The sequence below is a fragment of the Nicotiana tabacum genome, chromosome 19 (genome assembly GCF_000715075.1).
Source record: "Nicotiana tabacum cultivar K326 chromosome 19, ASM71507v2, whole genome shotgun sequence".
Lineage (NCBI taxonomy): Eukaryota > Viridiplantae > Streptophyta > Magnoliopsida > Solanales > Solanaceae > Nicotiana > Nicotiana tabacum.
Window position 1 is genome coordinate 112352390 of NC_134098.1, and position 72089 is coordinate 112424478.

The following is a 72089-nucleotide window of genomic DNA, read 5'->3' on the forward strand; positions in this document are numbered from 1 at the left end:
CGTAGCTTGCAGCATTTGTTCAAGCAGAAGGATCTCAATTTGAGGCAACGCAGGTGGCTCGAGTTACTAAAAGATTATGATATTACCATCCTTTATCATCCGACCAAGGCGAATGTAGTTGTGGATGCCTTGAGCAGAAAGGCGGAGAGTATGGGTTGGCATTCATTTCAGCGGAGGAGAGGCCACTAGCTTTGGATATTCAGTCCTTGGCTAACAGATTTGTGATGTTGGATATTTCATAGCCTAGCCGAGTTCTTGCATGCGTCATCGCTCAGTCTTCATTATTGTAGCATATTAAGGCTTGCTAGTTTGATGATCCACACTTGTTGGTTCTTAGAGAGACGATACTACAGGGTGGTGCCAAGGAGGTTACTCTCAGTGAGGATGGTGTTCTGCGACTCCATGATCGCCTATGTGTTCCTAATGTCGATGGCTTGAGGGAGAAGATCATAGAAGACGCACACAGTCCTCGGTATTCTATTCATCCAGGTGCTACGAAGATGTATCGTGACCTGAGGCAACATTATTGGTGGTGGCATATGAAGAAGGACATAGTTGAGTATGTTTTGGGTTGTCTAAATTGTCAGCAAGTTAAGTATGAGCATCAGAGGCCAGGTGGCCTACTCCAGCAAATGACTATACTTGAGTGAAAATGGGAGCGCATTACTATGGACTTCGTAGTTGGGTTTCCGCGGACTTTGCGAAAGTTTGATGTCTTTTGGGTCATTATTGACATGTTGACCAAGTCGGTACACTTCATTCCGGTTGTGACCACGTATTCTTCAGAGAAGTTGGCCCAGATTTATATTCAGGAGATTGTTCGGTTGCATGGTATGCCTGTCTCCATCATATCAGATAGAGACCCTCAGTTTACTTCACATTTCTAGAGGGCAGTACAAAGTGAGTTGGGGACTCGAGTAGAGCTCAGCACAGCCTTTCATCCGCAGACCGACCGACAGTCGGAGCGGACAATTCAGATCTTGGAGAATATGCTGAGAGCATGTGTGATTGACTTCAAAGGGCAGTGGGATCGATTCTTACTTTGGCCGAGTTTGCTTACAACAACAGTTATCAGTCCAGCATTGAGATTGCTCCATTTGAGGCTTTATATGGTCGGCGATGTCGTTCTCCCATCGGATGGTTTGAGCCCAGCGAGGCTAAGTTATAAGGTACTGATTTGGTGAGGGATGCTTTGGAAAAGGTAAAGTTGATTTAGGAGCGTCTTCGCACAACACAGTCTAGACAGAAGAGTTACGCGGATCAGAAGGCGCGTGATTTATCGTTTATAGTGGTCGAGAAGGTTCTCTTAAAAGTCTCGACGATGAAAGGATTCATGAGGTTCGGGAAGAAGGGCAAGTTGAGCCCAAGATTTATAGGCCCATTTGAGGTGTTGAGGTATTGAGGTGAATTAGGGAGGTTGCTTATGAGTTTGCTTTGCCTCCCAGTCTATCGGGAGTTCATCTGGTTTTCCACGTATCTATGCTTCGGAGGTACCATGCTGACATGTCACATATGTTAGACTACAACACAGTTCAGTTAGATGAGAGTCTGGGTTATGAGGATGAGCCAACTGCCATTGTTGATAGGCAGGTTCGCCAATTGAGATCCAAGAAGATTTATGCAATAAGGGTTCAGTTGAGAGGTCAACCAGTCGAGGAAGCGACTTGGGAGATCGAGGAGGACATGCGGGGCAGATATCCACACTTCTTCAGCACTCTAGTTATGATTCTAGACCCGTTCAAGGACGAACATTTATATAAGAGGTAGAGAATATAATGACTCGGCCATTTGTTTTACTTTTTAGATCCTTGTTCCCTTAAATAAGACTTCCCGTATGTGAATTTACTGTTTTATAACTAGCAGGGATGGTTAGTTCGGGATTTGGAAGGGTTCGGGTTGAAATCAAAATACTTGGTTCCTTAAGGATGGCTAAAAAGGGTTAAGTTTGACTTTGGTCAATGTTTTGAGTAAACAACCTCGGAACTGGGATTTGATGGTCTCAATAGGTTCGTATGATGACTTTGGACTTGGGCATATGTTCATATTGGGTTTTGGATGATCCGAGAGCATTTCGACGGCTTAATATTGATAGTTAGCCCCTTGAAGGTCTTAAAGTTCTTTAAACTTGGTTTGGAGTAGGTTTTGATATTATCGAGGTCCGTTTGGGATTCCGAGACTGATAATAGTTCCTCATAGTGATTTAAGACTTGCACACAAAATTTGGTATTATTCCGAGTAGTTTAGATATGATTCGGCGCGTTCAGAGCGAGTTGGAAGAACTTGAAGTTCATAAGTTGATCCAATTGGTTTTGGGTTGCGATTCTTAGTTCTAATATTATTTTCTCCGTTTTGAGGGTGAGAGCGAGTCCTTTTTATGTTTAAAAATTTGGTGGTATGTTTGGACGAGGCCTCGGGTGCCATCTGGACGATGCCCGGTTCGATTTAGAGCACAAAAAGGGTTGTTGGTGCACCAGTTCTGGTGTGCCCGCACCTGTGAGCTTTTGGCCGCAGGTGCGAGCATGTGGTCGCAGAAGCGGCTTTGGGGCGTTTGGCCAGTGGCTGCAGAAGCGGAGAACCACGCGTCGCTTGGCCATCCGCAGAAGCGGGACCGCAGAAACGGTATTCCGCCCGCATAAGAGGCCAGTGCTGGGCCTGGGGAATTCTGCAGAAGCGGACCTACATCCACAGAAGCGATGCCGCAGATGCGGCCCAGTGACCGCATGTGCGGAAGCCCTGGAGGCAGTGAGGTTCATTTAAGTGAGGAGTTAAACCATTTTGACTCATTTTCTTTCATTCATTTGACGATTTTGGAGCTTTTGGAGAGAGACTTTCACCTAACACTTTGAGGTAAGTGATTTCTATACAATGTGAGCTAAATATATAGATTATGGGTATATTTTAACATGTAAAAATTGTAAAAATCATGAGTTTAGGTGAAAAATTTAGGTTTTGATAAAAATGGGATTTAACTACGAAAATAGTTATGGGATATTTATTTTAAGGATTAGGTAACCAAAAACAATACTTTTTATCATATATTCCTACATAAGTCATCAAAAATCAAAATAAAGTATATAAGAATTTTTACATGGCAATGTTCTTTATTTATTGAACTAGCTAAATTGGATCAATATTTATCAATTTTAGGAACTTATATTTTCTTTTAATTTTTGTTCAATAGCTCAAACACATTATTTAATAATAATTACTTTATTTTTTAAGATCGTATATTCACTTATATAGGGTACACGCGCAAAGTTTGTACTTTAAGACTAGTTATATAAAAAGACCATTTCATATATCTTTAAAACTACTAGTGACACAAGGAGAAACTTGACATATAGTGATTAAAGTTGATCTAAGGACACAGCATACTCTAGTGTAGATGATTACAAAATGACGAATAATTTGAAACCATAAGAAACGAGCAAGAAAACAAATTTTACTCATCACATAAAAACTGAGAGGCAATCAGAATGATTGATTAGAGAAGTGTGAGGTATCAAGTCAAGAGTTCAAGATGGGAGAAGTGCGTAGAACCAAGTAGTTGTTAATATGGAATAATTATTTATTTTATTTATAAAAAGAGTAATTCGGAGAAAGTACGTGCCAACCGAAATTCCTATCTGTATATTCATTTTGTAGAATATTGTTATTTTTACATTAATTTTGTTAACTATGATATTCATTGTGTTAATATATTATTTTAGTCTAAGATCATCATGCTTGAGGTTAAGGGTGTCAATAGATATTTAAAAACCGACTAAATCGACCGAATCGTACCGAGCCGATTTTTAGGTTTCTTTTAATAAAACTGTAGGTTTTTATATAAATATATAACAGTACCAATAATTAGGGTAAGTTTTTTATTTTATAAAAATAAATCGAAAAATACCGAACCGTACCGAATAAATTTTATTTTAAAAAGAAAATTTCGTTCGACTTTTTTTACCATTTTAAAACAGCTTTCATATTAAACAAAATTATAATTTAAGTTACTTTTCTAGTATTTAGTGTTATAAATCTGTATTGCTTTAATAAACAATTAAATCATTAAACTTTCTGAAATATATAAACAAAAACATAAAGTTAGTAACACTTGTTTAAAGAAATAAATTCTGGAAAAATAGTGTAGGAATAAATCGAGCCCACTCAATACACAGTGTGTCCTTAAGGAAATTATTCCCCTCAAATACCCGAGGTGCTGGAATATATTCTCCCAGGATAGAACGATTTAACTCACCGGAGTGTTGGTACCAAAACGCCGGTGAACAACGAGCCACTCGAAGGTTGTAAACACACTGGAATTTTTGTGCAGAAGAAGAAGAAGAAGATCAGAAAATTTCGTAAGGAAATATTTTGGGATTCAAACTCTATTTATATAGTTGCTGGCATTGTTTCTGAAAAGGTTTGCAACCTTTCAGAAACAGCCATGACTGTTGGAACAGTGTTGTTTGAAATATTGCAGGAAAATGAATTTAAAATAATTCGGGAAAGAAAATTGGCCTGACCAGACCGGGTCGCGGGTCATGGGTTATTTCGGATTGAATTTTTCGTTAATTATTTAATTAATTAATTAAATAATTAAAAGGAATTTTGTCCAAAAAGATTAATCAATCAAACGAACTTTGACCAAATCCGAAGCCGAAACCGAAGCCGAGCCGAGCGAGCGAGCGACGACGACGGCGCGAGGCTTGCCTTCTTCTTAACTCTTTAAGAGCAAGAAGAAGAGCAATTATATATATACCCATCAAAAGCCTCTTCTTTCTCCAATATGGGACAATGTCCCTTTGCCAAAGAGGGAAACTCAAATATTTCATTTTTCCTCCGTTTCTCATTCACCCTCTTTAAACTACACAAGCTTAAAATCTCAATAATCCCCCACATGAATGGGGAATGGCTATAAAATAAAGGAATACACGGGCGCGTGTGTGTTTTACATGCAAGAATTTATTGCATCTGGATAAGTATGTTTTCCTTTGAACTTTCCGTAGTGAACTTATATCGGATATATTAGGTCAATCGGTATATTTGATATCTTTGAACCGTCGAGCTTTGTTGTATACATAGACAACATAAGTCACACAATCAATCCTTAACCATCTATGATTCTTACGGTTATGTTCGTTTCAGCCATGAACATCGCCTGGTTTCATGAGTGCTTAGATAATGGGCCTTTACTTTTATTCCCCTTGAAGCGGCTTACACTTCACACTCACATAGGTGATTTCTAAACGTGTAATCCTATAGACACACTATCTGGTCATATCCTGCCAGACTTAGGAAATCATTAAAAAATCTTTAAGCTTTGTTGACTCATCAAAAAGCCTTAATGCTTTACCTCGATTTCTGCACATTATCTTCATCACGAGAATGGGTTATATTATTTGACAATGTTGAACCGTCATTCATAACTTTGTTTGATCTCTTTGAACCTAGCTCGTGGGATCTCCAGTCTGCTAGGTAGAGTTACCGCCATGATGACTTGTCCTAAACCTTAACCCCATTCCCTTTGATGATCTTTCAACTGCCTCTCTATATAGGCCTTTTGTAAGTGGATCCGACACGTTATCTCTTGACTTTACGTAGTCAATTGTGATAACACCACTAGAGAGTAGTTGTCTAATGGTATTGTGTCTCCATCGTATATGACAGGATTTTTCGTTATACATAACGCTCCCTGCCCTGCCTATTGCCGCTTGACTATCACAATGTATACAAATAGGTGCCAAAGGTTTGGGCTAAAATGGAATATCTTCCAAGAAATTTCGGAGCCATTCAGCTTCTTCACCGGCCTTATCTAAAGCTATGAATTCAGATTCCATTGTAGAACGGGCGATGCATGTTTGTTTGGATGATTTCCAAGACACTGCTCCACCCCCAATTGTGAAAACATATCCACTCGTGGATTTAACTTCAGATGATCTAGTGATCCAATTTGCATCACTATATCCCTCGATCACGGAGGGATATTTGTTATAGTACAAAGCGTAATTTTAGGTATGTTTGAGATACCTCAAAACTCGTTTCATTGCCATCCAATGTATGTGATTGGGATTACTTGTAAACCGACTCAATTTACTAATAGCACATGCTATATCTGGTCGCGTACAATTCATGATATACATCAAACTTTCCAATACTCTTGCATAGTCTAGTTGTGAGTCACTTTCACCTTCATTCTTTTGAAGTGCATAACTCACGTAAATTGGAGTCTTGGCAATTTTGAAATCCAAATACTTGAACTTGTCAAGTATCCTTTCAATATAGTGAGACTGTGATAATGCTAGACCTTGTGGAGTCTTGTGAATTCTGATTCCTAAGATCACATCAGCAACTCCTAATTCTTTCATATCGAATTTGCTAGCCAATATGCATTTAGTAGCATTTATATCTGCCATGTTTTTGCTCATTATCAACATGTCATCAACATATAAACAAACAATGACTTCATGACCTGGAGTGTTTTTAATGTAAACACATTTGTCGCACTCATTGATTTTAAACCCACTTGCCAATATTATTTGGTCAAATTTGGCATGCCATTGTTTGGGTGCTTGTTTAAGTTCATAAAGTGACTTAACAAGTTTACACACTTTCTTTTCTTTACTAGGAACCACAAAACTCTCAGGTTGTTCCATGTAAATCTCTTCCTCCAATTCTCCATTTAAGAAAGCTGTTTTAACATCCATTTGATGGATTTCAAGACCATACATGGCCGCTAGTGCCACTAACACCCTAATAGATATTATCCTCGTTACTGGCGAGTAAGTGTCAAAGTAATCAAAGCCTTCCTTTTGTCTATAATCTTTGACAACAAGTCTTGCCTTATATTTGTCAATAGTGCCATCAGCTTTCACTTTCCGTTTAAAGATCCATTTCGAACCTAAAGGCTTATTTCCTAGAGGAAGATCTACCAATTCCCATGTATGGTTATACAAAATTGATTGAATCTCACTATTGACTGCCTCTTTCCAAAATGCTGAATCAGAAGATGACATAGCTACTTTTAAAAGTTTGAGGCTCATTTTCAAGCAAAAATGTCACAAAATTTGGTCCAAAGGAAGTAGATGTTCTTTGACGTTTGCTACGCCTTGGTTCTTCTATACTTGGAGTATTTTCCTTTGGTTCTTCCCGAGGTCGTTTAGGTCTTTTACTTAACGACTCACATTCAGTTATATACGGAGAGATACTTTCAAAGAATTCAGCATTATCTGATTTCATTACCGTATTAACGTGAATTTCGGGATTATCGGATTTATGAACCAAAAACCGACATGCTTTACTGTTTGAAATGCTTCATTCACGACCATACCTTCAATAATAAGGTCATGAAAAATAAGTTGAAACTCCTGAACTTGGGTTCCAACAGTTTTGCTGTCTATCATTTTATAGTCTAGAAACTTGGCAACCACGAACTTCTTCAAGCATGCATCTTCAGTTTTGTACTTCTTCTCAACTGCGTCCCATAATTCTTTCGAAGTATTCATCGCACTGTACACATTGTACAAGTCATCCTCTAAAGTGCTTAAGATATAGCCTTTGCAAAGAAAATCTGCCTGCTTCCACGCCTCAACAATCATGAATTTTTCGTTGTCCGGCATATCCGCAACACGCACTGGAGTTTCTTCACTAGTGAATTTCTGCATACCAAGTGTGGTAAGCCAGAAGAACACCCTTTGCTGCCATCCTTTGAAGTTGGATCCGGAAAATTTCCCCGATTTCTCTGCCGGTGGAATATCAGTCTGGCTTGATGAGGCTATCGTCGTTGCCGCAATAGTCGCAGAGAAATTTTCGTTATCAATTACAATTTCTCACTGTAAACAATAGAAGAGTTCAATTAATGGCAAAATCAGAACAGTAAACAATACTGTTATTAACAAAAAAACAGTATGTATAATAAATAAAATCGAAGTTTTTATATACTGTTTCACAGAAAAATAATGAAAATTTTATATTCTTCAAATCGTTTTATGAATTTCAATACTCTGATGAAGTTTTTTATATCTTCAAATCAGAATAGTAAAATTCAGAAGGAGTAGAAAACCACACAGATTTTAATCTCCACAAACAAAATACAGAGTAAAATAATTTTCTTAAGATTGTTATAAATCTGTATTGCTGTAATAAACAATTAAATCATTAAACTTTCTGAAATATATAAACAAAAACAGAAAGTTAGTAACACTTGTTTAAAGAAATAAATTCTGGAAAAATAATGTAGGAATAAATCGAGCACAATGAATACACAGTGTGTCCTTAATAAAAGTATTCCCCTCAAGTACCCGAGGTGCTGGAATATATTCTCCCAGGATAGAACGGTTTAACTCACCGGAGTGTTGGTACCAAAACGCCGGTGAACAACGAGCCACTCGAAGGTTGTAAACACACTGGAATTTTTGTGCAGAAGAAGAAGAAGAAGATCAGAAAATTTTGTAAGGAAAGATTTTGGGATTCAAACTCTATTTATAGAGTTGCTGGCATTGTTTCTGAAAAGGTTTGCAACCTTTCAGAAACAACCATGGCTGTTGAACGGGGTTGTTTGAAATATTACGGGAAAATGAATTTAAAATAATCCGGGAAAGAAAACGGGCCTGACCGGACCGGGTCACGGATCATGAGTTATTCCGGATTGAATTTTTCGTTAATTATTTAATTAATTAATTAAACAATTGAAAGGAATTTTGTCCAAAAAGATTAATCAACCAATCGATCTTTGACCAAAAGCCTTTTCTTCCTCCAATATGGGACAATGTCCCTTTGCCAATGAGGGAAACTCAAATATTTCATTTTCTCTCCATTTCTCATTCACCATCTTTAAGCTACACAAGCTTAAAATCCCAACATTTAGAATATTTAAATTTTCTAAAATTTTGGTTATTAAATATTTCCTTATTTAACTACATAAGAATTCCTAAATATTAGACTTTAGCTATCACAAACATGTAATATATTAATTAAATCAACACTAAAGTGGGTAAGCAAAGTTTATTTCCATTGTCAAAATCACGACAAATTAAAAAGTAAGCAAGAGAAAGACTTTGAATAGGATATTACCATTATTTAGAGAACTAATATTTCGGATTCTAAATTCCAGCTATGAATTTACCACTTTTATTTTTTAGGAATTTTTTGTTATTTAAATTAATGAAAAAAAATTTAATCCTTCAAAAATAGATTTCACATAAGATAAGTTCTTATTTAAATTACTATATAAAACATTCTAATATTTAAAATTTTTAAGTCAATCAGAATTTTACCTCATAAAATTCTTGATTTATTTGAACTATGTAGCATAATATCTTCCTTGCTAATTTTTTGATATTTACGGGTTCTGAAATTAAATGAATTTTTGTTTATCACTATTAGCTAAATTTGTCACTTATCAACTAAAAATTTTGCGAGTTCTAAGATCCAATAGCACCGATAATACATAGGTCAAAGCTAAATGATATCACGAAAACTTTCATATGGTAAGTAAAACTGTCACTTATCAAGAAAAATTTTCCGAGGAAGTCCTAATATCAATATTTTAATATATTAATTGTTAAAATATTAACTCAGTATTAGTTATTTTTAAAATTTACGTTATTATTTTGTCAGTTTTCTTGTAGGTCTTAGAAGGCTAACCTCATTATCATATCTCGAAAAAAAGATTAAAAGATTTAATATTTTAATTTGTATGATTTAACAAATCTTTAAAGAATCGTAATAAAAAAAATTGTGTTGCTTATTTATTTTCAATGTTGCATCATTTTTCATGAGAATTTCTGTGAGATAGATTCATCATTTTTCATGAACTTACACTTTCTCTTTAGTATTTTTTTTTACTTTATAATTAAAATACACTTTATAATAATAGTTATGCAACTTTTCAAAGTTATATATTCATTGATATAGGACACTAGTTATATTAAAATACTAAGGCCATATTATTTGCCTTTTTTAATTTTTTAAAAATAGAGTTCACACTTGATAAAATAATCATTTAATTTTTTTAATATTTAGGACCTTTAAAATAATTATAATTTTAAATCTTTCCTTGTTTGAATTATATATGAACTTTGAATTTTTAATAGTTTAAAATTGATAAATTTTTAATTGTATGAATTATTTTCTTATTTGTGGTGGGTAAAGTAAAACTTACATAATAATTTCGTTATTATTCATAGTTCTGATTTTAGCTAATTAAAGACAGATACCAAACTCCACATTTGAAGATATATAATCAATGTCTCTTACGTAGATTTTGACTCATAATTGGAGTTCATTTTTAACGCCTCTTGAACGATTTCAGGTCACAATAGAAGTCTAGTAAGCAACACCTATATAATACGAAGTATTGAGCCAAGAGAACATAATTAAGAAGGAAAAAATTATCTATTAGACATGTTGGCCGGTTGAATTTGTCTAAAGGGCTTGGTGCTTCTAATACAATATATATAAATTAGTAGTAAAAGTTTTTAGCCAAAATTGAATATTTTGGGAAGAAATTCAATACTTGGGAGTGAGATTGTGAAAAATTTGGGGTGCTAAAACTAATTTCCTATATTTATGAAACTTGAAACTAAATTTGATTTTTAAAGTGTAAATCATTAGCAATAGGGGAGAAAATAGTCAAATAACAAAGAGTAGGGTTTTAAAGGGTTTAAGACAACTTTCTTTCATTCTCATTTCTCACCCTTTCCCCAGACTTCCCAATTAACCATTACCTTTTGCAATCCAATACTTCGAACTAGCTAATTTCTATGGCTATGGAGGAACCCAACACCACGTATATGGAAGTAGAAGAAGCTGAAAACTCAGATGACGACAGGGACCAGAATTGGGACGATTGGAAAGTAGACGAAAATGGAGACGAAGAAGATGAAGATGAAGCTATGAACTCAGAGTTACTCTGCTTGTTCTGTGATTCGCTATACAATTCCAGCAACGCCCTCTTTGAACACTGCTCATCCGCACACCGCTTCAACTTCAATACTCTCAAGACCACTTTCGCCTTGGATTTCTACGGCTGCTTTAAGCTCATTAATTACATTAGGTCTAAGGTATTCAACGTATCCTTGTTCAAAAGTGTCAGTTTCATATTCTAGTTTAGCGTCTTCGATTTTGTTATTATGTGCAATTCAATAGAAACTAATGGCCTTTTTCTCATGAGTTTTAAGTTGTAGATGATGTAAAGAATATTTATACAACCAGCTCATATTTTAGGTAATTATGGGTAAATCTCCGGATAAACATTATAATTTATAATCTAGTAAAATGGCAAAATTTACTGATAGTGTAAAAATAATAATTAAAGTTTTAGTATATATAACTTAAATCCTTTTTTATATATATTTTGCTATTAGGTTGCTGAGAACAAATGTTGGAGTTGTGGTATTGTCTGTCGGTCAAAGGAAGATTTACTGAATCATTTGCACGAGGTTATTAATTTTGACGAGGGCTTGTTTCCTTGGAATGATGATGAGTTTTTGAAGCCCTTGAACGAGGATGCACTTCTGTATAGCTTTGATGATGCTGATGAAGGTGACGATGTTGAGGATGTTATGTCTGTCGACAAAAAGGAGTTAATTAAAGATTTTGAGCATATTAGCATCGATGAGGATGATTTTGAGTCTGAAACAGAAGAAAACAAACCTATAGCCTCCATTCAAAATGGAGGGAAATCTGCTTCAATGACTGATACTACTTTCAGCAATGGCATTGTCGCTGCAGAAGCTGGTGCTTCTTCGTATAAGAACCTCGATGACCAGGATTCCAGCTTATATATAGCAAAAGTTGCAGCAAATAAGGTCAAGGACGTAAATAAAAGCTATTTTGGTGGTTATAGTTCCTATGGTATCCACAGGGACATGATAAGTGATAAGGTAACTTTTATCTTGATTAAGCCTTTTCGATGTTATTAGGTTTTGCGTTGGCCCAATTCTTGATGTATAGCAACTATCTTTTGTTGTGGAGGAAGATATAGTCGATCAAATTGTTTTTCCCATGTTAAGCTAAATGCTGATTGGACCTTTTCAATCTCTATTTGCGGTACCTTAGTTTACCAGAGCCAGTATTTACTTGAATAAATTTTGCTTGTAATTCTTGTCCAACAAGAATCATCTGCTGCTTACTTCGAAACAAAGTGAACATACTTCACCAACATAAGGAAAGCAGAAAAGACCAGACCTGATCTAATCTAGTTGTTCTGCTTCGCTAACTAGTCCTTGCTTTTTTTTTTTTTTTTCAATTTTGGATCAGGAAATACTTTTACTAGAAGAAGCACCAATAGAATGCAACTGTCACACATCAAAGAATGCTAAGCTCCAGAACAAACATTATATAGCGCCTAGCACCTTGTCTTCATCAGAAAGTATCAATATCCCTATTATAAACCCCACTGATCTCCATTCTCTTTAATTGACTCTAAAGTGATTTTTCTTCCATCAGCTTTTAAATCTGATTAATATCCATTTCCTGCTGTTGCTTCAAAGCTTTGTCCAATTGTCCTGAAGCTGATGTACGTTCTTCCTTTGACTCTTGATAGTTAGATTATTGGCAAAAACTATTTCATTATGCTTCTTTGTGCCATATAAATGTTTGCCTTATTTCAGAAAAAAAGGTTACCGCTGAAATATTTGGTAACAAGATTGTCTATATTGTGGCTTATGCAGGTAAGAACTGATGCTTATCGGCAAGCCATTTTGGAGAATCCTTCTCTCATAAAAGGTGCTGTAGTCATGGATGTAGGTTGTGGTACTGGCATATTGAGGTTAGGAGAGATTTTGCTCACATCTTTATCTCATTACATTATTTTACTAGTGTAGTTGATCATTTGATGCAGTATTATGAAGATTTTGGATCTTCTAAATCCTTTTTAGATCCCTTTCTTTTGTGAACACTTGAATCTTTGTCTGAGCTTTCTTGTTCTACTTTATGGGAGAAATCATGGAGGAAAAAAAGAGGAACACTAAAAACTACGCAAGGAGGTAATTGGAAGTGAAAGAAGATTAAGTGAACAAGCATTAAGCTTTGAATCTGTTTGCTTTTTTATACTATTACATTACCCAAGCTGAAGAAAGGAGAATTAAAATTTCATCGCCTTAACCAGAAGGTGAAATAGTAGTACATGTATCTATTCCTTTCAGCTTTTTAGATGAGCCACTAGCAGGAAGAGCAATGAGCAAACCAAGGAAGAAAACACTTGAAATCCCTATGCAGGGACAGGGAATAGAGGAAAATGCACTAGTATGAGGAAGTATGTAAACTCGCCCACCAAATGATCTCTTAGTTGTCCTATTCTATTCTACGCTCCCATATGTTTTTGTAGTGAGCGAACCATCCTCAGCTTCAAGTAGGTCATGACCAAAGATATGCAAATACTGGTGGCCAAACTTCATCTTTCAAATACTGATTTTAGTATTTGCAAGTAAGGTGATGACCAAAGATCCCAAAGTGATCAGAATTTCTGAAAGCATGCATAACAGGTCACTTATACTGTTCATCTTCGTTTTTGCATTCAAAATTAACTAATGAAGGAAAAAGCTCAACTTCTGAATTTAAAAAGTAGTCGTTCAATTAGAACTAATTCATGTCGTTTTTAGTCTCTTTGCAGCCCAGGCAGGTGCGTCAAGGGTGATTGCAGTTGAAGCAAGTGAAAAGATGGCAGCTGTGGCAGCTCAGGTTAACAATCTTTCGTTATTAAATTGTCACGTTGCTTTCCAAATTTAACAGTTTTATCTTCAGATTTTGCAGCTCCAGTATTATTTACTAAATTCCATTACTTTCCAAACTTCTTACTATAATTTTAGATTGCCAAAGACAATAACATTTTGCGGATTGGAAGCGAGAATGAAGGTTCTGATCCGGGCAATGGTGTAATGGAGGTTGTTCAGGGCATGGTTGAAGAGCTACAGAGTACTCAGAAAGTTCGGCCACACAGTGTTGATGTGTTGGTGAGTGAATGGATGGGTTATTGCCTGCTTTATGAGTCAATGCTTAGCTCTGTCCTGTATGCACGTGATCAATTTTTGAAGCCTGGAGGTGCTGTTCTTCCTGACATGGCAACCATGGTAACTCTCAAAAGCTTTTCTTGCATTTGTTTAAGTCATCATTCATTTCTAGGTTGAAGCTAACCTCTCTCCCCACATAACTTTTCTAGTTTGTTGCTGGATTTGGAAGAGGTGGTACAAGCATTCCATTTTGGGAAAACATTTATGGGTTTAATATGTCTTGTATCGGCGAGGAGATTGTTAAAGATGCTTCCAGAATTCCAATAGTTGATGTTATTGACAGCTGTGATATAATAACTAATTCAACAGTTCTCCAGGTTTGTCTTTTAATCTGCGTTGAGAAGCATGAAGACTATGTTGTTGACCTTTAAATGGTCCTTATTTTAATATCAGTTCTCTGCATGACAGCATATTGGCATCGTCAACCATTTTTGGTTTTAGACACATTATCATGACAGTTTAAACTCAAATATGTTAAGTCCAATGTTTGATTAATTTTATATTACCTAGGTCATCTTTCCACTCGATTCTAGGATTCACTTGTGTTTTATAAGAAGCCCATAGAAATTGTTGGGGTGTGGCTTTGGCAGGCTATAAGGACTTTGTTGTAAATTTTAAATAGTTATGTAGATGTATTATCTGAGAAATAAGAGACACAAGAGAGTTTTGAGTGAAACCGTGAAGACAACTGTTGCTAGAAAGGATTTTCTCCCTGGCTTTTCCCCACAGAATCCCTTGCCCGATGAAACAGTGTTTTTCAGGAGGATAACCATTAAACAGATTTAAAAACTAAGCAAAAATCTCTTTATGATTTTACAGTAATTCTCTGACATCCCAAGTATACTTGAACAGAACTTTGATCTGGTGACAATGAAGCTGGAGGAGATGGATTTTACTGCTAAGGTTGAACTGGAGCTGAAGGGAGAAACTTCTGGAAATGGGTCTCCAGGTTCAAAACCGATTACAACTTGGTGTTATGGAGTTGTCATTTGGTTTGAGACTGGATTTACAGAAAGATTCTGTAAAGAAAAGCCAACTGTCTTGTCCACATCTCCCCATACTCCCAGCACTCACTGGTCACAGACTGTCCTCACTTTCTCGGAACCAATTGCAATGGTATCCTCAGGAAAGTTAAACGTTGATAAAATGGCCGCGGTTGGTACTGATGCTTGCCCTGCGGTTAAAATACAATGTCGCATCAGCGTCGTTCGTGCTGCTCAACATCGAAGCATTGACATTTCCATGGAGCTATCAGGAATTGGGCCTTGTGGTAGAAAACGAAATTTGCCAGCGCAAATGTTTAACTTATGATAAGTTAGTCCAATCAAGTTCTTACCATACATTTCCGCTTGCACCTGAGCAGGAGGTCTCAGGGTGAGTGAGAGGATTATTTCCATCTCCGTCTTATAAGGTTTATACTAGCAACAGTTCTTCCATTCTTGGCGCATGAGAAGACGTGGATCATTCCAAGTTTCTTGGAGTAAGTACAAACCATATATTTACTCGCACTGTCCACCTTTTATTTTGACACTGTTGATTTTGAGCACTTTGGTGGGCCAAGAATTGTAGAAGAGAGATGCAGCATATTCCAACACATGAGAAATGATTTCCTTGTAGTAGTAATATTTTTGATATAATCTTATCCTATTCTCTTTTCTTCCTGGTAATTTCATTGACAAAGTTATCCGGTTGCTGAGATATTGTAGTAGTTAATAGAGTTAACAATGTCTATTCCTTTCATCCAATTTAAATTTTGAGTTTGCTTTTCCAGAGGATCATTTTGACCAATTTTTTTACTGAAATTAAAAGTTAGGTAATTCATTTTCTGATTCTTTTTTTGAGATTTAAATATTTACTTGTATGATATTTTATTTGTTTCAGAATATCTGAATATTATATTGATCTCCATTCTAGATTGGTCACACCTCACTCCATTTGCAGAATCTTAATGAACACCTTGCTAGTCCGACTCACGGCTTGTTGTTTATTATAATATGGTTCTCTAGCTATGTGCAAAATAAAATGTCTGACCATTTTCCTATTCAAGAAGAGTAAAGCGTAGAGATGAACATGGTATAAGCACTTTGCATGTTCAGCTTCTTCCAAACTCTTGCTGTAAAGTGAATCGTTTCATTGATTCTTAGCGTTCTTTTTCTCCAAGGAATTAATTAATTGGAATTCAAGTGTTTTGTTCTTCCCTTTTTTCTCCTTTTTTTTTGTTAAAAAAAAACCCCCCTCCCTAATTAGGAGGAGTTCTTCCCTTTTTTACTTTCAAAATTAGCGGTCACATGTACGATATATGTGATGTATTTGACATTACTCTTGAAAGGCAAAATATGCAAAAAACACATCCTAAAATCTATATTGCGCCAACTTTGTGTATTTTCTCTTATAACTTGATCGCCTCTTATTGTTCTTTTAAATCTTTTAGTTCCAAATTAAAGATGAAATAATCAGTTTATCAATAATATTTCGAGTACCAAAGGAATCAATGTTAAAAAAAGTGAAATAGGGCATCACTTAGGTGGCTGATCAAAGAATATTAATATTGCAAAAATTTGAGGTTTGTTTCATAACACAACACTTGTGCATGCATTGAGCGAAAGTGCTTGCTTGTCATGTACTTCAACTTTTTTCCATTTTCAAGAAATCATTTGAATAAGCCTCTTCTCTTCCATTTTTTTTGGCAGTAATTGTAGTCCAATAATGCAAGATTAATCAGTGAATATATAATACAAAAACTCAAAAAGTAATGTAATTAATAGGACTGAAGAGAAATAACAAGCTATAAAAGCCTATGCTCCTCTTCTTATTGACAAGGAATTTACTTGCTTTGCTTGCATGAATACTCTATGCTATGGCTTCTCTCTTTCATTTTTCTCCAATTATCTCCACACTCTTTCTGATCACTTCTTGCATCGCATCAAATCAGACTCCCAAGGTAAGTTTCTCTTTAATTTGGGAAAATTAGAAAAAGAGATTTCGACTATTTGAACAAATTGTGAATCTGTAAACATATTTATATTAATTCTAGATGGAATGTACTTTGATCCTGGTATTGAAATTTCTAAGTGATATATGAATTTTTTTCTTTTCTCAAATCATATTGAACAAGTTTTCCTTCTTTGTTTTTGGATTTTATATTCTTTTTTGACAGCATGCAGACTTCTTAACTAGTATTTTTCATATTTATGTTACCTCTGTTTCAATATTTTTCTTTTCAATATTTTCTATCTGCATATAGTATTAAATCCTTCTCCTTTTTCCTTCCTTTTTTTTTTTTTTTGATAATTGCTTGATTGGATGCAGCCTTACATTGTGTATATGGGAAGTCCCTTGAACAACAGTGGAGACTCAGCTGAAATTGCACAGCTATCTCATCTTCGAATGTTGTCGTCCATTATCCCAAGGTTATAATACTATATATGTTTTCTTTATACTTCTTTTCCCTTCATTTTGCTAGATAACTATCAGCAATAAATATGAGAAAACTAATTAGGGCATTAGATTAATATTAGACATTCTACTACTAATGGCGTAGTGAGGAATTCTAACAAGGGGTTAAAAAAAAAATGCAAAAAATCTATAAGCTTCTCCTATGTTAAAGGGGATTCAATAGTTTACATTTATACAAATTTTTTGTTTTTATCTTACTTGCACTTGAGTATAATTTCAGATGAATTCAAACCCCTTCCTTACCCAGTAGCGGATTTATGTTATGGGTTATTGGTGTTTGAACACTCATTATTTATATAGAAAAACTAGTAATTCATATATATATATATATATATATATATATATATATATATATATATTACTTGAGCACCCAGTTTCAATAGTAATTTTCAAATAAAAATAGTTAAGCATCCATAATACTATGTATCTCAATAGTATTATATGATGCTAAATAGCAGCTTGATCCCGGTACAATCTGATGATACATAAATTAAAGGAACTAAAAATAGAAATTTTCCGTTGGATATTATAAACAGGGGCAGCTCAACGGTATCCGGGGCCTAAAGCCAAACTTCAACGAGGGGCTCTAAGTTTTTTCATATTTAAAAACTCATTTAATAAAATTTTATTTTGAAGTTAATTTTTCTAGCTTTTTGAGATGTAAAATTTTTAATAATTTATTTATAATCGATTTCTTAACTAGGATTATATATATTTCTACTTTCTAGGATTATTATTCAATTCTTTTAGGATTTCCTAATTTTCTAAAAGATCTTTGTTAAACTCTTACCAACTTCTTCTTCTTGGATTTCATTCTCTTCTACCTCAATTATATTAGTGATTTGTTTATCTACCATAAATTCTTCCTATTTTTTGGGGTTGTATTAAAGTTTCAATTCTTCTCTCCTTTTTGGTATTTTTAATATGAGGATTCATATTTTCTTGTTGACATATTAAAATTCTAATAAATTTAAAAAGCTAATACATATACTTACAAATAAAAGATATAAAAAAAAATAATTAGATGCAAAGTAATAAGAAAAGTATAGAACAATTGAACCTGGTTTAACAAATAGTCATGGATAACTTGTACTTTTGCTGTTTCAATATTTTTAGTGCAATTCCGGGAAAGCTTGACAAAAAAAGAATTGCTTTCTACTATCGTATTTGACAGAATATTTTATGAGACAGTAGACTTATAAGTTTGGAAAGGAATATAAAAGATTAAGTAAAAACCAGTTTAAAGAGAAAGTAATAAAAGTAACGTGGGCCATATGATAATAATGATAATATATAAAGGAGGCAAGACATATATTCACACGTAAGTAACTATTCTTATTCCCAAATTATCTCTATTGGTCTCATAATTCCCTTATTTATGAAAAATATACTTTTTTTTATATACTAAATATTTTTTAAAAAATTCATCAAATATAGATACAACTATTTAATACAGTATCAGAAAATTTTGGGGCCCCCTAGATGTGGGGCCTCAAGTTGCTTGAGCGGCTTTACCATTGAGCCGCCCCTGATTATAAAGATATGAAAGATTAATTTTCTGTGATCCCAGTTTTTTTCCCCTTTTAACCTTAATAAGATAAAAAAAGCTCGACCATGCATGAGACACCCATGAGTTAAAATCTATCAAAATTGTAAATGAGAAAAGGTAAAGCAAAGGAGGAAAAAGATACATTTTAAGATGTTATTATCCCATACGTTTAATTCCTTGATGATGATTGTAATATTCATCAATATTTCAATATTAATGATAATCTTATTTGTTTCAAAAATAGAAAAAAAAAAGGAAGACGAAAGCATTATTTCTTTCCCAAAGAAAAAATTTATACGAGTTTCTGCGCATGTATCTTCCACTCAATAATAAAAGTATATACTGGAAATTATTTTCTTTTATATATGAGAAACTAAAAATAATATTTTTTTTTTAACTTTTTCGAACAGTGAAGAAAGTGAGAGAATCTCAGTGAGGCATTCCTATCATCATGCTTATAGGGGCTTTTGTTCCTTGCTTACAGAGGACGAAGCCATCCTATTATCAGGTAAGATTCTTTCTTTATTCTTTTCTTATTACTTTTTAATTGCTTATAGTGTAAAAAGTTGAAAAAATATTCTAGGTGTTTTACTTTGTTCTTTAAATTTTTAATTTGTATGTTCCCTAAGATCTGAATTCATATTTTGTAGTTTAAGTAGAAGATATAAGAAATCGCTTTTTATTTAGAGTTAATTAACTAATATTTTAGCATACTTAATAAACTTAATTAAAACCTATATACATGAACATTAAGCCATTTGTCATCAAAGTAGGAAAAAATATATTAACAAATGTATATTATATTTAATTGATTTCTTATACAATCATACTATTTTCGCTATGATTTTGTTACGCTAGAGTATTATATTAACTTCGGAAATTTATTGGTAATTTAGTACTTGTAAAACCATATAACGTGCATCATTGGTGCATTGTTCGACTCTCACAAGATCTTTCCCCTCCTCTTCCCCTCACAGTTCACTCCCAAAGTAATTAAAAATTATGTTGATTTAATCTTTGTTAGATTATCACAAATTAAGGTATTAACTTTATTTTAATTGGAAAAGCAGGTCATGAGGAGGTTGTATCAGTTTTTCCAGATCCCGTTCTTCAACTTCACACAACACGCTCCTGGGATTTTTTGGGTCTTGAATCTTCTTATTATTCCAGATCCTCTGGCTATCACTACAAGCATGGTTCATCTTTTGATGTTATTATTGGAGTTATTGACACAGGTCCTTTTTACTAATAAATAATTTTTTTTTTTACTTTTTTGAATTAAAAAAAGCCACTTTGATTTATTTATGCATTAAGCAAATTGTTGCATATATTTAATGGAGGGAGTAAAACTTGGACTTTCCCCTTTTTTTTCGCTTTTATGTACATTGTCATAATTACTCTTTATTTTTAGGCATATGGCCCGAGTCACCTAGTTTTGATGACCAACATATTGGTAAAGTACCATCAAGATGGAAAGGAGTCTGCATGGAAGGATTTGACTTCTACAAGTCAAACTGCAATAGGTCATCACTTTTTCTTTATTTTTTATTTTAGTTACTCCGGACCCGTTTGTCCATAATTTTTTTTTTTCTTTTCTTTTGAATTTTTTTTTTCTAAAACGCGAAATTTTGTAAGTTCTTAGAGATTTTTCGAAAATGAGTTTTTTTCAAATTTTCGGAATTTTTTTTCACTCACAAAACTGCAATATTTTTTTCAAGAAAAATACATGTCCAAACATAATTTTAAATTTCAAATACTATTTTTCAACTTGACTCAAAATACTACTTTTTTTCAAAAATTATAACTTTTATGTCGAAACGCCTGCTTAATGTTCAAGACATTGCCAAGAGGTTATATAGACAATCTTGACTTGGAATAAAATGCCATTTTTACTTTTCACCAAGCTCAATATTATGACTTACTCGAAAAAATAGTATCAGTAATCTCATCAGTCAAAATTCTCATCTGAATCAAATCCAAATATCTCAGCATTTGAAAATGTGATGCGTCCTAAATAATATTGTCGAATCCCTGACCTAACGTCACATATTCTCCTGAAAATTAAATTCTATCTCAAAATCTATATATTGTAGGAAGTTGATAGGAGCAAGGTTTTACAATATTGAAGATCAAGAGTCCACCTTCACAAAATTACCTAACATTAGCACTACAATACCATCAAAACCAAATGGAACACCAAGGGACAAAGTAGGGCATGGAACAAACACAGCTTCAATAGCAGCAGGTGCAATTGTCCCTAATGCCAATTACTATGGCCTAGCAAATGGCACAGCTAGGGGAGGGTTACCTTCTGCTAGGATTGCAACTTACAAAGCATGTTCAGAAGGAAATTGTCAAGGCTCTGCAATACTCAAAGCTATTGATGATGCAATTAAAGATGGAGTTGACATTATTTCCATTTCCATTGGGAGAAGTTTTGTGTTTCAAACTGACTTTAAAGATGATCCTATTGCCATTGGGGCTTTTCATGCTGCTGAAAGAGGAGTTATGGTTGTTTGTTCTGGTGGGAATGAGGGACCTGATCCTTATACTGTTACCAACTCTGCTCCCTGGATTTTCACTGTTGCTGCTTCTACTATTGATAGAAAATTTCAGTCCACCATTGTCCTGGGAAACAATGTCTCTTTGAAGGTAAACATCCTTATTACTCCATCTGCTTTTTTTTTCTGGTGTTTGAGAAGCATTTAATATCTGGATTCGCACCACATAGGAAAAATTTTAGGGGGAAATGTTTCTTAGTAGGAGTTTCAAAGACTTTGAATTCGAGACTTCTAGTTAAGGGCGGAGAGATCTCATCCATCCCACCACATCCCTTGGTGATTATTACTCGATATGTTTTTTTCCTTAATGTGTTGGTTTACTCATTCAGTATTCAGGATCCGTTGATCCGACTAATCCTAAAGCAAATTAAATGGAAAAACACTTTCTATTAGGAGTTATCTCCATTCCCACAACTCAAATCCCGCCACACCTCGGTGGTCTAATCCAAGTGTCTCATTCTATGTGTGACTCTTCTTTTTATATGTTTTAATACGAATAATACCTCTCTATATTTAAATACTTTTTAACATCCAAACCTTAATGTCACACTCTTATAGTTTTTATTATATAACATCTTTGGTTATTCAAATAGGGATCAGGAATAAGTTACAATCCTACTGGTCGCTCTCGCTCCAGAACTTATCCCCTTGCTTTCGGTGAAAACATTCCTTTCCACCCCTCGTTAACTTCTCAAGCCAGGTAATTTTCTAGCTATGTATTTTTCTTTTTATTATTATTTTCATTCTTGCTTTCTTTCATGAAATAAGCAAATAATTGATCATACGCATTCAATCAGTTGCATAATTTCATCTTATTTAGAATCTCTAATAGCCCCTTTCAATCTAAATGGCATATTTATATATACTTGAAGGTCAAAACTACGAGGACAAGAGTTAGCTTCTTAAAATTTTTGTTTTCCATTTGATAAGTGCTTGCTCTTAAATTTTGTATGTTCCTTTCTGCAAAAATGCAAGCAGGAATTGTATGCCAGGGTCATTGGATGCTAAAAGAGTTGCCGGGAAAATAATTGTTTGCATGAATGATGACTGGACAATATCAAGAGAAATCAAGAAATTGGTTGTGCAAGATGCCAATGCAAAGGGTCTGATTTTAATTGACGAGGCAGAGAAACGTTCACCATTTGATTCAGGCAACTTCCCCTTTGCTGAAGTTGGAAAGTTGCCTGGGGCTCAAATTCTTCAATATATTAATTCCTCCCAGTAAGAATTTATACCTCTTTTCTCTTTCAAATATGACTTACTATTATTTCTTTACAAAAGATTATCATGCTTTATCATTATTACAAAATATTATGATAAAAATTTATTCGCACTCAGTGTTTACATCAAACTGTTGAATGATTTATGATTACAGGAACCCATTGGCAACTATATTTCCGGCAAATGAGATTCGAAGGTTTAAGCCAGCTCCAGTAGTCGCAGATTTTTCTTCACGCGGACCCGCAACACTAACCGAAAATATTCTTAAGGTTCTAAACACTCTTCTAGACTTCTCTATAACAACATCCCTATATAATAGCCATTCAATATAAAAGTCGAGTTTTCCTCGGAACCGATGATTATGCTATGTTATAATATTTGTTCTTTATAACAACACATTCATTATAACAACCAAAAAAATATCGGAACAAACGATGCTGTTATAGAGAGGTTTGACTGTACATTAATTTTCAAAGCTATTACAGTCAAACTTCTCTATAACAGCCTCGTTTGTTCCGAATATTTTTGGATGTTATAGCGAAGTGTTGTTATAGAGAACATATATTATAACATAAAATGAAAATTGGTTCAGGTAAAGCTTGGCTTTTATAGTGAAGTGTTGTTATATAGGGATATTGTTATAGAGAGGTCTGACTGTATATGTATATATTCTTAATTATGTTCAACTTAAACTATGAAGATTTTACTACAGGCTGGCGGAGGTAAATTACTTATCAACTTATACTAAACTATAGAGAGGTTTTTGACCGTATATTAATTTCCAAAGCTATTATATGTATATATTCTTAATTATGTTCAACTCAAACTATGAAGATTTTACTACAAGCTGGTGAAAGTAAATTACTTATTGGCTTATACTAAAACAATTATATTTCAATTTGAAAAGAAAGGAGTAATAAACTATGAGTTTACTACACAATAATATGACCTTTAAAATTTTGTCTGCAGCCTGATATAAGTGCTCCTGGTGTTGGCATATTATCGGCAATGATTCCAAAGGTTGATGAAGTGAGTAGTAATCTTTTACCAGAAAAAAAATCAACATCCTTATTTGGCATCACATCTGGAACATCTATGGCCTGTCCACATGTTACTGGAGCTATGTCCTTCATTAAATCAATACACCGTACATGGAGCTTCTCAATGATCAAATCTGCAATCATGACAACAGGTATATCACATATTTTGGCTATTAAATATTTAGTATCATTTACAAATTGATAAAAAGAAAGCAGCTTTGTGCACTAAGTTCTCGCTATGCGCGTGATTCAGGGAAGGCCAGATTACATTGGGTCTTATGACACGGGTTGAACGAGTGACCTCCTGTTTACCGTTTCACTATTTTCTTTTGCTGCAATATGTTGTTTCATTTCCTTTCATCTAAGCACTACTTTTCTACTTCAAATTTTGCTGATAATGGAATTTTCTTTTTCCTCTCAACAGCAACAGTATCCAACAATTTGAGGAAGCACTTGACAAACACGTCAGGTCTTTATTCAAATCCACATGAAATAGGTGCTGGGGAATTAAGCCCAATTAAAGCTCTAGATCCAGGGTTAGTATTTGAAACGACCATGACTGACTACTACAACTTCCTATGTTATTACGGGTACAAAGAAAAACAACTTAGATTAGTAGCATCAAAGAATTATAAGAATTTCGATTGCCCAAGAAATGCTAGTACTAGTAAAAAGGAACTCATATCAAACATAAATTACCCTTCAATCTCTATAGAAAAACTTAAGCAAAATCAGGGGGTTGTGAAAGTGAAAAGAGTTGCGACGAATGTTGGTTCAGATCGAAATGCCACGTATACTTCTTCAACCATTGCTCCACCTGGTTTGGTTGTTAGGGTTTCTCCGAAAAAGATTGTCTTTGTGAAAGGAATAAAGAAAGCTTCTTTTGAAATCTCATTTGATGGTAAGAAAGCATCAAAGGGTTACAATTTTGGGATTATAACGTGGTCGGATGGCTCTCATAAAGTTCAGATGATATTTGCAGTCAACATTGAATAATTTTTAATTTGTATTTTGTAAAGGGAGGAGATATATCATTTTGCAATTTGTATTTTGTAGAGGGAGGAGATATGTATCATTGCCTTAATTTATAGCTGATCGGAACAAAATAATGCCAATTTTCAGTTCCAGTAATGTTCTTATGACCATCAAAACTAGTAAAAATTAAGAATTTCTACATGGCAGGTATGAGTTTAATTTCCATTATTTCTTTTCCCTAATCTTTCTGTGTAATAAATCTTTTTATAATTTTTAAAGTGTTCCTATGATCTTTTCAAGGGGAGCCCTTGAACAATATAATGGTAAAATTATGTTCGTGTGACCTGTATAAGCAGTAGAAGCAACCACTAATGCTTGTATTAGGATTATGATAGGTTATCTATATCACACATTTTGGGATGCGGCCCTTCCTCGGACATGTGGGATGCATATATTGTGCATCGGGCTGCTTTTTTTTTTTTTTTTTTGGTTCTTATGATCTCTTGAATTTTCTAGCCTTTGCTATTGATGAAACCACGAAGCGTAATTGTTTCTTTTCCTGCATTTTTTCATTTTTTGAGAGTCTGCGGTTTTGCTGAAAGTTACCAACAAATAGTGCAAGAAATTACCGAAAATAAACTAATCCATTGTTCTGCAAATCTCAAACTAACTACCGTTCAGCATACATTAATTGTTCTCATCAAAATTGCAGTAAAACAAAGTAGTACTGATATTACTTTACTAGAAAACATAAAGAGAGGCTCGATCGGCCAGAATCATATCACTTCAATGGAATGAACCTAGAAGAGTGAGTAGCACCAATACCGGGCCTACCGTGCTTAACAGGCTTGTATGAGATTGAAAACTCAGCTAAATAATGTCCAATCATTTCAGGCTTGACCTCAATTTGATTGAACGTTTTTCCATTATAGATTCCAATAACGCTTCCAATCATCTCTGGTACAATAATCATGTTCCTCAAATGTGTTCTCACAACCTCTGGTTTCTCACTTGCTTGAGCCTCAAGTTTCGCCTTGCGCAGCTTCTTGATCAAAGCCATAGGCTTCCTCTTCAAACCCCTCTCGAACCTTCGGCGAGGACGAGCAGGGAAAAGTTTAACGAGCTCATTAGTAGACAGGTTAAGAAGAGTATCCTGATCCACTCCTCTGTAGCTGAACTTCTTAAACGTTCTCTTCTTTGGCTGGCCGCCGGCCCCAACATCAGCACATTCAACGTCCGCCATTGCTTTGGAGATTGAACTGGCAGCTAAGCAACTACGGCTAGGATTTTGATGGAAAGATTAATATTATTGGTGTATCTATTATTGAAACAATACAAAGTATATATTTACACAAGAATGACTTTGTCTCCAAGTAATTAATGGCTTGGTCCCTAAGTCAAACTACAAGTGAATAAAAGTACATATTCTATATGAAAATAACCTTATTTTTCGTAATATTAGAAAATAAGTAAATACTTATAAGGTACTATGTTTCAGCATCGTATACGGTCAAAACCGAGTCTGCCCTTCTTATGACTAATCGAGATTGGGATATGATGGTCCAAGGTTCATCATTGTAATATCGAGCCATGATGCGATGTTAGGTCTTCGAGCTCGAGCCCCAGAGACCGATCAAGATCGAGACTGATCAAGATCGAGATCGAGTCAAGATCGAGCTCGAGACCAAGAGACCGATCAATACCGAGACCGGCCAAGATCGAAATCGAGTCAAGATCGAGCTCGAGACCCAGAGACCGGCCAAGATTAAGAGCGAGCCAAGAAACAAAAAAGCCGTTATAGCCGCAATTGGGGAGAGAATCTCGGCGGAAATCACGGCTCGAATCAAGGAAAAGCTAATTAATTAATCTATCACGGAATCTCCATTATGTATTTTTAATTATATCCAAAATAGGATTCCCTCACTATATGAAGAGTTGTTATCATTAGGGATTCATTCTAAGATATACAAAAAAGAGAGCAAATATTATCTTCTTTGGCTTTTGATATTTAGTCATATTATTTTTTCTACCAATCGTTCTTCACTCAATTTGGAGGTGATAAAACTTGAACGCTTAAGCTAACTAGTTCATTCAGTTTGCATTCATTTCTTTTATAACTAATTTCGATATTCATTTACATATTTTTCCTGATTTGTATCAATTTATATCACGTATCCTTAGAACTACGTATAAATTCAACTCTATTCGTTTTTCGGGTAAACAGTTTGGCGTCCACCGTGGGGCTAAGAATAATAGTGGTTATTTGGTATGAATATCTGTAAAACACACTATTTTACACTTGCTCTTGGAAGTATCTTTGATTTCAGGTTAATAACGACGAACTCTCAATTAATGGCCCTACCTATCGACAACGAAGCTGACTTTCAAGATGAGAATAACAACCTGACGCCCGGGGAGGAAAGGCCACTCGTTGACCCTGTTGGAACTCGGGTCGTAGATCCAATTGGCGTTAATTCACATGTGGCCATTGAGTCGAACCAACATTCCGACCCCGAAAACAACATTCATGGTGGAACTCGACTCTGCAGTTCAAAATACCAGAATGTTGGAGAAGACGGGATCAACCTGCGTATGATTTTTGAAATGTTGCAAGCTCAACAGGTAGCGATAGCTCAGTTGCAGAGCCAAACCAAGGCACCAAGCAGGCCAGAGCCCGGTCCACCCCGAGAAGTCACCCACAGAACGGGGCCAGCTGTAGTAAAGTCAAATGAACAAGAATGAAAGACTAACCTCGAAATTATAAAGATGGTCTAGGAACTGACAAAACAGATAGAGTCAGGAGAAAAGAGGATTGAAGCAAACGACAAAAAAATAAAAACTTATAACTCTGGGGTTGATCATATCCCGGGGGCACCACCAGTATTGAAGAGTTTGGATTCCAAAAAGTTTGTACAAAAGCCCTTCCCCCCGAGCGCAGCTCCCAAACCGATCCCAAGAAGTTCCACATGCCCGAAATTCCTAAATATAATGGAACGACCGACCCCAATGAACATGTCACCTCTTACACATGTGCCATTAAAGGGAACGATCTAGAGGATGACGAGATCGAATCCGTATTATTAAAGAAATTCGGGGAAACCCTGTCAAAAGGAGCAATGATATGGTATCATAATTTACCACCTAACTCTATCGATTCTTTTGCCATGCTTGCAGATTCTTTTGTAAAAGCACATGCCGGAGCCATAAAGGTCAAGACTAGGAAGTCGAACTTTTTTAAGGTAAGGCAAAAAGATAACGAGATGCTAAGAGAGTTCGTATCTCGTTTCCAAATGGAACGAATGGATCTACCACCGGTCATGGACGATTGGGCCGTTCAAACTTTCACCCAAGGACTGAACGAACGAAGCTCAATGGCTTCACGACAGTTGAAGCAGAACTTGATTGAGTACCCGGCTGTTACCTGGGCCGATGTACATAATCGATATCAATTGAAGATTAGAGATTCTAGGTCCGTTATTAAAAGGGACATCGACCGATAACCGAGGTCGAACAGGGACCGATACCAGCCATATAACGGAGATCGTAGGGGCAGCGAACCAGGACGCAACTTCGTATGAGGCGGAAGGAGAAGTGATCGAGGCCAAGGGTATCGAGGGCTGATGACCAAGAATGGTTTCGACAGGCATACCAGACCTAAGGAAGCACCGCGGTTATCAGAATATTACTTCAACATTGATGCATCCGCCATCGTGTTGGCTATCAGACGCATCAAATATACTAAATGGCCTCGACCTCTGTAGTCCGATCCAGCCCAGAGAAATCCCAATCAAATATGTAAGTATAATGGCACCCATGGCCACATAACGGAAGATTGCAGGCAGTTGAGAGATGAGGTAGCCCGGTTATTCAATGAAGGGAACCTTCAAGAGTTTTTAAGTGACCGGGCCAAGAACCATTTCAAAAATAGAGAGTTCAATAGACAAAACGAACAAGAAGAGCCACAACACATTATCCACATGATCATCGGAGGGATCGATGTCCCCCAGGTACCAGTGCTTAAACGCACTAAGATGTCGATTATAAGAGAGAAGCGATCTCGAACTCAGGATTACATACCTAAAGGAACCTTGTCCTTTAATGACGAAGACGTAGAAGGAATCATACAGCCCCATAATGATGTATTGGTAATATCTGTACTTATGAATAAAACTCAAGTTAAGCGTGTGTTAATTGATCCATGTAGTTCGGCCAACATCATTCGATCGAGGGTCATAGAGCAACTCGGTCTACAGGACCAGGTCGTGCTCGCAACCCTGGTACTAAACAGATTCAATATGGCTTGTGAAACTACTAAGGGTGAGATAATTATGCCGGTAAACGTGGCCGAGACCATCCAAGAAATGAAGTTTCATGTGATCGAGGGTGACATGAGGTATAACGCCCTGTTCGGGAGGCCGTGGATCCACAACATGAGAGCAATACCCTCGACCCTTCACCAGGTCCTAAAATTCCCAACACCAGAGGGAATCAAAACATTCTACGAGGAGCAACCAGCCGCAAAGGAAATGTTTGCCGTAGATGAAGTGATTCCGATATCGTCACTCTAATCGACAAAGGGATCAAATTCGAAGGAAAAATGGGATACCAAATAGCAATCACAAACGTCAACCTCGACCCAACTAGAGAAGCAGAAGACTGACAAAGATGATGATTATGGGATCCCTCGATCCTTCGTGGTCCTCGACCCAACTAGAGAAGCAGAAGACTGACGAAGATGATGATTATGTGATCCCTCGATCCTTCGTGGTCCCTGATGATTCTGACGCTACCAAATCAACGATCGAAGAACTAGAGAAAATCACACTAATCGAATATTTTCCCGAGCGAAAGGTATACCTGGGCACGAGGTTAAATCCCAAGCTCAGGAAAAAGCTTATTTAATTTCTTATAGCTAACATGGACTGTTTCGCTTGGTCCCATATTGACATGACAAGGATCCCACCGTAAATCACCACTCATAGACTAAGCTTGGATCCAAAATTCAATTTGGTGAAGCAAAAAAGAAGGCCCCACTCCGAAGTCAAACATGCCTTCATCAAGGACGAGGTAACCAAACTTCTCAAAATAGGATCCATTCGAGAAGTAAAGTACCCCGAATGGTTAGCAAACGTGGTGGTAGTCCCTAAGAAGGGAAACAAACTTAGAATGTGTATAGATTATAAAGACCTGAATAAAGCATGCCCCAAGGATTCTCTTCCTTTGCCTAATATCGATCGTATGATCGATGCCATGGCCGGCCACGAGACTCTCAGTTTTCTCGATGCTTACTCCGGGTACAACCAGATACAGATGAACCCGGAACATTAGGAAACGACCCCGTTTATCACTAAGTACGGTACCTACTGTTATAACGTAATGCCATTCGATTTAGAAAATGTTGGTGCAACTTATCAACGCCTAGTAAACCGAATGTTCGAAGAACAAACAGGAAAATCAATGGAAGTTTATATTGATGACATGTTAGTTAAGTCCCCTGCGAGCAGAAGACCATTTAAAGCAATTTTAGGAAACTTTCGATATACTGAGGGAGTACAATATGAAGCTCAACCCCGAAAAGTGTGAATTCGGGGTTGGCTCGGGCAAGTTTCTTGGTTTCATGGTGTCCAATCAGGGAATCGAGATCAACCCCGATAAAATCAAAACTATCGAGGATATCACGGTAGTGGATAATGTAAAGGCCGTGCAGAGGCTAACAGGACGAATAGCCGTCCTAGGACAATTCATTTCGAGATCCTCAGATAGGAGCCACCGATTTTTCTCACTACTTAAGAAGAAGAGCAACTTTGCATGGACTCCGGAATGTCAGCAGGCCTTGGGAGGAACTAAAGCGGTATTTATCGATCCCGCCGCTGCTTCATACCTCGAAAGTGGACGAACAACTTTACCTATACTGAGCTGTCTCGGAGATAGCGGTAAGTGGAGTCCTGGTTCGAGAAGAATAAGGTACACAATTCCCTATTTATTATGTCAGTCAGACCTTAGGCGAGGCCGAAACTAGATATCCACACTTAGAAAAATTAGTGCTTGCTTTAATAAGCGCCTCTAGAAAACTAAAGCCATATTTCCAATGTCATCTGATATGTGTTGTAACAATTTATCCTCTTCGAAATATTTTATACAAACCCGAGCTTTCGGGTCGATTGTCCAAATGGGCCATAGAAATCAGTGGATACGATATTGAGTATCGACCCCGAACCGCCATCAAATCTCAAATCTTGGCAGACTTCGTGGCTGACTTTACGCCAACCTTCGTACCCGAGATTGAAAAAGAACTACTGATAAAATCGGGTACATCTTCGGGTCTGGACCCTCTTTACGGACGGTGCTTTGAATGTGAAGGGGTTCGGATTAGGCATCGTACTAAAATCACCCACAGGTAATCTAGTAGACAGTCTATCATAACTACAAAATTGACTAACAATGAGGCCGAGTATGAGACCATGATTGCAGGTCTCGAACTAGCTAGAAGCTTGGGAGCGGAAGTCATAGAGGCTAAGTGTGATTCCCTCCTCGTGGTAAACCAAGTTAATAGGACTTTTGAAGTCCGAGAAGATCGAATGCAGAGGTACTCTGCTAAACTACAGGTGACTCTACATCGATTTAAAGGATGGACCTTGCAACATGTACCCCGAGAACAGAACAGCGAGGCCGACGCTCTTGCAAACTTAGGTTCATCGGTCGAACACGACGAACTCAACTCGGGGACTGTCATACAACTCATGAGATCGGTAATCGAAGAAGGTCACACCGAGATAAACTCCACAAGTTTAACCTGGGATTGGAGAAATAAATACATAGAGTACTTAAAGAACTGGAAGCTTCCATCAGATCCAAAGGAGTCGAGAGCTCTGCATAGATAGGCAGCACGGTTCACCTTGTCCGAATACGGAACATTGTTTAGGAGGACGTTCGATGGACCATTGGCAATATGTTTGGGACCGGAAGATACCGACTACATCCTACGGGAAATTCATGAGGGCACTTGTGGAAATCATTCCGGTGCTGATTCGCTGGTTCATAAAGTAATCAGAGTAGGGTATTATTGGGCCGGTATGGGCAAGGATGCAAGGGAGTTCGTTCGAAAATGCGACAAATACCAAAGGCATGCACCCATGATTCATCAACCCGGGGAACTACTCCACTCGGTCCTATCCCCATGGCCCTTCATGAAATGGGAATGGACATTGTTGGCCCCCTCCCATCGGCCCCAGGTAAGGCTCAGTTTATTTTGTTTATGACCGATTATTTCTCTAAATGGGTTGAAGCACAGGCTTTCGAGAAAGTCAGAGAAAAGGAAGTCATAGACTTTATTTGGGACCATATCATATGTCGATTCGGGATGCCATCCGAGATTGTATGTGATAATGAAAAACAATTCATCGGCAGCAAAGTAACTAAATTTCTCGAGGATCACAAGATCAAAAGGATCCTATCAACACCTTATCATCCCAGCGGGAACGGACAAGCCGAATCAACCAACAAAATCATCATCCAAAATCTTAAGAAGAGAATGGCCGGCGCTAAAGGAAAATTGAGAGAAATATTACCCGAGGTCCTATGGGCATACCGCACAATATCGAAATTCAGTACTGGAGCAACACCATTCTCGTTAATTTATGGCACCGAAGCTCTGATCCTGGTCGAGGTCGGAGAACCTAGCATCAGGTTTCGATATGCAATAGAGGAGTCGAATAACGAGACCATGAACACGAGCTTAGAATTATTGGATGAAAGACGAGAAGCCGCTCTCGTCCGATTGGCCCCCCAAAAACAACGGATCGAAAGGTACTACAATCGAAGAACCAATCCTCGATATTTTAACATCGGGGACTTGGTGCTAAGAAAAGTCACCCTCAACACCCAAAATCCGAATAAAGGGAAACTGGGTCTAAAATGGGAAGGACCGTATCAAGTTCTCAAAATCATCGGAAAAAGGATCCTACAAGCTCGGCATGATAAACGACAAACAACTACCGATCAATTGGAATGTATCGCACCTAAAACGATACTACTGCTAAGGTATGACCCCTCCCATTTTCATTTATATTTCAAAACTAAACCTTGCATGTGTTCGACCAGAAGCAGCGATGGATTCTTTAACACAAAGCCTTTAGGTCTGAAAGAACGCGTTGCACTCTTTTTTCCTTAGACCGGTTTTGTCCCAAATGGGTTTTCCGGTGAGGTTTTTAATGAGGCAACTATTGATTGTGCTAACTTAGAACAATTCAACAGTACCAAGGCCTCTTTACAATCAACCTCGAATTATAGGGGGCATTACCCTCGAATATCAAGTTTGATGCGAGGAAGTTACTTCATGGCAGCAGGGTCTCGATAGATTACCCTCGAATATCAAGTTTGATGCGAGGAAGTTACTTTATGGCAGCAAGGTCTCAATAGGAAAAATTTGTAAGGGCCAAACGGTCAAACGAACCATGCCCGCGTAGTTTGCTCGAGCCCTGACACAAAACATGCAAGGAAGTTACTTCATGGCAGCAAGGTCTCAATACGAAAAATTTGTAAAGGACAAACGATCAAATGAACCATGCCCGAGTAGTTTGCTCAAGCCCTGACACAAAACATGTACGCATGTATAATGATTTATAAAGATAAGTATTTCTTCTTTACCGATATCTCGTACCTTAGAAAAACTTTTCTACTTCATATTCTCGATCTACTATGTAAACAGGCTTAAGGGCCAACAATGACTGGAGTTCAGATGATTACCCCCACAAATCGGGGACTGCTGTCCGAAAAATCAACGAGATCAAATTATATAAACTTCGAAGATCATAAGACCTCTTAGGCAACCCTCGATTTTATAGGCTATGACTACCCCACTCGGGAACTGACACTTTGGGCAAGCTCGAAGTAAAATGGAAAAATAAGCCCAAGAGGCAAATCCCAAACTAAAGAGGGATTTTTATAGGCCACGACCACCCCACTCGGGGACTGACACTTCAGTCAAGCTCGAAGTAAAACGGAAAATTAAGCCTAAGAAGCAAATCCCGAACTAAAGAGGCTACGACCGAATTAACACGGATCGGAGACGTCCGAATTCTATAATAAAATAGGCCTTCGAATCTTTCATAAACAGGTTAAAAAGGCTATCCCCGATAAAATCATAAAAGGCTTCGATAATATCAAAGACTCAAAAACTCTAATGAGTACAAAATTGTTCGAACTCTCGAATAATTCCTTATTTCATGCCAAGGCATTACAAGTTTCGCAAATACAAATGATAAGAAATTCTTTCAAGCCGAATAGGGGACAAAGCTACAAACAATCTTTTTTACAAAAGCCTAAGGGCTGTTTTTTGTCTTGAGTTCGAGAGACCGTCCTCGCTCAAATAAAAAAACCTAAGGGTTACTTTACTTCGAGTTCGAGCAAGTACTCACTCGACCATAAAAGCCTAAGGGCTATTTTTTTTTGCTTTGAGTTCGAGAGATCATCCTCGCTCAACTAAATAACCTAAGGGTTACCTTACTTGAGTTCAAGCAAGCACTCACTCAATCATAAGACCTAAGGGCTACATTAGTTCGGTTTCAATCACATTGCCCGAACCCTGGAACACAATTTTATGCTAAGGCATTTTCGACCTTTGTAAAGTACAGAAAAGCAAAGGAAAAACACAAAAAACCAAAAGGGCAAGAAAAGCCTTATGTTTATATTCAAAGGTTTTTTACAAGAAGCCAAATCGGCCCCAGAATAAATACAAAAGAAAAACAAAGAACTTAATGTCCTATAAAGAAAAACTAAACTGTAAGAGTATGAATAAATAATGTTAGTCATGTGTTAACGTATGAAAATTGTGAAATGAAATATAGGAATAGTAATGACATTACCTCAAAATATCATTCTTGTGCAAGTTTTCTATGTTGTTTATGTCAGAAAATAGGTTTTTGTGTTCTTTGTTCTATGAGAAAAGTTATGTAAAATATCACAAAAATCTCATTTTTATTTACAAGAAGAAGATTTTTTAATTGTTTTCTTGAGTATATACTTGAAACTGCATATATTAAATACAATTTCAATTAATTAAGTTAGAATGAAGGAACTTAATTTTGCACTAAAACAAAAAGAAAAACATCACTTATATAAAAAAATGTTGTGAAATCGGATGAAAATCATTTTCTATCCACCCATCAATCTTTTTGTGGAAAACCAACTTGCGTCTCCAACTTTAGGCTCTAGACATTTTCTCCCACCCTCTCAAGCAATGCATAAATTTCCATTTAAATAATCAAACCCATTTGTATATACTAGTAGTATTTTATTTTACTATGATTTTTGTTTACCCGAAAAACGGATAAAGTTAAATTTATACATAGTTCTAAGGATACGTGATATAAATTGATACAAATCAGGAAAAATATGTAAATGAATATCGAAATTAGTTATAAAAGAAATGAATACAAACCGAACGAACTAGTTAGCTTAAGCCTTCAAATTTTATCACCTCCAAATTGAGTGAAAAATGATTCGTAGAAAAAATAATATGACTAAATATCAAAAGCCAAATAAGATAATATTTGCTCTCTTTTCTGTATATCTTATAATGAATCTCCCTTATAAATGATAACAACTCTTCATATAATGGGGAAATTCTATTTTGGATATAATTAAAAATACATAGTGAGAATTCCATGATAGATTAATTAATTAGCTTTTCCTTGATTCGAGCCGTGCTTTTTGCCGAGATTCTCTCCTCAATTGCGGCTATAACAACTTTTTTGTTTCTTGGCTCGATCTTAATCTTGGCCGGTCTCTAGGTCTCGAGCTCGATCTTGAATCGATCTCGATTTTGGCCGGTATCGGTATTGATTGGTCTCTTGGTCTCGAGCTCGATCTTGACTCGATCTCGATCTTGATCGGTCTCTGGGGCTTGAGCTCGATGACCTAACATAGCATCATGGCTCGATATTACAATGATGAACCTTGGACCATCATGTCCCAATCTCTATTAGTCATAAGAAGGGAAGACTCAATTTTGACCGTATACAGATAGTCCCCTCGTTTCTCAGAAAAAAGATGACGAGAAACGATATGAATTTTCGAACTTCGACTTAGTGGATGATGATGTTAGCGACTAGCCCGATTATGACGTATGTTACAAAATATCCCGTTGGTCCAGTTACCAAGGCATAAATATCTGTCAGTCATTGGTCGGTCACTACCGGTTCTGAACCGTCATTACCAGGCTATAAATATTCAAACTCTCATCCTCATCCAAACTTTTGACTCAAAAGCTTCTTCTCTATTCTTGCATATTTTTCAGAAAAATCCCTCTGCGTCGTACACTTTACATCGCATACAACCCTAATTCTTTTTTCCTTTATTCATCAATGGCGAAATCCTCCAAAACGGTGCCGCAAAAAGAGGACGCTTCTTCATCATGACCTGCCGGCGGCGAGGACGCGGCGGAGCCCTGCCCCGAGGAGTTCGTTCTGGTAGGGTGCTCAACTGTCATCGATTTTAAGGTTGAAAAACCTTCTTCGGTACCGGGCCGATGTAAGCCGATATCGAGGTACCAATGGTCAATCACCGAGAAAATTTTCGACAAAGTAAAACATGAATGCAACTGGGGCAATAAGCATATAGTAGTCCCATCGCCTGAGGAATCAATTACTACCCACGTGAAAGGGTTCTTAAGCGTTGGGCCCGCTAGATCCCGTCATCGTCGCCTTTTGCAAAAGGTATGACGTGACCCTTGGCCAGATCCACCCTTCTTTTTGGAGAATAGTGATTCCCCTCTGATTCTTCTCAAGCAAAATCGAGGGGTGTTCTTTCTCCCTCGATCACCTTATGCGCCTTTATAGTCCCCGACTCTATCGAGACAGTAAAGATAGTGTTATTTAGCCATGTTGGCAGAATACGTATTTAGCATGAGCAGCTAAGTACATATACTATCTAGGGCATGGCAAAATTACTTTCAATACTTAATTTTAAAACTTGATTATGCTTATATCTATCTTACTAATGTTCTTTAATATCATGTTCTATAAATACTTCTTTGTTTCGTATGATGTCTTTATTTTCTCTATAAGTATGAAATAACCGAGTAATATCCGGCTCAGACGTTGGCTAGCCTCAAAGTGATAGGTCGTTGTTGCAAAGGTAGGCGTTTAAACCTTTTTAGATGATCCCGTCGCTAAGATGCTTTAGAGAAAATAGATGTAAATCCAAGAAGACTTTACTAGTGAATCCATTAGATTTTGATATTAAGGTACAATATCTGTTAGATATTTGCATATTTGTTGTTTTACTATTACATGTACCGAAAAGTTCTTTTAGCCTAATAAGCCCCTAGACTGTATTTTTTCAAAAATGAATTCAAACTGGCATGTTTTAAATAACGTTAATTTATCTTCTCAAGCACTAAGATTACTAAACTTGAAAATGATTTACAAAATTGGATCATTCCTAACAAGCCTTTTAAAAAAATTTATGAAATAGGAAGTTTCAGCTTTATTAAAAAGCATAACATTAAAACCTGTGAGTCCACAATTGCTATTAATAATTCCTTAGAAATTATTAAATTACTTTCTGAACAAGATTTGAATAAGTATAAACATCAATTCAATTACTTGCATATAGGTCTTGTCTAGATTTTTGTCAAACCTCTCTTTCGAAAGGGTTTAGACATACCCATTTGCGTCCTATTAAGAGACGCTCATCTTTTGAACTTCGACGACTCTCTCTTAGGAGTCCTTCAAAGTAACCTCGCCAATGACCTGGTATACTTTAATTGCTATCCTAATTTCTCGATTGATATCAATGACCCTAACGTCATGGATACTCTGACATTAAATGTCAAAACCAAGAATATGAATAGTAAAGCTAATACTCGTGAGATAGCTATCATCCATCGAGTCTATTACAAACTTATGGACACCACTCTTGCACCAACAACTCGAGTTGAAAGTGTCAAGGGAGTCACCATGCTTATGGAAGCAAACACTGAGCATAGTACAGTTTTTGTACCTAGACTTCTTAAATGGAATGATATACTCTCAAGTGATGATTGGCACTTTGATGCCATAACTCAACCTTCCACTTCTAATCTTGAGAGATCCCAAATTGAACAAGTTATTCAATTTTTTGATGGATCTGTAGACCTCAAATTTTTAGGTTCAGGTTCCAATATATCGAGCAGAACCAGTTCCTTTAGAAGAAAGTCTACAGTTCCTTCCATACCTTCTTCTTCAAAACCCCCGGAGGAAAGAGCAACTTCAGTTGCAAACGTTACCAATAACGACAAAGGGAAAGTCACAGGAGTAGATTTCTCCTATACGATCCCTAAAGTTTATTACCAAGATCATCCCGCCACTCCAACCCCTAGTCAGATGAAACCACCTTCCCCAGATGTACCAGTCTTTCTCAAAATGATAAAATCAGGAAATACTTTCACTCCAGATCTCGAGACCCTTGAACGTCTCTGGACTCATCCTGATAATCAAATCAAGAGAAAATGGTATGTTGCCAAATATTCTCTTAAGCAAAGAGAAACATTCAGAGATTTTTAGATATCAGACATGAAAAGAATTAGATGTGAAATCGAATTCTTTTGATGGTTTGAGATATCTGGCAAAATCGATAGTCAAAAGCATTCTCTGCAGGTCCTGATCAACAAATGGTACACGACCACTAACCAAGTCATTGAATCTGTCGCTCCTCCTTTGGAAGGGATAAAAATTCCAGTATCCAACACGATTATTCTTGCCTCTCCTTTCAAAACTAAAAGCGAGAAGCCTACTAGTATGGTTGTATGTTCTGACGTTGATCGAATCATTGAATAAAACATCTACACCAATCAACTTCTTCATATGGTCTCCAGACAAATAGAAGATTCCAAAGAAAAATTCCTATTTAGCGGAAAACCAACTCTTTTAAAACCAAGCACTAGTCAAAATATTGAACCAAACCCAGTCTTCAAAATGACTGAATTCTCCAGAGATAAGTACCCTAAACTCAAAGATACTTTTGATATCTCTGGTAACATTCTTGATAAAATCAATGAACAATTAGCCAACTTCAATATTTCCGACAAAGGAAAAATTTCCACTATTCAAGAGAAAAAATCCCTTCTCCACAAACTTTCTAATGATCGCTATCATAATCAAAAAAATTATCATAAGCGTCCTTTGTTCCCTGATATTCAGTATGAGAAAAATGTTTTCCTTGCCTCCTCTGCTCACGAAGGAAGAAGCATCATGGAATGGAATATCGATGGTTTGGCTGAACATTAGATATATAATAAACTCCATGAAATGGGTGTTTCTATCACAGCCTATAAAATACGAGGTTCCTCTGATAAAGAAGCCGCCTCTATGATTATAGCTGAATTACTGGTAATACCATGGAAACTGAAGGATTCATAGTAGGAGAATCTCAAGAAGAAGAAGAGACAGAAGTAAATCTTCAAGATGTAGAAAATTTTCTACAACTCCAGAAGCATGCAGAAGAATCTTCCACCAGCAAAAATAATAAAGGAAAAGATAAAGCATGAATAAGACTTAAAACGATTGAAGACCCCACAAGTAAATTATTGGGGTAATAAAATAGGAAAACTTTTATAAAGTTATGGGACCCAATACTTTAATAAATAAGATGAGACCAAGGAATCAAACTTTTTCTTTTTTCTTTGTTGGCCATATGTTAGGCCTCTTTCTCTTTTTCTTTGTCGGCCATTTGTCGGCCTCTTAGCTTTTTAATTTTGTTTTTAGCTTAGAGACTCTATTATATAAAGAGTCATAAGGTTTAGAAGAGAGCAGGCTTTAGCCAACACGCTCTGCCCTCTCTCTAAGTATATCCCTCCCCTCTCTGTAGAATTTTTTTGTAATTTACTCTCTGTAAAGATTTTATTTTGATAAAAAAAAATCAGAAAAGGTCACTTGGCCACAACCCGGCGGTCTCAGGTACTTATTCTGTTCCCCTTAGTTAATATAATTATAGATATTCATTTAGCCTAAATGAAAGGCTAAATACTTAGGTGTTAAACTTAGCCATACTAGTCTACTTTGTTAGCATGCTTAGTTATTAAGAATTACTGTATCAATCCCGATGAAGTTCTAAGGTTAAGAACAATATAGTCCATATAAATTTTATACATTTTTTCAGCTATTAGTTTTACAGAGGCTATACAGTATAATTTTCTCATTGAAAACTAGCATAGAATGGGATATTTTCAAGGTCAAAATTTTATAAGACATTATCTATAAATGAGGAATGAAAGTGATAATTTGTGTTTTCCAATAAAAGGAGAGGAAACGTTTTGCTTCAGAGCAGAAGATTTGCTTCATGAATCAGAGTTGGGTAACACCGTAAGTTTTTGAATACATTGTGTCAGTGAGACTAAAGGTGCTCCACTTTAGCATACTTAAGGGACTAAATATGCTTTGGGCTATATTTGAGAGACCAAAATAGATCTACCCTCAAAGATAAGGGACAATATTGGCCAAAGATCTAAGACAATATATACATAGTAATTAATATTAAACTCTGTGTCCAAGCTGAGTTCATCAGTTGTACTACCGTCCCTGATTTCGATCCCTGAATTTCTGTTGATGAGCCCAAATTTGCCAATGCATCTGCTTCCGCATTATCTTCCCTCGGGATATGAGTAATTGACCACTCTCGGAATTGTGCCAATAAAGCCTGAACGTTTACCATGTATTGCTGCATATGTTCTTCTTTGGTGTAAAAAATTTCGTAGACCTTATTCACCACCAACTGCGAATCACATTTGATTTCGATAACTTCGGAGCAATTCCCTGGGACAATTTGAGCCCTTCAATCAAAGCTTCGTACTCTACTTCATTGTTAGTTAAAGGAATCATTATGATGGCTTGCCTCAAGGTTTCCCCCGAAGGCATGATCAAGACTATTCCGAGCCTAGACCCTTTTACATTTGAAGCTCCGTCCGTAAATAAGGTCCAAACTCCTGATGTCGATTCTGACACCATTATAGCCTCATTGGCTGCCAGAGGCAATAGTTCCGGACTGAAATCGGCCACGAAGTCAGCCAAGACTTGCGACTTAATTGCAGTCCTCGATTTATACTCTATATCGAATTCACTCATTTCGATGGCCCATTTGGCCAACCTACCTGAGAGCTCGAGTTTATGGAGGATATTTCTCAGAGGGAAAATAGTCACCACAGTTGTCGGGTGGCATTGGAAGTAGGGCCTCAGCTTCTGAGCGGCGACTACGAGAGCTAAGGCCAGCGTTTCCAGATGTGGGTAGCGAGTTTGTGCTCCCGTTCAAATTTTGCTAACGTAATAAATGGGGGATTGCGTACCTTCGTCCTCTTGGACTAAAACTCCACTTACCGCAACTTCCGAAACCGCGAGGTAGACTATCAATGTTTCCCCTTCTTTTGGTTTTGTGAGCAACGGAGGGCTTGACAAATATTTCTTCAACTGCTTCAAGGCTTGCTGACACTCCGGTGTCCACTCAAATTTTTTTTTCTTTTTGAGTAGTGCGAAGAAGCGATGACATTTTTCCGATGAATGGGAAATGAACTTGCTCAAAGCTGTCAATCTCCCTGTGAGCCTCTGGGCTTCTTTTACGTTAGACAATTGATCTGGGATGTCCTCTATGGCCAAAATTTTATTGAGATTTACCTTAATTCCTCTTTGTAAGACTAGGAATCCTAGGAACTTACCCGAACTGACCACGAATGCACATTTCTCGAGGTTAAGTTTCATATTATGCTCCCTCAGGATGTCGAATGTTTCTTGCAAATGCTTCAAATGGTCACCTGCATTCAAAGACTTAATGAGCATATCGTCTATATATACATCTATAATCTTTCCTATTTGTTTTTCGAACATCTTATTCACGAGCCGTTGATAAGTGGCTCCGGTGTTTTTTAGCCTGAAGGGCATCACATTGTAACAGTATATACCAAAATTCGTTATAAACGAAGTCTTTTCCTGACCTTCTGGATTCATCTTGATTTGATTGTACCCAGAATAAGCATCGAGGAAACTCATTAACTTGTGCCCGGCCGTGGCATCATTCATTTGATCGATATTTGGCAATGGGAATGAGTCTTTCGGGCACGCCTTATTAAGATCCTTATAATCTACGCACATGCGAAATTTATTATTTTTCTTAGGAACTACTACTACGTTGGTTAGTCAGTCCGGATATATTACCTCTCGGATATAACCAATCTTAAGTAAAAGGGTTACCTCTTCTTTGACGAATTTATTCCTTGCTTTAGCAATAGAGAGTTTTTCCAATTAAAGTGACATTATTTGAAATAGGATTATTTATTTAATTTAGAGTCGCCACTTGGAATATTTATTATGGTGTCCCAATTCACCGGCTTATTTTAAAATCCCAAATCGAGGAAATTAACTCTATTTATGATTCGCGAACAAAGAAGATCGGGTAAGAAATTCTGTTAACGCGGGAGAAGGTGTGAGGCACTTCTGGATTCCGCAATTTTAGCACGGTCGCTTAATGTTATTTGTTATTAGTCCTTTTATATTTAGAAAAATATAGCTTTCGACTTGCAAGTTTGCAACTTCTGTACTAATAATCTGTAATCTGTAATTGCAACAAATATCTAATGAAACTTATGACCTTGACCAATTATTTGTTTGGTTGAAGTTATGTTTTTGTTGTTAAACTAGATATTTCATAACACAAATAATTCATCATCTTTCTATCTATTTAAAGGCTATTGATTACTAATAAATATTTCATCTATTTCAAATTAATTAGAATGAATTTTTGACTATTTATCCTTATTTATATCTTTAATATAATATTTCTTTATTACATTTACTTTATTTTTGTGCCATCTCCATCTTCAAGAATAATTACTGCTTGGGATAAAATAAAAAAAAATAATTACTTTTGTCTTGAACTTCATAACATATAATTTGAAATATTTAAAAATTTCGATAAATAGTTTGAGATAGAAGGAGTAGAAATTAATTCCTTCATATTAGTCGTATATTGGCATATTTTAACTCTAATTCCTCATCTAACTTTACTTTTAGAATAACAATAGTACCAAAAAAATAAATGGAAGAACCGATAATAGTAGTTATTTTCTTCAAATTAAAAAGTAGTAGCAGTTCTTCATTTTTGACTTTAATGCCTTGAATGTCTAAGGTTTAGTTGTGAAACCTTGAAACAATGTCAAAATTAGTTCTTATATTTTGTCCTAAATATTAGGATTTTGAATTATAAAAGAAAAATTTTAGTTGATTTATATGTCCTAAATATTAAGATTTCCTACTATTGTAACGACCCGACCGGTCATTTTACTTTCTAGATCCCTGTTTTCCTAAATAAGACTCCCCGTATGTGCTTTTACTATTTTATGATGTAACGACCCGACTTGTCGTTTTAAGAATTTACGCCCTGTTCAGTGACTTAAGGTCTCGAGAAGCTTCGTAATATGTATTATGACCCGCGTGTATGGTCGAGTCTGATTTTCGAAAGATTTGGGATTAAACTGAGAAAACAATTCTCATTTTTGAAGCTTAAATGGAAAGAGTTGACCGAAAATATCACGACCCAATTTTCCCTCAGTTGGGTATCGTGATGGCACCTAGTCTTAGAGACTAGGTAAGACTAACATTTACTGAAATAATAACGATATTAAATAACAAATGACAAATACGAAATATGAATCTCTATACAATACTTACAATCCCAAAATCGGTAGTACAAGTCATAATGTCAGGGGCCCGTTTCCTTACGCTCGCCAGCGGCACTATATTGCCCGTGCGACGCCTGTAGTTCCCCTCGCTGCAGGCCATCCTTTCTTTTTTCCCAGGTTTTCAAGCACGATCATGTGCCTGTGGTAAAGCCTGCCTGGAAGGCATGCTCCAATTGTGCCGCCCGTAAGATGTCTAGGCTCCTGGCCTCGACATGTCGTGGCGCTTCTCGTCTTAGGATCATAATCCATGCGCGCCCTGGGGGTTGGATAAGGACATGTCTTGTCCTTCGCCAAAGACTGAGCATCGCTCTCGCGTGCACAGCTCAATCCTCAAGCTTGACACTCGCCTCGTGCATCCGCACTCGGCTTGCGCCTCGCCCGAGTAAGGTAAACTTTAGTCCTTGGCCATTTTCATGCGCGTCTTTCATGCCATGCCCATACATAGCCCTCGCGACACACTTCCATACCGTCTAGTGAAGTGTTGCCCCACAACTGCACGTTTAGGCCAACAAACCCTTGCTCGCATGGCTAAACCCAAGCCATGCTTACAAGTTGACACATGATGCCCCTAAGATAGGTGCATCAAGTATCCAATCGGCACAGAGGTCGCTGTTCAATATTTCGGCACCTCGCGGGGCAGACCGTCCCACACGTCGAGCCTCCAGTGCCTGTTTGGTGCCCAACGCTAGCCCAAAGGCATCGCGCCGTCCAGAGAGTTCCCTAACTCGTATGGATACCTAGGACACTCCTCTGAGCCATCCAGGCAGGCCCTTGAGGTTGCCTTCAAGGTAGCTCATTCAATACGGCTTGGTGGCATCACGTATGTAGGAGGCAGGTCAGAGCTTTCATCACCTATACCCCCCTTATATATTCTTAAAATTAAAAAGCCCAAGTTTTCTGAGTAGACAGATCTATGTCATAGAATCAGAAGAGCCTTTTCTCACCGGTTCTTGGCCGAAGTCACAACCCCAAAGTGTGGGTTGTGGAATCCTCCGACACTTATTCTGTCATCGTCCCCGATGACACATCATGGACTACGACATCCCAGAGTCTGCCCCCTCAGGTATGTACTCCGAGACTCCCTTGGTCATGTGGGTAGGACTTTCTCGAAGTCCTTCTCAACATGGAGTCGTGCCCCTTGCACTTCTCCCCCAAGTATCTTCCAAGCGTGCCTCTACACTTCACCTCCTTTCGGTGTTCACTTGGAAAGTGCCTCCGCACTTGCACCCTCTGGTGTCTAACTTTGTGATTGACCAACACTAGTCAATCACACCATTACCCTCACGGCCTTCATGTCCGTTTGAAGCTTTTCCTTTAATGGTAAGCACATCAACGTGCTCTTTGGCGTGGCTCTCGTAGCTCAATCTCTCACATAAGCCTTATAACGCCCTCTGGCATAGCTCCCGTAGCCTTTCACTCCCATAGCTTTTCCTTGCCCTTAGTACCTTTGAGGATGTGTTTGCTTCCGGACTCACAACTTCGCCCTTATCCCTCTTGCATAGGCGGGATCCTCCCACACTCCATGTGGAGGATACTTCTTTGCTCACACATCCCCTTTGGCATTCAGCCAGCTCTTGGGACGTGTCTTGGTGAGTACTACATTCTCAAAGTCATAGCATCGCTGCTTTCCTGAACAAAGCTCTTTGTTTTCCAACTGTCACTTCCTCAACAAGTACCCAATGCTCCCGGTAGTACGTCAATACTCGCCCTATAGACAGGTACTCACTTGTTCCTGCTAGCATGGCTTCCCGGTCCGGTTGTGCCTCGCACTTAGACTCTCAATGGTCCCCGATCATTAGGGGTACCCCTTTCCAGAATGATGACATCTTCCAACTTGGAAATCCGCCCAATTCTAAAGCTTCGCTATTCCCTCGAATTCATCTCCTCACCTTGGCAATGCCCTCAAGCAGTCCAAAAGTCTATCCCATAGGAAAGACACTCAACTGATGCATTGCACGCATCCTTTGCAAGATCTCCTCTATGATTATGCCGAAAGTTTATAGTCCATGGCTCCCACTCTCTTGCAATATGGTTGTACGACCTGGCAAACATGGCCTTCTCTTGACCATCCGACTCATCGGCATATTACCACATTTTGTAGCACCCTAAACTTTCGAAAGAAAGTGGAATCACTCATTTCTTTCTTCGACCAGTAGTATTGGGTTCTCGATCTCTGGTGGCATATGAACATCAATCTCTGCCTTGACATGATCTCCGCACTGACATCCAAATGCATTCGCTATCTCCACCCTTGCCTTGAAATTGTGTCATAGCATAGTATGGCCTTAATCACCTCTGATACCACGTGTCACGAGCCTGTTTCCTTATGATTGCTAGCGGCACCGAATTGCCCGTGCGGCGCCTGCAGTTCCCCTCGTTGCAGGCGAGCCTTTCTCTTTTCCCAGGTTTTCAAGCACGATCCTGTGCCTGTGGTGAAGCCTTCTTGGAAGGACATGTCTTGTCCTTCGCCCGTAAGATGTCTAGGCTCCTGGCCTCGACATGTTGTGGCACTTCTCATCTTAGGATCATAATCCATGCGCGCCCTGGGGGTTGGCTAAGGACATGTCTTGTCCTTCGCCCAAGACTGAGCATCGCTCTCGCGTGCACAACCCAATCCTCAAGCTTGACACTTGCCTCGTGCATTCGCACATAGCTTGCACCTCGCTCGAGTAAGGCAAGCTTTAGTCCTTGGCCATTGTCATGCACGTCTTTTGTGCCATGCCCATACATAGCCCTCGCGACACACTTCCATCCCGTCTAGCACAGTGTCGCCCCACAACTGCTCGTTTAGGCCAACGGACCCTTGCTCGCATGGCCGAACCCAAGCCATGCTTACAAGTCGACACACGATACCCCTAAGATAGGTGCATCAAGTATACAATCGGCATGGAGGTCTCTGTCCAACATTTCGGCAGCCCGCGGGGCAGACCGTCCCACACGTCGAGCCTCCAGCGCTCATTTGGTGCCCAACGCTAGCCCGAAGGCGTCGCGTCGTCCATAGAGTTCCCTAACTCATATGGATACATAGGACACTCCTCTGAGTCATCCAGGCAGGCCCTTGAGGTTGCCCTCAAGGTAGCTCATTCAATACGGCTTGGTGGCAACACGCATGGGGGAGGCAGGTCGGAGCTTTCATCACCTATACCCCCCTTATATATGCTTAAAATTAAAAAGCCCAAGTTTCCTGAGTAGACAAATCTACGTCAGAGAATCAGAAGAGCCTTTTCTCACCGGTTCTTGGCCAAAGTCAAAACCCCAAAGTGCGGGTTGTGACACATAAGCTCTACTGAGTTACTAGAAAGCCTATAAATACAACTGTTTTGAAATAGAGATAAAACAGTGCAAATACAATATCAGAAGGTGACTCCGAAGCATGTGAACGCAGCAAGAGGTTTACCTTGAGTCTCCACAGCAAGATCCATACTGCTAGGAGAATGCGCAGGTGCCTGCTCAACTGACCCGGTAGCACGTGTCCTCACCATCAGTGAGAGAATAAAGATACAAAGGCTCAAATTCCACAATCAACAAATTCTGCACGACAGGAATGAAAGAAGTGAGAATTTCCTAACAGTTCTGTAGCCTCTCAAAAATAAGTACAGACGTCTCCGTACCGATCCGCAAGACTCTACTAAACTCGCTTATGACTCGCAACACCTATGAACCTAGAGCTCTGATACCAACTTGTCACGACCCAATTTTCCCTCCGTTGGGTATCGTGATGACACTTAGTCTTAGGGACTAGGTAAGCCTAACATTTACTGAAATAATAACGATATTAAATAATAAATGACAAACACGAAATATGAATCTCTATACAATACTTACAATCCCCAAACCGGTAGTTCAAGTCATAGGCTCTACTGAGTTACTAGAAAGCCTATAAATACAACTGTTTTGAAATAGAGATAAAACAATGCAAATACAATATCAGAAGGTGACTCCGAAGCCTGTGAACGCAGCAACAAGTTTAACTTGAGTCTCCACAGCAAGATCCATACTGCTAGCGATCGGTCAACTGACTCCACATTACCTGGCCCTGCACAAAAATGTGCAGAAGTGTAGTACGAGTACACCATAGTCAGTACCCAGTAAGTATCAAGAGTAACCTCAGCGGAGTAGTGATAAGGTACAATCAAGACACTCACTAGTCAAATAACCTGTGTCATACTAAATAATCGAAAATAAATAGCAGTGATAACAACAATAACCCACTAGTGATATAAATGGTAAGGCAGCGAGAACACCATAATTATTACTCAGACAAATAAGAAACACAAGAACAACCAATTAAACAAGTCTTTCACATATAATTTCTTCAAATAAATACCCTCCAAATATATTTCTTCAAATAAGTATCCTTCGAATATAAAACTCTTCCAAATAAATATCTCATAGCTTAATCATAAAATACGGTTCTCGATCCCCTTTTATATTCCCACGGCACCTTGTGCCCCTATCTCTAATCACAACCGCATGAACAACTCTCGTGCCAAATATTTCAATACATAAGATCCGCACGATTAATTTATTTTCAATAAAGTAAGGTTACAATTTTTAAACCAAGTAAGAATTTAACAAAGAAATGAGCTTATTTTAGAAATAGTTTGAGTAAAGAAAAATGACATTTCAATTTAAATAAAACATCAGATAATCTATTGCTTCGGATGTAAAACTTATTAATTTAAAATATAATAGTAAATTCTTTTAGTTAAAACCACTCAGTCATCAAAAATCGGTAAAAACCAGGGATATAAATCTTCAGAGTCTCGTACTAAAAAGCTCAAGCAAACACAGTACAACAAAGAATACAAACACATAGTAAAATCAAATAATACATCACGACAAATCACAAGAATTAACCTATCACGGAAATACAAAATAACCAAAGACAAGTGCAACCATAGAGAGATGTCAACAAAAGGGCACTCTCGAGATACCGTCTCGTAGTCCCAAAAATAAATGCTCCTCAGGGGATCTTCCGAGGTACCGCCTCGTAGTCCCAAAAATAAATATGCAAGACAGGGGGATATCCCGAGGTACCGCCTCATAGTCCCAAAATAAATATGCAACAACAACAATGCCCCCAGGCTATCACAAGTGATCACAATTCAATTCCCGACATAGCCCACCTTGTCTCGCCACGTACGCAATAATAATGTAAATGCCCGCCTTGTCTCACCGCACGCGCATATTTGTCTCGCCACATGCGCAAACCCACATACATATATAAATAGCCTGCCTTGTCACGCCGCATGTGCATAAATCAATAGTAATAATAGCACGGCAGAAACCTCGTGCAAACACCCGAACAAAACTTCCCAACAATATAACGTGCCAATATCACATCTCATAAATTGCATCTCAAGTGCTCAAATATTACAACATATCACAGATTTGCACATCAAGTGCTCAAATATTATAATTTATAACAGATTGCACATCAAGTGCTCAAATATTACAACATATCATAGATTGTACATCAAGTGCTCAAATATTATAATTTATCACAGATTGCACACCAAATCATCATATAAAAACAAATCCAACAAAATAGGGATTTAGGCAAGACAATTAAAGGATTTAATAAGTGCCAATAATTTCCAACTTAATATATAAGGGCGTCTAAGGATTTTAACAAATGTAATTTGCACATATAAATCAAGTACGTACTCGTCACCTCGCGTACATGGTTTTCAATTACACAAATTGCACATAAGACTCAATGCCTAAGGGGAATTTCCCCCACTCAAGGTTAGGCAAGATACTTACCTCGACAAACTAAACCGATACTTTAAATGATCTTCGTGAGTGAAGCCACCTCCGAACTATTCAAATCTGAAATTCGCCCCTTCATAATACTACGATGGTCCACCACACTAAACAAATTTCAATCTATAACAATGCAACACAATTGCGCCTATATTAGCAAGATTTCTATGCTTTAAGTCATTTAGACATTTTATCAAAAATCTAATGTGCATATTTTTCTACAACCTCCTTCAATGGAATTTCTTCACCTAACAATCACCTTCCACACAAATGATTGATCTCACAATCGTCTCTGGGTCATCCACAACTTCCCTTAGCACATGCATGCCCAACAATTCACTTCCAACCCACAAATCTTATCAATTAATTTATTTTACAATCTCTACAATACCAACACACCTAGGTTGGGCACTTATTGCTTCCAATCACCATCCCATAAGTCCTAACATATATTTCGTACATAAATAATCACCATGAATTAGTTAGAGGTAGTAGACATATCTATTGTAGACCAAATCTTGAAAGACAACTTTTGGGGTGTTCTTGAGATTTTGAAGAAATCCTATGGAATCCCATCAAAATCTTGTTGTAACTAGAGATTGAGAAGTGAAATCATCATAAAAACACACTTAAAAACTCACCTTAGGTGTGTATTGGAAGCCTTGGCCGGATGGGTGATGGAGAGAAAGCCCTAGTCTTGAAGAAATGACTTAGCCCCTATCTCTACCCATCCTTGGGGTTATTTAATGGGATCTTACATGCGCGGCCGCGCACCTGGGCAAGTGGCCGCGCATCTGGCCGCGCACCTGAGGCAGAAACTCTCAAATATGCGCGGTCGCTCATCTGGGCGTGCATATGACATATGTCCAGTAAAATGGCCGTAACTTTCTGTATACATATCCAATTGACGAATGGTTTGATGCACTGGAAACTAGACTGAAAGGGATTTAATTTTATAGGTTCTAAACCACATAAACCTTCATATATCGAGAGTTATGCTCGTTTGAAATTAGGTCTTGTGCGAACTTACTTGAAACTTTATGCAATCATATAATTTTAAACTTGACTTAGCCTTAGGGCTCTTCTTAGACCATAAACTATTCTTAATGCACCTCATACATATATTATCAAGATCAATTGATATCATTCAAATTATCAGTCTTGTTTATACCCGAATTAATATAATTAGCACCAATCTTCTTAATGGTCTTAAAACACTTTAAAATTTTTCGGGGTGTTACATTCTCCCCCACTTAAGAACATTCGTCCTCGAATGTTTTACAAGTCATTATTAGGCGTAGTATTATCCTCCTTTCACCTTAACCATCATCTTTAATCGTTCTTGACTTCATATAGATCTTAGATATTCTTCCAACATTTCATCTTCCTTAAGTCCCCAAAATTTGGCTAACTCCCAAATTTTTCAAAAATTTCGGCAGAGTGTCCTTTGCAATTGGGCCTAACCACCTGCCAGAGAATCACCAAAACCAGTCCTAACAACATATACATGAACCAACGATGCAACATAACATTAAGACTAATGCCAATCGTGGCCTCACGAGCAGTATACTACCAAAAAGGAACACATTTAACATCAACTATACAGTTGATACATAATTCATAGAAGGTAACTCTTAGCATTTTCGTAGAACACAACTTTATAAATACATGACTATTCAAACAAACGAGGGTACTTCTTCTTCATTTCTACCTCGGCTTCCCAAGTGGCCTCTTCAACCTGCTGGTTTTGCCATAACACTTTCACGGGGGCAATTTCTTTATTTCTCAACTTTCGGACTTGCCGATCAATATTAGAAACTGGAATCTCTTCATAAGTCAATTTCTCATTAACCTCAATAGTCTCAACTGAATCAATGAGTGTCGGGTCTCCAACTACTTTCTTTAACATAGACACATGAAACATCGAATACATGGAGGACAATAATAGGGAAACATCCTACTCATAGTTTGGCCTATTTCCTTCATATTTCATAAGGCCTAATTTCCCATATTAACACACCGTGTTAGTCTCAAGTAGCAATTTTGTGCCTACACACACATTATACGTATGCCCATAATCACATCTCTGGTCATAATAACTGTTCATAATTAATTCCAGCATCCTCAATTAATCTTATATTAGCCAAAATCTCATTTCAAAATTTTCACAACATTGACAGCAAGACGCGAGGCATAAAGACCTCATAATTATTTATCCGAATTAACGAGTCACATTTAACGCTACCTGGGCACTCATCTCGTAGGCTAAAACTCAATATTTATAGCACGAATATGGCTAAATATGCATAGAAAATACAAACAAAATTATCAAATAAGCCTAACAGGCATGACTCCCTATTAATACTATAGTACAAATTAAATTTCACAAAATTAAAACTCATAAATTTTTTACCACAAGGACCTCGTCCTTACATAACTTCCATCGTAGCTCGTAACCCAGTTTAAATATTTCATCTCATATAAAAATGCGAGGATCTCGTCCTCAACTCCGAATCACAAGTATTTTGTACATTGTGCCAACTAAAGTTTTTAATTTCCTTTCTTTCTTCTCTTTAATAAATTTCGTGTGACAATTTCACAACACATAATAAACCCTCATACCGGTAGGGCATAAAATTCACAAATTTTAATCACACTACAAAAATAACTGTAGTGAGTAATAGAAAGTCACTTTTGGATGCATAGCCCTCAATAGTGTACAAAACAAAATGATAGACACGGGCAAACACCATGAAATCTCCCCAACAAGGATAAATATAAGTGGGTCACAAAGTTACGAAGATCATCCATAAGTGAAGCATAATAGGAGGACTCGCCTCAATATTCATAACCAGATCAAATTAAGGAAAAATATCCTTTTATAACAAATCAGGATCGTACCTGTAACGACACCATCTGGTATAGTGGCCTCAGCCACACCATAGCAAATATATCAACGGGCTGTGCCTCCCCCTCTAGGGCGCCCTCTACCCGTCTGTCCTGCACCTCTAACTGGCTATCACGTGGAATATTAACTAGAATAAAGCCTATAGCCTGAGCATTTTGATGAAATTCGCCTCTCCCAAGTACAGGACAATCTCTCATGATGTGCCTAGTATCACCACACTCATAACAACCTATCTGAGTGTAACGACCCGGCCGGTTATTTTGAGAGTTAGAGCTCCGAACCCCTATTAACTGCTTTTCCCAAATCTATTTCTGCTATTGTGACTTGCCGGGATGATTGGTTTTGAGCTTCGGAGTGTTTTGGGACACTTAGTCCCTAAATGAGAGCTTAAGCCTTAGGATTTGGACCGTAGTCAGAACTATATGAAGACGACTCCAGAATGGAATTCCGTCAATTCCGTTAGCTCCGTTAGGTGATTTTGGGTTTAGGAGCGTGTCCGGATTGTGTTTTGGAGGTTCATAGCTCATTTAGGCTTGAAATGGCGAAAGTCAATTTTTTGGAGTTTTGGGTCGGTAGGTGAATTTTTGATATCGGGGTCGTTTTCCGATTCTAGAAGTTGGAGTAGCTCCATAATATTGATTATGACTTGTGCGCAAAATTTGAGGTCAATTGGACGTGATTTGATAAGTTTCGGCATCAGTTGTAGAATTTTGAAATTTCAAGTTCTTTAAGTTTGAATTGGAGGGTGATTCGTGATTTTAGCGTTGTTTGATATGATTTGAGAGCTCGCCTAAGTTCGTATGGTGTTTTAGGATTGGTTGGTATATTTGGTCGAGGTCCCGGGGGCCTCGGGTGTGTTTTAGATGCTCAATGAGTCATCTTTGGACTTAGAGAAGTGGCAGATTTCTGGTGTTTTATTGCAGAAAAATCCTTCATCGCGTTCACGAGAGGTGCCTTGTGATCACGTAGAGCATCTGGGAAAGGCAGCAAAGTTGTTCTTCGCATTCGCGATGTTGTTCCCACGTTTGCGAAGGTGTGGGACCTTAAGCCTACGCGTTCGCGATATGGTCCTCGCGTTCTCGTAGAGGAACATGGCAGAGGAAGCTTCGGGCATTAAGCCTACACGTTCGCAAAGAGGTTCCCGCGTTCGCGAAGGGTCTGTCAGTGGAAGGCACACGTTCGCGAGAGTCCCCTCGTGTTCGCGAAGGAGGAATTTTGGGCCAGTGGAAGATTGTTCATCGCGTTCGCGATCGTGATGTCGCGTTCGCGAAGAAGAACGCACCTGGGCAGAATTTAAGGTTCAAAAATGAGGGTTGAGTTCATAACACAAAAATTTGATTGAGAGCTTGGTAGAAGGCGAAATTTGGAGAGATTTTTGGAGGAAGGTTTTGGGTAATGATTCCTAACACCTTTATGGTTATATTCCACTAATCTATGGTTGATATCATCATTTAATTTCGGATTTGGGGTGAAAAATTGAGAAAGATTCTTAGGCCGAATTTTGGGGTTTTGATCGAGATTTTGGTATCGAATTTGAGCAATTTTGGTACGAGTAAACTCGTGAGTGAATGGGTGTTCATATTTTGCGACTTTTACCCGATTCCGAGACGTGGGCCCGGGGTGACTTTTTGGGCGTTTTTCCTATTTTCACGCTTTAGCTTCGAATTAATTAGCTAAATTGGTTACTCGTAGTTATATTTACATTATGCGATTTATTTGAATAGATTCAGGCCATTTGGAGTCGGATACTCATGGCAAGAACGTGTTATCGAGGTGGTTTGAGCGGTTCGAGGTAAGTGGCTTGCCTAGACTTGTGTTGGGGACTTTCCCCTTAGGATGTCTTGATATTATTTAGTGTGTGGGCGCCGTGTACATGAGGTGACGAGTATGTACACGGGATGTTATTGCAAAAATTCTGTTTATCCTTTTTAAATCATAAATTGCTTCTCTTATTAAATTGCACTAATATGCTTAATTGTTTAGTAATAGACTAGAAAAGCATGCTTATGTGTTTTAACTGCCTATTTGACATTCTGTGCGCCATGCTTAGATAATTTCCTATTTTCCTTATCTCTGTTCAGTATAAACTGTATAACTCGATGCCATACCCGCCATTTCATCTTGCGTTGCATATTTACTTTGGGATTACAGACGTATTCCGGGAGATCCCCCAGCACTGCATATTTACTTTGGGACTACGGACGTATTTCGGGAGATCCCCCAGCACTGCATATTTACTTTGGGACTACATACGTATTCCGGGAGATCCCCCAGCACTGCATATTTACTTTGGGACTACGGACGTGAGATCCCCCAGCACTGCATATTTACTTTGGGACTACGGACGTATTCCGGGAGATCCCTCCTGTACTGTATATTCATTCGGAACTACGGAACGGTATCCCGGGAGATTCCCCATTGTGTTTACTTTGTTCTGAGCCGAGGGCTCCCTTAACTGTTAAATTTTCAAATATCTCTTTAACTGTGTCACCATAAATTTTACTTATATCTTTTACTGTTTAATTTATTATATTTACTCCGGTAGGGCCTTGACCTGACCTCGTCACTACTCGACCGAGGTTAGGCTTGGCGCTTACTGAGTACCATTGTGGTGTACTCATGCCCTTCCCTGCACATGTTTTCGTGTGCAGATCCAGGTGCGAGCTATCAGCCTCGGGGTTAGTGCGTGCTGCTGATTTTAGGAGACTTCAAGGTACTACTACTTGCGTCCGCAGATCTTCGGAGTCCCCTTCTACTCCCTCGCCTAGAGACTTTCTTTATTATCTTCAAACTTTTGTATAAAGCTACATAAATTATAGCAGTTTGTGACTTAGTGATATTCCGGGTCTTGGGAAATTATTTTGTATATGCCAAGTGGTACTACTCTTGGCTATTTATAATATGTTGTTTATCTTTAAAATGTTGTGTTTCTTTATATTTTTCGCAATATTAGGCTTACCTAGTCGTAAAGACTAGGTGCCATCACGACACCTTATGGAGGAATAATTTGGGTCGTGATAAGTTGGTATCAGAGCACTAGGTTCATAGGAGTCGCGAGTCACAAGCCGGTTTATTAGAATCTCGCGGATTGGTGCGGAGACGTCCGTACTTATCTTCGGGAGGCTATGTAACTGTTAAGAACAATCATATTTCTTGATTTCCTTGTCGTGCGAGTTATTGACACCAGAAATTCTAAGATTCTATTATATTCTTTCTCACAGATGGTGAGGACCCGTACTGGGAGGACCGACAATCAGGCACCCGAGCCCCCTGTCAGAGCCACTAGAGGCCGAGGTCGGGGTAGAAGATGACCACGCAGTGCAGCCCGACCACCTGCGAGAGCTGCATTAGAGGAGCCCCCAGCAGCTCCAGCTGGAGGGCCAGCACCGGAGATCCCTATTGCTACTCCAGCCCTCCAGGAGACTTTAGCTTAGTTCTTGAGCATGTTCAGCACTCTGGCTCAGGCTAGACTATTTTCGATAGCTCCCGCTACATCTCAGGCTGGGGGAGGGGCACAGACTCCCGCAGCCCGCACTCCTGAGCAGAGGGTCCAGGTTGATCAGGCCCCAGAGTATATTCCTATGCTCCCAGTGGCTCCGATTTAGCATGAGATCATGGTAGCTGCTTCTGAGGTAGAGCAGATCAGACTTGAGAGGTACAAGAAGTACCACCCACCTACTTTCAGCGAACTAGCTTCAGATGATGCTCTGGGTTTTCTTGAAGAGTGTCATCGTATTCTCCACACTATGGGCATTGTGGAGACGAGTGGGATTTCTTTCACCGCTTTCCAGCTTAGGGGAGCAGCATATCAGTGGTGGCATGCCTATGAGTTGAGTAGTCCGGATGAGGTAGCCTCACTCACTTGGACTCAGTTTTCAGAGATGTTCTTGCGTAAGTATGTTCCTCAGAGCCTCAGGGACGCTTGGCATGCAGAGTTTGAGCAATTGCGTTAGGGTGCTATGACTGTGTCGGAGTATGCAGTCTGTTTCAGTGAGTTAGCTCACTATGTGCCGACTATGGTTACTACAGTCAGAGAGAGGGTTCGTCGCTTCATTGAGGGACTCCACCCCAGTATTCGGACCTATATGGCCAGGGAGTTGGAGATGGACATCACTTATCAGCAGGCAGTGAGCATTGCAAGGAGGGTGGAGGGCATGTTTGCCCGGGATAGAGAGGAGAGAGAGGCCAAGAGGTCTTGAGAGACTGGTCATTATTCAGGAGCTCGTGCACCAGCAGCACGCTATGGTAGGGGTTTTGTGAGTCGCCCTGTTCATTCAGCTCTTCTAGTAGCCAGCGGTGTTCCAGCTCCTCGTAGACCTCAGGAGCCCTATTATGCACTGCCAGTATCCAGTATGCCTCCTACTCGAGGTGCTATTACCGACCAGTCCAGCAGGCCAGGTCTGAGTCAGTCTCAGTGCCACGTCCTCCGAGAGGCTGTTTTGAGTGTGGTGATACTCGTCACCTGGTTAGAGATTGCCCCAGATCCAGGAGGGGTGCACCTCCACAGACTTATCAGCCTTCGCGTGCTCCACCGGGTCCTTCGGCCATTCTTCCAGCACCAACTGCCACCCTACCTCCTCAGCCAGCTCGAGGTGGAGGTCAGGGAGGTCGAGGTTGCCCTCGAGGGGGAGGCCAGGCCAGGTACTATGCCCTTCAAGCCCGTTCAGAGGTCGTTGCTTTAGATTCAGTCATCACAGGTATCGTCCCTATCTGTCATAGGGATGCATCAATATTATTTGACCCAGACTCTATGTATTCATATGTGTCTTCTTATTTTTCCTCCACATTTGGGGATATCTCGGGATTCTTTGAGTTCCTATGTTTATGTATCTACTCCTGTGGGAGATTATCTCATTGTGGACCGCGTATATCGGTCGTGTTTGATTGCTCTTAGTAGTTTTGAGACTAGAACCGATTTGTTATTACTCGGTATGGTAGATTTTGATGTTATCTTGGGCATGGACTGGTTGTCGCCTCATTATGATATTCTTGATTGTCATGCTAAGACCGTGACACTGACTATGCCAGGCTTGCTAAGATTAGAGTGGAGAGGTACCTTAGAGTATGCTCCCCGCAGGGTCATTTCCTTTCTTAAGGCTCTGCGAATGGTTGAGAAGGGGTGTGATGCGTATTTGGCCTATGTGAGAGATGTCAATATTGATACCCCTACAGTTTAGTTAGTTCCAGTAGTGAGGGACTTTCCAGATGTGTTTCCAGCTGATCTTCCGGGCATGCCGCTCGACAGAGATATTGATTTCGGCATTGATTTGTTGTCGGTCACTCAGCCCATATCTATTCCTCCTTACCGTATAGCTCCTCCTGAGTTGAAGGAGTTGAAAGAGCAGTTGTAGGAGTTGCTTGATAAGGGTTTTATTAGGCCTAGTGTATCACCTTGGGGTGCTCCGGTCTTATTTGTGAAGAAGAAGGATGGTTCTATGCGTGTGTGTATTGATTATCGGCAGCTGAACAAGGTTACAGTGAAGAACATGTATCCCTTGCTTCGCATTGATGATTTATTTGATCAGTTATAGGGTGCCAGGGTGTTTTTCAAGATTGACTTGCGTTCTGGCTATCATCAGTTGAAGATTCAGAAGCCGGATATCCCGAAGACTGCTTTCAGGACCAGATATGGTCACTATGAGTTTCTTGTCATGTCATTTGGGCTGACCAATGCCCCAGCAGCCTTTATGCATTTGATGCATAGTTTATTCCGACCTTATCTTGATTCATTCGTCATTGTGTTTATTGACGACATCCTAGTATATTCCTGGTCTCGGGAAGATTATGAGCAGTACTTGAGGACCGTGCTTTAGACTTTGAGGGAAAAGAGGTTGTATGCAAAATTTTCTAAGTGTGAATTCTGGCTTGATTCAGTGGCATTCTTGGGCCATATAGTGTCTTGTGATGGGATCAAGGTAGATCCGAAGAAGGTGGAGGCGGTGCAGAGTTGGCCTAGACCGTCATCATCTATGGAGATTCGTAGTTTCCTTGGTTTGGCGGGGTATTACCGTCGCTTTGTGGAGGGATTTTCATCCATTGCAGCACCTATGACCAGGCTGACCCAGAAGGGTGCTCCATTCAGGTGGACCGAGGAGTGTGAGCAGAGCTTTCAGAAGCTCAAGACAGCTTTGACTACAACCCCAGTATTAGTATTGCCTACAGGTTCAGGGTCCTTCACTTTCTATTGTGATGCCTCGAGGATTGGCCTTGGAGTGGTATTGATGCAGGACGGTAGGGTGATTGCCTACGCGTCTAGACAGTTGAAGGTGCATGAGAAGAATTATCCGGTTCATGATCTCGAGTTAGCAACTATTATTCACGCACTGAAGATCTGGCGTCATTATTTGTACGGTGTTCCCTATGAGATTTACACTGACCACCAGAGTTTGCAGTACTTGTCCAGGCATAAGGACCTTAATTTGCGTCAGCGGAGGTGGTTGGAGCTACTTAAATACTATGATATCACTATATTATACCACCCGGGGAAGGCCAATGTAGTGGCCGACGCCTTGAGTCACCGGGCAGAGAGTTTGGGGAGTTTGGCATATCTTTCGGCAGCTCAGAGGCCCTTAGCCTTGGATGTTCAGGCCTTAGCCAACCAGTTCGTGAGATTGGATATTTTAGAGCCTAGCCGGGTATTAGCTTGTGTGGTTGCTCGATCTTCTCTTTATGACCGTATCAGGGAGCGTCAGTATGACGATCCTCATCTTCTAGTTCTTTAGGACAGGGTTCGGCGAGGTGATGCCAGAGATGTGACTATTGGTGATGACGATGTGATGAGGATACAGGGCCGGATCTGTGTACCCAATGTAGATGGGCTTCGGGAGTTGATTCTCGAGGAGGCCCACAGCTCGCGGTACTCCATTCATCCCAGTGCCGCGAAGATGTACCAGGATTTGAGACAGCACTACTGGTGGAGGAGGATGAATAAGGATATAGTTGGGTTTGTGGCCAAGTGTCTCAACTGTCAGTAGGTCAAATATGAGCACCAGAGGCCGGGTGGATTACTTCATAGGTTAGAGATCCTAGAGTGGAAGTGGGAGCGGATCACCATGGACTTTGTAGTTGGACTTCCATGAACTTTGAGAAGGTTAGATACTATTTGGGTGATCGTGGATCGGCTGACCAAGTCAGCTCATTTTATTCTAGTGTTGACCACTTATTCTTCTGAGAGGTTGGCTGAGATTTATATCAAAGAGATTGTACGCCTTCATGGTATTCCAGTATCCATCATTTCAGACAGAGGTACACAGTTCACATCACGGTTTTGGAGAGCCGTACAACAGGAGTTGGATACTAGGGTGGAGTTGAGCATAGCCTTTCACCCTCAGACGGACGGGCAGTCCAAGCGCACGATTCAGATTCTTGACGATATGCTCTGTGCCTGTATGATGGAGTTCGGAGGGTCATGGGACCAATACTTGCCACTTGCAGAGTTCGCTTACAACAATAGTTACCAGTCCAGCATTCAGATGGCACCGTATGAGGCTTTGTATGGTAGGCGGTGCCGGTCCCCAGTGGGATGGTTTGAGCCAGGCGAGGCCCAATTGTTGGGTACAGATTTGGTCCAGGATGCCCTGGATAAGGTGGAGGTGATTCAGGAGAGACTTCGTATAGCCCAGTCCAGGCAGAAGAGTTATGCAAACCGTAAGGTTCGTGATTTGGCATTTATGGTTGGTGAGCGGGTCTTGCTTCGGGTATCGCCTATGAAGGGTGTCATGAGGTTCGGGAAGAAGGGCAAGCTGAGCCCGAGGTTCATTGGTCCTTTTGAGATATTGCGGCGAGTTGGGGAGGTTGCTTATGAGCTTGCCTTACCTCCTAGCCTAATAGGAGTTCACCCGGTATTCCACGTGTCTATGCTCCGGAAGTATTACGGTGATCCGGCTCATATATTGGATTTCAGCTCAGTCCAGTTGGACAAGGATTTATCTTATGTTGAGGAGCCAGTAGCCATTTTGGACAGGCAGGTCAGAAAGCTCAGGTCAAAGAATATTGCTTCAGTAAAGGTCTAGTGGAAAGGTCAGCCGATCAAGGAGGCGACTTGGGAGACCGAGCAGGATATGCGCAGCCAATGCCCTCATCTTTTCATAGTTTCAGGTATGTCTTTATACTCGTTCGAGGACGAACGATTGTTTTAAGAGGGGGAGAATGTAACGACCTGACCGGTCATTTTGAGAGTTAGAGCCCCAAACCCCTATTAACTGCTTTCCCCAAATCTATTTCTGCTATTGTGACTTGCCGGGATGATTGGTTTTGAGTTTCAGAGTGTTTTGGGATACTTAGTCCCTAAATGAGAGCTTAAGCCTTAGGATTTGGACCATAGTCAAAACTGTGTGAAGACGACTCCGGAATGGAATTCTCTTGGTTCCGTTAGCTCCGTTAGGTGATTTTGGGTTTAGGAGCGTGTCTGTATTGTGTTTTGGAGGTTCGTAGCTCATTTAGGCTTGAAATGGCGAAAGTCGAATTTTGGAGTTCTGGGCCGGTAGTGGAATTTTTGATATTGGGGTCATTTTTCGATTCCGGAAGTTGGAGTAGGTCCGCAATGTTGATTATGACTTGTGCGCAAAATTTGAGGTCAATCAGATGTGATTTGATAGGTTTCGGTATCAGTTGTAGAATTTTGAAGTTTCAAGTTCTTGAAGTTTGAATTAGAGGGTGATTCATGATTTTAGCGTTATTTGATGTGATTTGAGAGCTCGACTAAGTTCGTATGGTGTTTTAGGATTGGTTGGTATGTTTGGTCGAGGTCCCGGGGGCCTCGGGTGTGTTTCAGATGCTCAATGAGTCATCTTTGGACTTAGAGAAGTGGCAGATTTCTGGTATTTTATTGCAAAAAAATCCTTCATCGCGTTCGCGAGAGGTGCCTCGCGATCGCGTAGAGCATCTGGGAAAGGCAGCGAAGTTGTTCCCTCGTTCGCGAAGGTGTGGGACCTTAAGCCTATGTGTTCGCGATTTGGTCCTCACGTTCATGTAGAGGAACGGGGTGGAGGAAGCTTCGGGCATTAAGCCTACGCGTTCGCGAAGAGGTTCCCGCATTCGCGAAGGGTCCGTCAGTGGAAGGTACGCGTTCACGAGAGTCCCCTCGCGTTCGCGAAGGAAGAATTTTGGGCAAGTGGAAGATTGTTCATCGCGTTCGCGATCGTGATGTCGCGTTTGCGAAGAAGAATGCACCTGGGCAGAATTTAAGGTTCAAAAACGAGGGTTGAGTTAATAACACAAAAAATTGATTGAGAGCTCGGTAGAAGGCAAAATTTGGAGAGATTTTCGGAGGAAGTTTTTGGGTAATGATTCCTAACTCCTTTATGGTTATATTCCACTAATCTATGGTTGATTTCATCATTTAATTTCGGATTTGGGGTTAAAAATTGAGAAAGATTCTTAGGCCGAATTTTGGGGTTTTGATCGAGATTTTGGTATCGTATTTGAGCAATTTTGGTACGAGTAAACTCGTGAGTGAATGGGTGTTCGTATTTTGTGACTTTTACTCGATTCCGAGACGTGGGCCGGGGGTGACTTTTTGGGCGTTTTTCCTAATTTCACGCTTTAGCTTCGAATTAATTAGCTAAATTAGTTACTCGTAGTTATATTTACATTATGCAATTTATTTGAATAGATTCGGGCCATTTGGAGTCGGATACTCGTGGCAAGAACGTGTTATCGAGGTGGTTTGAGCGGTTCGAGGTAAGTGACTTGCCTAACCTTGTGTTGGAGACTTTCCCCTTTGGATGTCTTGATATTATTTGGTGTGAGAGCGGCGTGTACGTGAAGTGACGAGTACGTACATGGGCTGTTATTGCAAAAATCCTGTTTATCCTTTTTAAATCATAAATTGATTCTCTTATTAAATTGCACCAATATGCTTAATTATTTAGTATAGACTAGAAAAGTATTCTTACGTGTTTTAACTGCCTATTTGACATTTTGTGCGCCATGCTTAGTTAAATTCCTATTTTCCTTGTCTGTGTTCAATATAAACTGTATAACTCGATGCCATACCTGTCATTTCATCTTGCGTTGCATATTTACTTTGGGACTACGGACGTATTCCGGGAGATTCCTCAGCACTGCATATTTACTTTGGGACTACAGACGTATTCCGGGAGATCCCCCAGCATTGCATATTTGCTTTGGGACTACGGACGTATTTCGGGAGATCTCCCAGCACTGCATATTTACTTTGGGACTATGGACGTATTCCGGGAGATCCCCCTCTGTACTGCATATTCATTCAAAACTACGGGACGGTATCCCGGGAGATTCCCCATTGTGTTTACTTTGTTCTGAGCCGAGGTCTCCCTTAACTGTTAAATTTTCAAATATCTCTTTAACTGTGTCACCATAAATTTTTCTTATATCTTTTACTGTTTAATTTATTATATTTACTCTGGTAGGGCCTTGACCTGACCTCGTCACTACTCGACCGAGGTTAGGCTTGGCACTTACTGAGCACCATTGTGGTGTACTCGTGCCCTTCCCTGCATATGTTTTCGTGTGCAGATCCAAGTGCGAGCTATCAGCCTCGGGGTTAGTACGTGCTGCTGATTTTAGGAGACTTCAAGGTACTACTGCTTGCGTCCGCAGATCTTCGGAGTCCCCTTCTACTCCCTCGCCTAGAGACTTTATTTATTATCTTCAGACTTTTGTATAAAGCTACATAGATTATAGCAGCTTGTGACTTAGTGATATTCCGGATCTTGGAAAATTATTTTGTATATGCCGAGTGGTACTACTCTTGGCTATTTATAATATGTTGTTTATCTTTAAAATGTTGTGTTTCTTTATATTTTTCACAATATTAGGCTTACCTAGTCGTAAAGACTAGGTGCCATCACGACACCTTACGGAGGGATAATTTGGGTCGTGACACTGAGGTCGCGACTGCTCGTGTTGAGTCTGTGCCGGATAACTGAAATAACCACTTTAAGAATCTTGTGTCGGTGGTGCACTAAAAGTATTAATGGAGCACTACGAGTACTTTGAATCGCGGACTAGGCTGATCGACTGCCCGAGCCTCCGCCATGATGAGTCATAACTACAGAGTAGAATCTACTAAATCCTCTAGAGTTCCGGGACCTTTTGGCCTCCTTAGACTCCTTCTCCTCACTTCGAACATGTTCTAACATCCTGGCAGTCTCTACTACTTGCTGAAATGGAATGTCAGTCTGCAACTCTCAAGCCATACATATTTTAAAATCATAATCGAGCCCTTCAATGAATCTGCGGACCCGCTCTCTAACTGTAGGAACCAAGATAGTGCATGGCGGACTAACTCACCGAACCTGATAGCATATTCTGACACCGTCATGGTGCCCTGACGCAACTATTCATACTCTATGTGCCATGTATATCGGAGAGTCTGGGGAACAAACTCTTTCAAAAACATCTCTGATAAATAAGCCCAAGTTGGTGGTATGGCATCGGCTGGTCTACTTTCTTCATAAATGTGCCACCATTGATACGCTGCTCCTGACAGCTGAAATGTAGTAAAGGCAACTCCGCTCACTTCCACAATACCAATAGTGTGGAGAATACTATGACACATTTCTAGAAATCGCTGGGCATTCTCGGTAGTTGTGCCACTGAAGGTAGTTCTGATGCCTCTGGCCTGACCTCAGGCTGAACCGGAATAACAGGATGTACCGGTACTATACTCGGAACCTGACCAATATGAACCTGCTGCTCTAGAGTACGGGCAGTAGGAGTCTGAGTTACTCCCCCAATATGTGAAATATTTGGTACAACAGAGATCAATCCCGCCTGAGTTAATGTACCAAACATATTCAAGAACTGTGCTAAAGTCTCCTGAAGGTCGGGTAATAACAGGTGCTTCTGGTACCTGTTCCCTAACTGGAGCTACTGGCGGTTCAACAACTGCTGCTCTGACGGGTTCTCTAGTTGCCGCACGTGTTCTTCCTCGGCCTCTACCTCGGCCACGGCCTCTTGCGGCCTTAGCAGAATGCGCAGGTGCCTGCTCAACTGACCCTGTAGCACGTGTCCTCACCATCAGTGAGAGAATAGAGATACAAAGGCTCAAATTCCACAATCAACAAATTCCGCACGACAAGAATGAAAGAAGTGGAAATTTCCTAAAAGTTTTGTAGCCTCTCGAAGATAAGTACAGGCGTTTCCGTACCGTTCCGCAAGACTCTACTAAACTCGCTTATGACTCGTAGCACCTATGAACCGAGATCTCTGATTCTAACTTGTCACGATCCAATTTTCCCTCCGTTGGGTATCATGATGGCACCTAGTCTTAGGGACTAGGTAAGCCTAACTTTTACTGAAATAATAACTATATTAAATAACAAATGAAAAACACGAAATATGAATCTCTATATAATACTTACAATCCCCAAAAAGGTAGTTCAAGTCATAAGCTCTACTGAGTTACTAGAAAGCCTATAAATACAATTGTTTTGAAATAGAGATAAAACAGTGCAAATACAATATTAGATGGTGACTCCGAAGCCTGTGAAAGCAGCAACATGTTTACCTTGAGTCTCCACAGCAAGATCCATACTGCTAGCGATCGGTCAACTGACTCCACATTACCTGGCTCTACACAAAAATGTGCAGAAGTGTAGTATGAGTACACCACAGTCGGTACCCAGTAAGTATCAAGTCTAACCTCAGCGGAGTAGTGACGAGGTATAGTCAAGACACTCACTAGTCAAATAACCAGTGCCATACTAAATAATCGAAAGCAAATAACAGTGATAACAACAATAACCCACTAGTGATATAAACGGTAAGGCAGTAAGAACACCATAATTATTACTCAGATAAATAATAAACACAAGAACAACCAATTAAACAAGTTTTTCACATATAATTTCTTCAAATAAATACCCTCCAAATATATTTCTTCAAATAGTATCCTTCGAATATAAAACTTTTCCAAATAAATATCTCATAGCATAATCATAAAATACGGTTTTCGATCCCCTTTTATATTCCCACGGCACCCCGTGCCTGTATCTCTAATCACAACCACATGAACAACTCTCGTGCCAAATATTTCAATTCATAAGATCCGCACGATTAATTTATTTTTAATAAAGTAAGGTTACAATTTTTAAACCAAGTAAGAATTCAACAAAGAAATGAGCTTCTTTTAGAAATAGTTTGAGTAAAGAAAAATGATATTTCAATTTAAACAAAATATCAAATAATCTATTGCTTCAGATATAAAACTTATTAATTTAAAATATAATAGTAAATTCTTTTAGTTAAAACAACTCAGTCATCAAAAACCGGTAAAAATCAGGGATATAAATCTTCAGACTCTCGTACTAAAAAGTCCAAGCCAACACAATACAACAAAGAATACAAACACATAGTAAAATCAAATAATACATCACGGCAGATCACAAGGATTGACCTATCACGGAAATACAAAATAATCAAAGACAAGTGTAACCATAGAGAGATGTCAACAAAAGGGCACTCTCGGGATACCGTCTCGTAGTCCCAAAAGTAAATGCTCCTCAGGGGATCTTCCTAGGTACCACCTTGTAGTCCCAAAAATAAATATGTAAGATAGGGGGATCTCCCGAGGTACCGCCTCGTAGTCCCAAAGTACATATGCAACAACAACAATGCCCCCAGGCTATCACAAGTCATCACAATTCAATTCCCGACATAGCCCACCTTATCTCGCCACGTACGCAATAATAATGTAAATGTCTGCCTAGTCTCGCCGCATGCGCATAATAATATTCCCACCTTGTCTCGCCACATGCGCAAACCCATACCCATATATATATATATATATATATAGCCCGCCTTGTCACGCCGCATGTGCATAAATCAATAGTAATAATAGCACGGCAGAAACCTCGTGCAAACACCCAAACAAAACATCCCAACAATATAACGTGCCAATATCACATCTCATAAATTGCACCTCAAGTGCTCAAATATTACAACATATCATAGATTTGTACATCAAGTGCTCAAATATTACAATTTATCACAGATTGCACATCAAGTGCTCAAATATTCCAACATATCAGAGATTGTACATCAAGTGCTCAAATATTACAATTTATCACAGATTGCACATGAAGTGCTCAAATATTACAACTCGCCACAAAATTCAATAATACATTATTTTCCACAATAAGGAGCCCATGGCTCGACCATAATGTGCACAAAATCTTAACAAATATATCCGGGAGTGAACGACTCAACAAAATAATATTTCACATAAAAATCAAGGCGGCAATCACACCAAATCATCATATAAAAGCAAATCCAACAAAACAAGGATTTTGGGAAAGACAATTAAAGGATTTAATAAGTGTCAATAATTTTCAATTTAATACATAAGGGCGTCTAAGGATTTTAACCAATGTAATTTGCACATATAAACCAAGTACGTACTCGTCACCTTGCGTACATGGTTTTCAACTACACAAATTGCACATAAGACTCAATGTCTAAGGGTTGACTTTGGTCAATATTTTGAGCAAACGGACCAGGATCAGTGATTTAACAATTCTGGTAGGTCCGTATCGTAATTTAGGACTTGGGCGTATGCCCGAAATCGAATTCCGAAGTCCCTAGCTCGACATATGGAATTTTGATGAAAAATTAAAAGATTGAAAGCTAAATTACTGATATTGGATTTATTGACTTCGGGTCCGTATTTTGGTTTTGGAGCTCGGTGTAGGTCCACTATAATATTTATGACTTGTCTGCCAAATTTGGTGAGAATCGGAGTTGATTTGACCTGATTCGGATGTCCGGTTGTAAAAATATAAGTTTTAAAGATTTCTTGGAAATATCCTTTGATATGGTGTCCGATTCGTAGTTCTTGGTATTATTTTGGCAATTTGATGGCGCGAGCAAGTTTGTATGATATTTTTAGACTTGTGTACATATTTGGTTTGGATCCCCGAGGGCTCGGATGAGTTTCGGATAGGCTACGGGATGATTTCGGACTTGGGAAAGCTGGTTTTCTGCAGACTTTGGGCTTCTGGTATTTCCTTCATCGCGTTCGCGAATGTACACTCGCGAACGCGAAGAGCAAACTGAGTTGGCTGAATTTTCCTTCTTCGCGAATGCGAAGAGTGGACCGCGAACGCGAAGTTATGGGGACTTTACCCTTCGCGAACTCGACCAGCTCAACACGAACGTGAAGCTTTAGAGGCCTGGGGGAGGGGTCAGTCATCCTTGTACGCGAACGCGAGCACTGGCATGCGAACGCGAAGGCCAGGGGTTCGCAAACGCGAAGGAGGACTCAAGAATGCGAAAGCCACGGACTGCTACTCATCGCGAACGCGAAGAAGGCCTGACGCCTGTAACTTAAAACAGAACCAAAACGAGATTTTTCCCATTTTTCACAAACCCTCAATTAGAAATCGGTTTAGGGGCGATTTCAAAGGATTTTTTCACGATTTCGAACTGGGTAAGTGTTCTTTATCATATAGTGATTGTATTTCATAAATCTAAGTCTATATTCATCATTTATTTTGGATTTAGATGGAAGAAATTGGAATTTTTATAAAAAATCTTCCAAAAATAAAAATTTAAGATTTGAAGGTCCATTTGACATCGGAATTTGATAAATTTTGTATGGTTGGAATCGTATCGGAACGGGTGTTCGGATTTCGTAAGTTTTTCCGAAATTTGAGACATGGGTTCCCCTGTCGAATATTTTAATGAATTTCAAATTTTATTCGAAAAATTAGTAAATTCATATGGAATTAATTCCTATTATTCGTATTGAATATATCGAATTGTTTGCGAATAGATTTGAATCTTTTGGAGACAAATTTAAAAGGAAAAGTTGTAGTTGAGTAATTGATTGAAATTTGCAAAGCGAGGTAAGTGTAGTGGTTAACCTTGACTTGAGGGAATAGAACCCTTAAATTATTTGTTATGTGAATTGCATGTGAACGACGTATAGGCGAGGTGACGAGTGTCTATACGTCATCAAATTAATTGTTTGCCTGCTTACTTGAAAAATCACAAATTGTTTTAAATCATAAATTAATTATTATAATAATTATTTCTTTCCTATTCTTTGTCAAATATTAATTCATGAATTCCTGCATTAATTGTTACATGCTTTTTGAATTATGTGCCTTAATTGTTATTTGACATTTAATATATTAAATATTAAACTGCATATTTTCTCTCTGATTTCTATAATAATTTACTATTTGCCTTTGTTTGTTTCGCATTTAAATCATAATTATTGTATGCTTGTTGTCTTATAATTTTATATTAATTGTTGCATTTATTGGGAAAATTCTTCTATAAGAATTGGTAAATGAATATGTTGGAGGAGCAGGTTGCACGCCGCAACAGGATTGATTATAATGAATATATTGGAGGATCGGATAGCACGCCACAACAGAATTAATTATAATGTCCATATTGGAGGATTAGGTTGCACGCCGCAACAGACTTATTAAAAGTCCATATTGGAGGATCGGGTTGCACGCCGCAACAGACTTATTAAAAGTCCATATTGGAGGATCGGGTTGCACGCCGCAACAAACTTATTTAAAAGTCGACATACATATTTATATATATTGGGGGATCGGGTTGCACGCCGCAACAGACTTGATTAAAATGAATATATTGGAGGAGCGGGTTGCATGCCGTAACAGACTTGATTAAAAATGAATATATTGTGAGAGCGGGTTGCACGCTGCAATAGAATTGAATGTGAATATATTGTGAGAGCGGGTTGCACGCTGCAACAGAACTAAATGTGAATATATTGTGAGAGCGGGTTGCACGCTGCAACAGAATTGAATGTGTATATATTGTGAGAGCGGGTTGCACGCTGCAACAGAATTGATGGAACTGATAATTGGTTATGACTGCTGAGTTGGCTTCAATTATTATAAATGGTTTACCTGATTTATTTCTATTATTGTTGTTGTTACTAATATTGCGTACAAGTAATGTAAGTGACCCGCCTTAGCCTCGTCACTACTTCGTCGAGGTTAGGCTCAGCACTTACCAGTACATGGGGTCGGTTGTACTGATACTACACTCTGCACTTCTTGTGCAGATTTTGGAGTTGGTCCCAGCAGCGTACCGTAGACTTGCTCGGATTTCAGCTACTCAGAGGAGACTTGAGGTATAACTGCACGGCGTTCGCAGTTCTGAAATCCTCGTCTATTATACTTTAGCTGTGTGTTTATTTCAAGACAGCTTTATTTCATTTCAGACCTTTATTTGTATTATTCTAGAAGCTCGTGCACTTGTGACACCAAATTCTAGGATGGTATTTAGACACCGTTGTTTTTTTGGATTATTTCACTATATTTCAAACTTTGCTTCCGCTTTTGTTTCCTTGATTATTAATAATTTAATTTTAAAAAAAAATTGGTTAATATTATTCTAACATTGGCTTGCCTAGCAAGTGAAATGTTAGGCGTCATCACGGTCCGAAGGTGGGAATTTCGGGTCGTGACAGTTGGTATCAGAGCACTAGGTTACATAGGTCTCACGAGTCACGAGCAAGCTTAGTAGAGTCTGAAGGATCGGTACGGAGACGTCTGTACTTATCTCTCAGAGGCTATGGAGTTTAGGAATAATATCACCTCTTTCATTCCTTATCGTGCGGCATTGATTTTGCTTGAAACCTATATCTCACATTCCTCTGTATCTACTCATATATGACATTGCGCACTCGGTATCAGTTGTGCGTCGACGGTTTGTGATGCCGCAAATGAACTACGAGGGAGCCAGAGATGCTCAAACATTGCCTCAACGTGTGATTCCGACTGAATATGCGGACATATAAAGAGATCACCCAGTGAATAATGTGGGGGATGCAACGTACCTTGGCATCTGGTTGATTTATACGAGTTGTGAAGATTAATATTGTGGACCATCGGACGTGGTAAACTATGACTTCACGCCGAGTGGGGGAGTCCACTATCAATGAATGGATTGCGAGTCATGTGTTATATCAGTTTTGTCCTGAAATGTATATATGTGGTACTGAAAGGTTCTTCCAAAATTTACATGTGTTTAAGGCCTGAGATTTTGTAGAGGATAAGGTTGGGACTTGCGGTATGTCCGCCTCCATAATAATCTGATACTTCAGTACCCAAGGAGTTAGAGAAACAACATTAAATTTACAGAAGGTCTACTCAGCGTGGACGTCACGGTTGCGGATTTTGGGGTGCTTCGGAGGAAGTACAGTAGTTGACGAGATTCTGGACTAAGAATTGTCTGTATGGAGCTCTACTTTTGTGATCATTGTATATAAATAGGGGTAAAGTTTACCCCAAAGAAGAATCGAAGAGCATGTTAAGAAATGGGTCAGCTCAACAGTGTTGAGTCAACATAACAAAAGAAGAAATTGGCCTTGGGAGAGATAATTCTCTACAGGTGTCTGTGGCAAGCCTATGAAGAAGGCAGACCAGCCAATACAACACAGCCCACTTGGCTCGGTTCTCAGAAATACTTTTGAAAGAGTTTGTTTCCCGGACTCTCCATAATGCATGGCGCATAGGGTTTGAACGATTGCGTCAGGTCACCATGACAGTGTCATAATATGCCATTAGGTTCAATAAGTTAGCCCGTCATATTCCTACTTTGCTTCCTACAGCCAAAGAGAGAGTCCATAGACTCATTAAAGGATTTAATTATGATCGTAAAATTTTGTATGACTCGGGAGCTACAGACTGATACTTCATTCCCACTAGTGGTAGAAATTTCCAAGATATTAGAACGTGTTCAGGTGAGGAAAAAAAAGAAACTAAGGAGACCAAGACGTCTCGAGGTTCTGAGGGATTCAGTGGATTCTACTCTGCGAGTATAAATCATTATGGCGGGGGCTCGGGTAGTCGGCCAGCCTAGTTCGCACATCGGATTAATCGGGGTGCTCCAGTAAGTTCTTTTAATGCACCACTGACATGAGTTTCCTACAATGGTTATTCAAGTTATCTGGCACATACTCGGTATGAGCAGCCAAACCCGCAAAGGGATTGTTATGAATGCGGTAATACTAGGCACATCATGAGAAAATTGTCCCAAACTTGGGAGAGGCATATTTCATCAAAGCACTCAGGCTACGTACCCCATTGCAGTTACTACACCACCCACACGACTAGTTAATGGTGGAGGATAGGCGGGTAGAAGGCGTCCTATAGGTGGAGACCCAGCCGTTGTTATATTTGTTTTATGGTATAGTGGAGGTCGTTACATCAGATGGTGTCATTACATGGACGACCTCGATTTAAAATAAAGGAATAATTTCCTTAACTTGATTCGGTGCTGAGTATCAAGACGAGTCCTCCTATTGTGCTCCACTTATGAGTGAGCTTCGTAATTCTATAATCTACTTATGTGTTTACTTCTGCTGGGAGGTTTTATGGAGATAACTATACTTATCATTCCATGATGGACTCTAATAAGACCTGTGAGGCTAAAAGTTCCTTTCTGGTACTTATTTCGGTATGTTTTGATGTATTTCCGGATAATTAATTACAAATTGTGAATTATATGCCCTACCGGTGTGGGGTTCATTATGTGTTGTGATTTTGTTTAACGAAAGTTATTTAAAAGGAGAAAATGGAAAGTTTCGATTGGCAAGATGTGCATATTACTTGTGATTCAGAACTGAGGCCGAGGTCCTCGTATTTTAAAATAAATTGATATGTTTAAACCGGGCTATGAGCTGCGGTGGAAGTTATATAAGGACGAGATCCTTGTGATAAAAAAATTCTTGTGTTTAAATTCTCCCTTGTGAAATTAAATTTGTACTATAGTACTAATAGGGAGTCATGCCTGCTAGGCTTATTTAAAAATATTTGTATGAAATTCTCTGTGCATACTTGCCAAATTCGTGTTGTAATATTGAGTTGTAACCTACGAGGTAGGTGCCTGCCCAGGTGGCGTTAAATGTGACTAGTTAATTCGGGTAAATAATTATG

The 72089-nt window shown here is 38.8% G+C and overlaps 3 protein-coding genes across 3 annotated transcripts; 2 read left to right on the forward strand and 1 right to left on the reverse strand.

Annotated features, from left to right (window-relative positions):
• Window positions 1–10646: 10646 nt before the first annotated feature.
• LOC107813085 (putative protein arginine N-methyltransferase 3) lies at window positions 10647–15767 on the forward strand. Its single transcript, XM_016638296.2, has 7 exons — window positions 10647–11048; window positions 11352–11870; window positions 12660–12757; window positions 13590–13668; window positions 13797–14057; window positions 14147–14314; window positions 14850–15767. Exons 1-7 carry the CDS (start codon window positions 10749–10751, stop codon window positions 15306–15308), a joined length of 1884 nt encoding a protein of 627 aa, XP_016493782.2. The 5' UTR covers window positions 10647–10748; the 3' UTR covers window positions 15309–15767.
• Window positions 15768–16767: 1000 nt separating this feature from the next.
• Window positions 16768–25139, forward strand: LOC107769478 (CO(2)-response secreted protease). Its single transcript, XM_075238411.1, has 11 exons — window positions 16768–16938; window positions 17307–17407; window positions 19413–19510; window positions 20073–20237; window positions 20414–20525; window positions 21096–21654; window positions 22157–22263; window positions 22542–22784; window positions 22939–23053; window positions 23754–23976; window positions 24249–25139. Exons 1-11 carry the CDS (start codon window positions 16855–16857, stop codon window positions 24818–24820), a joined length of 2379 nt encoding a protein of 792 aa, XP_075094512.1. The 5' UTR covers window positions 16768–16854; the 3' UTR covers window positions 24821–25139.
• Window positions 25140–25450: 311 nt separating this feature from the next.
• Window positions 25451–26098, reverse strand: LOC107769479 (small ribosomal subunit protein uS19-like). The gene has a single exon (XM_016588700.2). It carries the CDS (start codon window positions 26040–26042, stop codon window positions 25581–25583), a length of 462 nt encoding a protein of 153 aa, XP_016444186.1. The 5' UTR covers window positions 26043–26098; the 3' UTR covers window positions 25451–25580.
• Between the last annotated feature and the right edge of the window lie 45991 nt (window positions 26099–72089).

Bases quoted from the DNA above. Each gene is read 5' to 3' on its own strand.
- LOC107769479 (XM_016588700.2), bottom strand. From the start codon at position 26,042: ATGGCGGACGTTGAATGTGCTGATGTTGGGGCCGGCGGCCAGCCAAAG.
- LOC107813085 (XM_016638296.2), top strand. From the start codon at position 10,749: ATGGCTATGGAGGAACCCAACACCACGTATATGGAAGTAGAAGAAGCT. The intron at 13,669-13,796 runs GTTAACAATCTT...CTATAATTTTAG, and splicing joins TGGCAGCTGTGGCAGCTCAG to ATTGCCAAAGACAATAACAT. The intron at 14,315-14,849 runs GTTTGTCTTTTA...ATACTTGAACAG, and splicing joins CTAATTCAACAGTTCTCCAG to AACTTTGATCTGGTGACAAT.
- LOC107769478 (XM_075238411.1), top strand. From the start codon at position 16,855: ATGGCTTCTCTCTTTCATTTTTCTCCAATTATCTCCACACTCTTTCTG. The intron at 20,526-21,095 runs GTCATCACTTTT...TATATATTGTAG, and splicing joins TACAAGTCAAACTGCAATAG to GAAGTTGATAGGAGCAAGGT. The intron at 23,977-24,248 runs GTATATCACATA...TCCTCTCAACAG, and splicing joins ATCTGCAATCATGACAACAG to CAACAGTATCCAACAATTTG.